The 72,089-nt window shown below is 38.6% G+C and overlaps 1 protein-coding gene across 3 annotated transcripts; it reads left to right on the top strand.

Moving 5' to 3' along the window:
- The first annotated feature begins 47,107 nt into the window (after positions 1-47,107).
- ARL14EP (ADP ribosylation factor like GTPase 14 effector protein) lies at positions 47,108-62,507 on the top strand. Of its 3 annotated transcripts, XM_033204704.1 has the most exons (5): positions 47,144-47,261; positions 47,653-47,723; positions 54,900-55,390; positions 57,096-57,223; positions 60,840-62,507. In XM_033204704.1, exons 3-5 carry the CDS (start codon positions 54,965-54,967, stop codon positions 61,066-61,068), a joined length of 783 nt encoding a protein of 260 aa, XP_033060595.1. In that variant the 5' UTR covers positions 47,144-47,261; positions 47,653-47,723; positions 54,900-54,964; the 3' UTR covers positions 61,069-62,507. The 3 variants fall into 3 exon arrangements, with proteins under 3 accessions (XP_033060594.1, XP_033060595.1, XP_033060596.1); XM_033204703.1 differs by lacking the exon at positions 47,653-47,723 and having other exon boundaries at positions 47,108-47,261; XM_033204705.1 differs by lacking the exons at positions 47,144-47,261; positions 47,653-47,723 and adding an exon at positions 48,381-48,553.
- Positions 62,508-72,089: the final 9,582 nt, after the last annotated feature.

The following is a 72,089-nucleotide window of genomic DNA, read 5'->3' as shown; positions in this document are numbered from 1 at the left end:
TCTTTGTCTTTAGAGATACATATTGGAATTACATGACTTAGATTTGCTTCAAAATAACTCATGGAGGGTGTCGTGATAAGGATAGTGAAATAGACAAAGTGGACAATGAGTTGATAGTCATTAAAAAGAAATGATGGTCACATGGGGCTTAACACTATTTTATCTACTTTTATAAGGTTGAAATTTTTAATAACAGATTGTACATGTGTGGAAAAAAATACCCGAGGCTTGCATCAAAAGAAGACAATAAAAACAACATACAGAAAGAGGAAAAAACAAGTTAATTAAGAAACAATGAGTTTATATGAAATATACTATTTAGTCTTTCAAGAAATGTAAGCATTGGTAATACAGGAGTGAACAAACAGACAAAAGTACTTGTCATCAAGTAACTTACATTTCTATTTACATACAAAAAATTAAGAAGGAAAATACAGAATATATCAGACAGTGATCAGAGCTATGGAGAAAAATAGGGAAGTGAGGTTGAGAATACTGGGAGTTAGGAGAAGGTGGTTTGCAGTTTGTTTGATATTATTATCATGATAATTATTATTATTTTTAAGATGAAGCCTCACTATGTTGCCCAGCCTGGACTCTAACTCCCATGCTCTAGAGGAAAATAAATACCTGGGTTTGGCCATAATTTTCATCAGAGAAACATAATAAACTTTCCATACACTTGGAGACACCAGCATTGACCTTTCATATGATAATGAAGCTCTCAGTGATTTTCATATCTCAGTTTGGGCAGTATGGGTTTACTATTTTTGCTTCACTCTCAAATCCTGATCATTTATTGGCCATCTTTCCAATTTCTCAGGATGCACTGCTGTCGTTCTTTATGCACTACATTCATGTATACAGATAACTGAATCAGTTTTAAAGGTTGTATTTGATAGAGAATGCATTTGTCTATAATATATTTAAAAATTGACTAGCTTCCCTTCACTTCAACTGACACTACAGGAATCCAAGCTATTGCCCATATGAAATTATTACAACAGCCTTCTACAAGTCATCATGCTTCCACCTTTTGGTACAATCTATTTTCAAAACAACAGCTAGAATGGTCCTTTTAAAATATCAGGCAGATTTCATCACTCTTCTTTTCAAAATTCTCTAATATCTTTCTATTTTACTCAAAGAAATATCCAGTCTTTTACAATGTCCTAAGAAGCACTACTTAGCCTGTATCCTCACCACTTACTTCTCACCAGCTCCTACCACTCTTCTCATTGACTCTACTCCAGAGGCACTGACATCTCTGGTATTCCTCACCCTTCGCAGATAAGCCTCCACCTCGGGTATTTAAACTGATTGTTCCTTCTGCCTAGAGAGTTTTCTCAGATAGCCCAATGGCTAACTCCCTCTCCTCCTTCAAGTCGTTTCTCAAATGATATTCTATCAATGAAACCTTCTATGGATACATGGTTAATAATACTCTTTCTCTTTTTCCAGAATGACCTTGGGTTAACATTTTAGCACTGTTCCCCCTGGAAACCTAATAAAGGCAGAAGAGCAACTCTGTTACCAAGCAACGTGCTTTTAGTTAAAAAAAAAAAAGAAAAGAAAAGAAAAAGAAAAGTAAAGAAAAAAAAAAAACCCTGATTCATACCCAATAACATCCGGAGTGGAAGCTATGTGTATGAACTATAAATACTTTATTAGAATATACATCTTCAGACTTCTCTGAAAGTGATAGTCTTGTAATCAAACATGTTCATTGCAAGAATCCTGGAAACTGTGCCTAAGACAGTAATGTATAATACTAAGTCATATTTGTGACACAAGGCCTTGAAGCTAGGTTGAATACAGTACTTACCCAGTTGGATCTCCTCTCTTCACAACTGAGCTAAAATTTGGGATGCAGGTAGGGAACAGAAACAGCTGGCTCCTGGAAGACTGTATGGATTGCTGTGAAGATTTCACAGCCCTCCTGGCATGCTGTTTTTCCTGGCTATCCTCTTCTAGGTGAAGCTTATTTCAAGTCTGGCCTATGGCAGTTTTGTTGAACCAAAGACGACTTTCCAAGTAGTAACCATGATAGGGCTGAACAGTAAATAAGCTGGGAATCTGCCATGTAGCAGACAAGCAGGAACACGGGAGAACTAGAAAGGCTCTGGAAGAAAGAAGTGGGACTGATATGGACAGCCCAACAATGCAAGACCAGTAGGGAGCTGAAGTTTGCAGGCACTAAAAAGAGCAACTGCAAGTAAGCTTGTCTACACATCTACCCTCCTATGACCCACTTACGTCTGGGATGCTTGCATTCAACTTCCTGGCCTTAGGATGGATACTAGGAAGCAAACTCATAAACTTCCTACTACTGCCCTTGCACCTACTGATGGGACTGGCAATTGTCTGAACCTGGCTGGAGTAGAAGCCACAGACAAGCAGCATCAGCTCTTGGGAAGCCCCCTCTAACAAACCACAGTGACTGAATCAGAGCCTTAAACTAAGGCAGGGTACCACGAGCCAAGGCAACTCTGGAAAATGGGTGGGACCATGATAAATTGCAGCTCTAGTTCCAGGATATTGGATCCAGAAACTCAAGACTCATCTCTCAGACTCCTTCTGTTCTTCCTCTACTTTCTTCTCCAAATAGATCCCTTATCAGCTACCCACAACTCAGATATTCTCCTGCCATCACAAAGCAAGGGCTATGTTCAGACATATTCCTAGCTCAGACTCTCAATTTATGAGGAGGGAATTTTTGAAATTGGGCTGAGGAAAAAATACTTTTGAACCATACTTTGAAGAAAAAGGTAAAAGGTAACTGTAAAATCTCCCTGGCACCAGCCCCAGGCAGATTTTACATTGTTCAGGAATGTTTTGAAGGATTTGGTCTCCTAATCAGTCAATAGGCCATACCTACAGGGGGACATATGTTTCCAAAGACACTTCACATTGCAGCTCCTATCTGCTTCTCCACTCTACTCTAGGACCTTCTGGCTCTGTCTACTTCTTTCTTTTGTTTTGTTTTGAGATGGAGTCTCGCTCTGTTGCCCAGGCTGGAGTGCAGTAGCATGATCCCAGCTCACTGCAACCTCCACCTCCCAGATTTAAGCAATTAACCTACGTCAGCCACTCAAGTACCTGGAATTACAGGTGTGCACCACCACACCCAGCTAATTTGTGTATGTTCAGTAGAGACAGGGTTTCAACATGTTGCCCAGGCTAGTCTCGAACTCCTGACATCAAGTGATCTGTCTGCCTCAGCTTTCCAAAGTGCTGGGATTACAGGTGTGAGCCACTGCACCTGACCACCTCTGCCTACTTCTGATGCTGCGCTTCACCATCAATACTTCAGTACATTCGGTGTTTTCACGTCCCCCACCCCCCTACCCCCACGCCATGTAAAATCTTATCCCCTCTGCCTGCATGGACTTTTCCACCTCACCTTTTCTATCTGACTTGGAAAATGTCTGCAGGCTGGCTGAGTTCCTCAACCCAAAGTCACTTTTGCTGTAAGTGGCCCTCTTTCCAGGAACTACTTCCTTTCCTTCCCACCTCAGACCTGTCCACATCTTCATTAAATTCTCTTCAAACTGTTCAATTTGTGTGTTTGCCAGCTTTTTTCTACTGGGACTTTGACTGCTAACATTTACAGAAACGTATTGAACTCGTCAGTTTCTTCACTAGGATTATACTTTCTTTGAAAGTGAAGACTAAATTATTTTATGGTTTTGTTCAGTAGTTTGACAAGCATGTTTTTTCAATCCTGCTCCTTCTGTATTAACAAATATTGACGAGTTTCTCCACCATGTCAGAAATTGTGCCAGACCCCAGGAATAAGTAACAAAGGAAAAAGATCATGTCTTCATGGCATTTACTGCCTACTAACAGCATTAAAATACTATATTTGGTTGTTTTAATTTTGGAGGCCATACCACACATCATATTAAACATTTTTAAATGTAGCAGAAAAAGTTATAAAAGTTTTTCAATTTTGTGTTTGACATCATTGGATATAAGTAACATATAATTTATGATTATGATTTTATACATTACACATACTGAGGCTTTTGAAATAAAGAAACGAACTCTTTGAATGCAGTGAAATATTTATGAATGCCCCCATTTAATGATGAAGTAACATTTAATTAACTATTAATGTGGATTTTCTTTATTTTTTATTTTGGATTTTTATTAATTTGAATGTATTAACTTGAATTTTCAGATTTTTATATTTTAGAATTTTTGGTAGACAAAATAATATCCCCCAATCACTAGCCCTCCCCTCCTCTGGGCAAATAGAAAGCTACATGTTCCAGCTGAAAAGCTACATGATTAGTCCTGCCCAGTGAAAGGTAAATAGTGAGGCAGTAAAAAGTTTGTGCCCAATCTTCAGGCTGTTTCTTCCATGATTGCCTTGGCAACCAGGAAGGCTGTGTTTTCTAGATGGTGCAAATGGTGCAAATAAGACCTGGCAGAGGTTCTACCAGCCTGGGTTCTTAAGCGGCTTAGGGAAGCCCAGAACCCCCCTAGCCCGCATCATTAACCTGCAAGGAACATGTAACATAAGCTAGAAATAAAGCCTTTTAAAAGCTGCCAACACCTGGGAAATAATTGTGATTGCAGAACAACCTAAACAATGCTATGAACACAAAGCCTCATTTCTGGTTTTGGGTTCTTTTGTTGTTATTGTTGGGCAGGGGGGGTCTCTTACATCTTCAGAGCCTCTGCCTCTTGGCCTTATACACTATGTTAACAGTACCTAATAAATAAGACAATCTTAAGTGAGTTAGGCCATTCTTGCATTGCTATAAAGGAATATCTGAAATTGGGCAATTTATAAAGAAAAAAAGTTTAATTGGCTTAGAGGTCTGCAGGCTGTACAAGCATGGATCCAGCATCAGCTCCTGGTGAGGGCCTCAGGAGGCTTCCGATCATGGCAGAGGGCAAAGGGAGAGCAGGCGTGTCATGGCAAGAGTGGGAGCAAGGGAGCAGGGGTGCATAGAGGGATCCCAGGCTTCTAAACAACCAGATCTCGCATGAGCTGAATGAGATCTCCATTATCACCAAGAGGATAGTAACAAACTGTGCATGAAAGATCCACTGCCATGATCTAATCACCTCTCACCAGGCCCCACCTCCAACAATGGGAATCACATTTCAACATGAGATTTGGAAGTGACAAACATCCAAACCATATCACACTTGAGGAAACAAGAGATCAAATGAAAAGTTAAAATAAAGTTTAATAAATGCAATTTATTCAACAAAGATTTATTGAGCTCATATTACATGGAAAGAGGTCAATTTCTCTTGAGTTACATAGGCTGCATGAAAGTATAGTAGATACTGGAACACATTCAGAGTTCTACTAAGCAGGAAAAAGAGAAGCTGATGCACTGCAGGCAATCAGTCCACTACAGGGCAGTAACTTCAAAGTTATAATGGACTTCTTTCACCAGTGCTCTCGAGTAAAACAAGATAAGACACTTCTGACACTACAGAAAAGACTATTTCTCTAGGAAGATAAACTAAGACACTGCATTGTGTTGTTCAAGTCCGCAGGGTATTAAGGGAGGCTAAGGAGGATGGACTCCTATAAGAAAAAAAGAGACCATTCCATTAAAGAAAGAGGAAAGCACTTTCTCTTCAAGTGGGGTATGAGAGAGAAAGAACTTGCCTACCTGAGAGATGACAGTAATGAAAAAAACAAAATAAAAAAAGAGACAGAATGCAAGAAAAAGGCCCTCAAGGCTTCTGGCCTAGGAAGCTACTCTCTCTAGAGTATTGTTGGCTGCTAGGCATTCTATAGTTAAAACATTACCTTATATGAGGCTCACAGTGAGGCTGAGAGACTGGGACTCAGGCTCTTTTTCTATTGATATCTGCACCTTTTAAAATATAGTTTTCTGCATATACAACCAAAGCAGGTGATAATTTATTGTTGTTTTTTCAAATGGCTTTATTAAGGTATAATTTTAATACAATAAAATTTATCAATTTTAAGTTTACAATTTGACGAGTTCTGAAAATATAAAGTCGTGTATCAAGTACTACTACCATCAAGATACAAAATTTTTAACTCTCCCAAAAAAGTTCCCTTGCATCCCTTTGCTAAGCACTCTTTTTAAAGTTTGGCCTTTGGCTGGGCATGGTGGTTCACGCCAGTAATCCCAGCAGTTTGAAAGGCCATGGCGAGTGGATCACTTGAGGTCAGGAGTTCGAGCCCAGCCTGGCCAACATGGCAAAATCCCATCTCTTCAAAAAAAAAAAAAAGGAAAATTAGCTCAGAGTGGTGATGCACTCCTGTAGTCCCAGCTACCCAGGAGACTGAGGCACGGGAATCGCTTGAACCCAGGAAGTGGAGGTTGCAGTTAGCCGAGATTGCACCACTGCACTCCAGTCTGGGTGACAGAGTGAGACCCTGCCTCAAAAATAAACAAACAAATAAATAAATAATAAATATAAGTGGCCTTTGCCATCCTCAACTGCATGAGTGGACTCTGATTACTGTTAGATTGCACCCAAAATGGTAATGTCATGCCACTTGAGGGTCATTGGTTCGGAATTAATATGAAAATCTAAGTAATTCTGGCCTAAGAGAAGATAACTATAGACTTTTAGGAAAGAAAAATCATCCTCTTCTGGTCCTGACAGAGTAACTGATTCTAGACTAGGTATTTAATCATAAACAAAAACTGAACAAAACTTGTGAAAGAACTATTTTCAGAGTTTAGACAACAGGTAGTGTAGGACTGTGTTTCCTTTGTTTACCCCCAGATTCTACCCTAAAGAACTGTCTGGATCACAAAATAGAGAAGTGTAAGCCAAGCAGGGAAGACTCGTCTACAGAACTGTTGAAGTGGAGATCAGAGTTTGGGAGGCTAAGCAGCTGAAATTTGTGAGGCAGACCACCAGAGAGAAGGCAAGAGAATTAAGCAGAAAACACAACTATTTTAAACAAATATCTCAACATAATGAAATGGGGAAAGGATAGTCTTTTCAATAAATAATGCTGGAAAAATTCAATATCCATATGCAAAATAATAGTAATAATAATAACCTTTGTCAACATTTACTACAAATCCTACCGCTACATGATTCTTAATGCAGAATAAATAAGCATGCTGCCCGTAAGATCAGGAATAAACTAAGTCACCTTCTATGTAACATCATAATTAATAAGTGTCCTAGCTAGTACAATTGGCAAGAAAACAATTGCAAACAAGTAAACTGTCCTTATAGATATTACTACATAAAAAGAAAATTCTACAGAATGCAAGCACAGAAAACTACTAGAACTAATGAGTGAATTTAGCAAGAGTGCAGGATGCAAAGCCAAGATACAAAAATCAATTATAGTTCTATATGCTAAAAACAAAATAACTTTAAAAAGAAATTTAATAAAATATATACCTTATGAAAATATCAAGAAAATACAAATTACTTAGGTAATAGAAATATGGGCCAACGTGGCGAAACCTCATCTCTACTAAAAATACAAAAACTAGCCAGGCATGGTGGCAGATACCCATAATCCCACCTACTCAGGAGGCCGAGGCAGGAGAATTGCTTGAACGTGGGGGGTGGAGGTTGCAGTGAGCCAAGATCATGCCACTTCACTCCAGCCTGGGTGAAAGAGCAAAACTCCATCTCAAAAAGAAAAGAAAAGAAAAGAAAAGAAATGTAAGCAAAATCTGGGCACTAAAACTGTAAAATAATGTTGAGATAAATTAAAGAAAATGTATATAGAAAAATATACCATGTTTGTGGTTAGGGGATTTAATATTTTTATGATATCAATTCTTTATAGACACGTAGATTCAAAACAATACCAAGCAAAGTTCCAGGAAGATTTTTGGAGAAATCGTCAAGGGAATCCTAAAATTGATAAAGAAACGTAAAAGAGCCAGAGTAGCAAAAACAATTTTAAAAATAAGAAACAACGTTGGAGGGCTTGCATAGTTAATATGAAGACTTATTCCAAACCTACATTAATAAGGACAGTATGCTACTTACAGATCAGTGGAACAAAAATAGGTATATTGTTAAAACACAACCGTTTTAAACAAATATCTCAAGGTAATGCAAAGGGGAAAAAATAATCTTCAACAAATGATGCTGGAAAATTTGAATATCCAGATGCAAAATAATCATAATCATAATAATCAAAATAATAATAATAATCTCTGCTATCTAACATCAAATACAAAAATAAATTTATAAACAAGTCAGCATAAAGGCTTCCATAAAAATATTTTTTTTATTTTTATAAAAAAGGTTTTTTTAAATTATACTTTAAGTTCTAGGGTACATGTGCACAGTGTGCAGGTTTGTTACATACATATACATGTGCCATGTTGGTGTGCTGCACCCATCAACTTGTCAGCACCCATCAACTCGTCATTTACATCAGTTATAACTCCTAATGCCATCCCTCCCCCCTCCCCCACCCCCATAATAGGCCCCAGTGTGTGATGTTCCCCTTCCTATGTCCAAGTGATCTCACTGTTCAATTCCCACTTATGATTGAGAACATGCGGTGTTTGGTTTTCTGTTCTTGCGAAAGTTTGCTGAGAATGATGGTTTCCAGCTGCATCCATGTCCCTAAAAAGGACACGAACTCATCCTTTTTTATGGCTGCAGAGTATTCCATGGTGTATATGTGCCACATTTTCTTAATCCAGTCTGTCACTAATGGACACTTGGGTTGATTCCAAGTCTTTGCTATTGTGAATAGTGCTGCAATAAACATACATGTGCATGTGTCGTCATAGCAGCATGATTTATAATCTTTTAGGTATATACCCAGTAATGCAGTGGCTGGGTCATATGGTATTTCTAGTTCTAGATCCTTAAGGAATCGCCACACTGTTTTCCACAATGGTTGAACAAGTTTATAATCCCACCAACAGTGTAAACGTGTTCCTATTTCTCCACATCCTCTTCAGCACCCATTGTTTTCAGACATTTTAATGATTGCCATTCTAACTGGAGTGAGATGGTATCTAATTGTGGTTTTGATTTGCATTTCTCTGATGGTCAGTGATAATGAGCATTTTTTCATGTGTCTGTTGGCTGTATGAATGTCTTCTTTTGAGAAATGTCTGTTCATATCCCTTGCCCACTTTTTGATGGGGTTGTTTGTTTTCTTCTTGTAAATTTGTTTGAGTTCATGTAAGTTCTGGATATTAGCCCTTTGTCAGATGAGTAGATTGCAAAAATTTTCTCCCATTCTGTAGGTTGCCTGTTCACTCTGATGGTAGTTTCTTTTGCTGTATAGAAGCTCCTTAGTTTAATTAGATCCCATTTGTCAATTTTGGCTTTTGTTGTCATTGCTTTTGGTGTTTTAGGCATGAAGTCCTTACCCATGCCTATGTCCTGAATGGTATCACCTAGGTTTTCTTCTACGGTTTTTATGGTTTTAGGTCTCATATTTAAGTCTCCAATCCATCTTGAATTAATTTTTGTATAAGGAGTAAGGAAAGGATCCAGTTTCAGCTTTCTACTTGTGGCTAGCCAATTTTCCCAGCACCATTTATTAAATAGGGAATCCTTTCCCCATTTGTTTTTGTCAGGTTTGTTAAAGATCAGATGGCTGTAGATGTGTGGCATTATTTCTGAGGGCTCTGTTCTGTTCCATTGCTCTATATCTCTGTTTTGGTACCAGTACCATGCTGTTTTGGTTACTGTAGCCTTGTAGTATAGTTTGAAGTCAGGTATCGTGATGCCTCCAGCTTTGTTCTTTTGACTTAGGATTGTCTTGGAAATGTGGGCTCTTTTTTGGTTCCATATGAACTTTAAAGTAGTTTTTTCCAATTCTGTGAAGAAAGTCATTGGTAGCTTGATGGGGATGACATTGAATCTATAAATTACCTTGGGCAGTATGGCCATTTCCACGATATTGATTCTTCCTATCCATGAGCATGGTATGTTCTTCCATTTGCTTGTGTCCTCTTTTATTTCACTGAGCAGTGGTTTGTAGTTCTCCTTGAAGAGGTCCTTTACATCCCTTGTAAGTTGGATTCCTAGGTATTTTATTCTCTTTGAAGCTATTGTGAATGGGAGTTCATTCATGATTTGGCTCTCTGTTTGTCTGTTATTGGTGTATAAGAATGCTTGTGATTTTTGCACATTGATTTTGTATCCTGAGACTTTACTGAAGTTGCTTATCAGCCTAAGGAGATTTTGGGCTGAGATGATGGGGTTTTCTAAATATACAATCATGTCATCTGCAAACAGGGACAATTTGAGTTCTTCTTCTCCTAACTGAATACCATTTATTTCTTTCTCTTGCCTGATTGCCCTAGCCAGAACTTCCAACACTATGTTGAATAGGAGTGGTGAGAAAGGGCGTCCCTGTCTTGTGCCAGTTTTTAAGGGGAATACTTCCCGATTTTGCCCATTCAGTATGATATTGGCTGTGGGTTTGTCATAAATAGCTGTTATTATTTTGAGAAATGATCCATCAATACTGAATTTATTGAGAGTTTATAGCATGAAGGGCTGTTGAATTTTGTCAAAGGCCTTTTCCGCATCTATTGAGATAATCATGTGGTTTTTGTCTTTGGTTCTGTTTATATGCCGGATTACATTTATTGATTTGCATATGTTGAACCAGCCTTGCATCCCAGGGTTGAAGCCCACTTGATCATGGTGGATAAGCTTTTTGATGTGCTGCTGGATTCGGTTTGCCAGTATTTTATTGAGGATTTGTGCATCGATGTTCATCAGGGATACTGGTCTAAAATTCTCTTTTATTGTTGTGTCTCTGCCAGGTTTTGGTATCAGGATGATGTTGGCTTCATAAAATGATTTAGGGAAGATTCCCTCTTTTTCTATTGATTGGAACAGTTTCAGATGGAATGGTACCAGCTCCGCCTGTACCTCTGGTAGAATTCGGCTGTGAATTTGTCTGGTCCTGGACTTTTTTTAGTTTGTAGGCTATTAATGATTGCCTCAATTTCAGAACCTGCTATTGGTCTATTCAGGTATTCAGCTTCTTCCTGGTTTAGTCTTGGGAGAGTGTAAGTGTCCAAGAAATTATCCATTGCTTCTAGATTTTCTAGTTTATTTGCGTAGAGTTGTTTATTATATTCTCTGATGGTAGTTTGTATTTCTGTGGGGTCGGTGGTGATATCCCCTTTATCATTTTTTATTGCATCTATTTGATTCTTCTCTCTTTTCTTCTTTATTAGTCTTGCTAGTGGTCTATCAATTTTGTTGATGTTTTCAAAAAACCAGCTCCTGGATTCATTGATTTTTTGGAGGGTTTTTATGTCTCTATCTCCTTCAGTTCTGCTCTGATCTTAGTTATTTCTTGCCTTCTGTTAGCTTTTGAATGTGTTTGCTCTTGCTTCTCTAATTCTTTTAATTGTGATGTTAGGGTGTCAATTTTAGATCTTTCCTGCTTTCTCTTGTGGGCATTTAGTGCTATAAATTTCCCTCTACACAGTGTTTTAAATGTGTCCCAGAGATTCTGGTATGTTGTGTCTTTGTTCTCACTGGTTTCAAAGAATATCTTTATTTCTGCCTTCATTTCGTTATGTACCCAGTAGTCACTCAGGAGCAAGTTGTTCAGTTTCCATGTAGTTGAGCAGTTTTGATTGAGTTTCTTAGTCCTGAGTTCTAGTTTGATTGCACTGTGGTCTGAGAGACAGTTTGTTATAATTTCTGTTCTTGTACATTTGCTGAGGAGTTCTTTACTTCCAACTATGCGGTCAATTTTGGAATAAGTGGGATGTGGTGCTGAGAAGATTGTATATTCTGTTGATTTGGTGTGGAGAGTTCTGTAGATGTCTATTAGTTCCACTTGGTGCAGAGCTGAGTTCAATTCCTGGATATCCTTTTTATCCTTCTGTCTCATTGATCTGTCTGATGTTGACAGTGGGTTGTTAAAGTCTCCCATTATTATTGTATGGGAGTCTAAGTCTCTTTGTAAGTCTCTAAGGACTTGCTTTATGAATCTGGGTGCTCCTGTATTGGGCGCCAATATATTTAGGACAGTTAGCTCTCCCTGATGAATTGATCCCTTTACCATTACATAATGGCCTTGTCTCTTTTGACGTTTTTTTGTTTAAAGTCTGTTTTATCAGAGACTGGGATTGCAACCCCTGCTTTTTTTTGTTCTCCATTTGCTTGGTAGATCTTCCTCCATCCCTTTATTTTGAGCCTATGTGTGTCTCTGCATGTGAGATGGGTCTCCTGAATACAGCAGACTGATGTGTCTTGACTCTTTATTCAATTTGCCAGTCTGTGTCTTTTAATTGGACCATTTAGTCCATTTACATTTAAGGCTAATATTGTTATGTGTGAACTTGATCCTGTCCTTGTGATATCAGCTAATTATTTTACTCATTAGTTGATGCAGTTTTTTTCCTAGCATCGATGGTCTTTACATTTTGGCATGTTTTTGCAATGGCTGGTACTGGTTGTTCCTTTCTATGTTTAGTGCTTCCTTCAGGGTCTCTTGTTGGCAGGCCTGCTGGTGACAAAATCTCTAAGCATTTGCTTGTATGTAAAAGATTTTATTTCTCCTTCACTTATGAAACTTAGTTTGGCTGGATATGAAATTCTAGGTTGAAAATCCTTTTCTTTAAGAATGTTGAATATTGGCCCCCACTCTCTTCTGGCTTGTAGAGTTTCTGCCAAGAGTTCTGCTGTTATTCTGATGGGCTTCCCTTTGTGGGTAACCCAACCTTTCTCTCTGGCTGCCCTTAACATTTTTTCCTTCATTTCAACTTTAGTGAATCTGACAATTATGTGTCTTGGAGTTGCTCTTCTCTAGGAGTATCTTTGTGGTGTTCTCTGTATTTCCTGAATTTGAATGTTGGCCTGCCTTACTAGGTTGGGGAAGTTCTCCTGGATGATATCCTGCAGAGTGTTTTCCAACTTGGTTCCATTTTCCCCCTCACTTTCAGGCACACCAATCAGATGTAGATTTGGTCTTTTCACATAATCCCATATTTCTTGGAGGCTTTGTTCATTTCTTTTTCCTCTTTTTTCTCTAGACTTCTCTTTTTTTTTTTTTGACGGAGTTTCGCTCTGTCGCCCAGGCTGGAGTGCAGTGGCCGGATCTCAGCTCACTGCAAGCTCCGCCTCCCGGGTTTACGCCATTCTCCTGCCTCAGCCTCCCGAGTAGCTGGGACTACAGGCGCCCGCCACCTCGCCCGGCTAGTTTTTTGTATTTTTTAGTAGAGACGGGGTTTCACCATGTTAGCCAGGATGGTCTTGATCTCCTGACCTCGTGATCTGCCCGTCTCGGCCTCCCAAAGTGCTGGGATTACAGGCTTGAGCCACCGCGCCCGGCTAGACTTCTCTTTTTGCTTCATTTCATTCATTTGATCTTCAATCACTGATACTCTTTCTCCCAGTTGATCGAGATGGTTACTGAAGCCTGTGCATTTGTCATGTAGTTCTCGTGTCATGGTTTTCATCTCTATCAGGTCGTTTATGGACTTCTCTGCTTTGGTTATTCTAGTTATCCATTCATCAAAAATTTTTTTCAAGGTTTTCAGTTTCTTTGTGTTGGTTACGTAGTTCCTCCTTTAGCTCTGAAAAGGTTGATGGACTGAAGCCTTCTTCTCTCAACTCGCCAAAGTCATTCTCCATCCAGCTTTGATCCATTGCTGGCGATGAGCTGCGTTCCTTTGGAGGGGGAAATGCACTCTGATTTTTTGACTTTCCAGCTTTTCTGCACTGCTTTTTTCCCATCTTTGTGGTTTTATCTGCCTTTTGTCTTTGATAACGGTGACGAACTGATGGGGTTTTGGTGTGGGTGTCCTTTCTGTTTGTTAGTTTTCCTTCTAACAGTCAGGACCCTCAGCTGTAGGTCTGTTGGAGATTGCTTGAGGTCCACTCCTGACCCTGTTTGCCTGGGTATCAGCAGCAGAGGCTGCAGAAGATAGAATATTGCTGAAGAGCGACTGTTGCTGTCTGATTCTTGCTCTGGAAGCTTCGTCTCAGGGTGTACCCTGCCATGTGAGGTGTGAGGTGTTGGTCTGCACCTAGTGGGGGATGTCTCCTAGGTAGGCTACTCAGGGGTCAGGGACCCACTTGAGCAGGCAGTCTGTCCATTCTCAGATCTCAACCTCTGTGCTGGGAGATCCACTCTGTCTTCAAAGCTGTCAGACAGGGTCATTTACCTCTGCTGAGGTTTCTGCTGCTTTTTGTTTAGCTATGCCCTGTCCCCAGAGATGGAGTCTACAGAGACAGGCAGGCCCCCTTGAGCTGCGGTGGGCTCCACCCAGTTCCAGCTTCTAGGTGGCTTTGTTTACCTACTTAAGCCTCAGCAATGGTGGGCGCCCCTCCTCCAGCCTCGCTGCTGCCTTGCAGTTAGATCTCACACTGCTGTGCTAGCAATGAGGGAGGCTCCGTGGGTGTGGGACCCTCCCATCCAGGTGTGGGATATAATCTCCTGGTGTGGGATATAATCTCCTGGTGTGCCGTTTGCTAAGACCCTTGGTAAAGCGCAGTATTAGGGTGGGAGTTACCTGATTTTCCAGGTGTTGTGTGTCTCAGTTTCCCTTAGTTTGGCTAGGAAAAAGGATTCCCTTCCCCCTTGCACTTCCCAGGTGAGGCGATAGCTCACCCTGCTTCAGCTCTCGCTGGTTGGGCTGCACCAGCTGACCAGCACCAATTATCCGGCACTCCCCAGTTAGATGAACCCGGTACCTCAGTTGAAAATGCAGAAATCACTTGTCCTCTGCGTCACTCATGCTGGGAGCTGGAGGCTGGAGCTGCTCTTATTCAGCCATCTTGCTCCAGGATCGCATAAAAATATTTTTAAAGATTTATTTATAGTAGCCAAAAGCTACAAACAACTTAAATATAAATCAACATGTTACATCAGGATTAACAAATTATAGCATTTCCATAAAATGACATACTAGTAAACAGTAAAAAGCTATAAACTACTGATACATGTAATTCAAGAGTCAACATCTGTGACTCTTCAAAAACATTATACTAAGCCAAGGAAGGCAAACAAAAATCATACTGCATATTTCAATTTATATAAAATTCAAAGATAGGTAAAACTGAAGTACAGTGATTGTTGTCTGGGCTGCAAATTGGAATGGGAGACCGCCTGGCAAAATCCTTAAGGAAATTGTCTGGGGATAATAGAGATGTTCTACCTCCCAGTGGGGGAGGCTATTACAAAGATTAATACATTTGTCGAGATCCATTGAACTTAAAAGTAGATAAAATTTATTGCATGTAAATTATATATCAACAAAGTTGATTTTTATAAAATACCTGCTAATGCATATCTCTGAACAAACCATTCTAGTATACTTTCTCAGAATTCAAGGCTTGCCAATAAATGTAAATGTAATTAAACCCAAATAAGTAATATAGCTCTCATGTAAGGAACATGGCCACAGAATTTCTTCTGTGTATTAAGATTAGAAAATATAACTTTTACAGAAGGGAATTAAGTTGGACACAGCATGGGCTACCATGCACCAGGATTCATTCCTGGCCCCCAATGACTACTGGGGAAGGAGTAAGTTAAAAAGGTGAGGAACAACTCATCCTTGCCATGGACCTCTGGAATCCTGGCAGCAGGAGGCCCCATGATACCTATAAACACCTTAGCTGGCAGAAAGAGCTGCTTAGAGAGGTGGTAGGGACACAGTTCCTGTATGTGCAGAGCCCAGAGGGTTTGGTGCAAGACCATCTGCAGTGGAGCATGGTGAGGGACGCCCATCTCCCAGTGCTTGCCACACTCCTCTAGGAGACTTTAGCCTACGGGAGTTGTCCAATCCAAACAGAGCAGAGTGGTCTTGCCCATGAGATGGGGCCAGTCAGATCTAAGCATGGGCCTGTCTGCTAGCCTCTTCCTGGGCCCCGGCCTGACCACACCCATTTGCAGCCTCAGATGCCCGACCATGGTGCCTCCTAGGGTCCTGCCTCCTAGGTCCATCAATGGCTGACTGCAACTGACCATGGGGGAGAGCTCCAGAAGAGTGGCCCCTGCAGATAGACATGTACCAGCCCACCCTCACTTTCCCACCACCACAGCGTCTCCTGAGCTGCTTTGCCAATACACACTTACCCACAGCCACATCCCCCTTCTTTGTTTACATGTGGGTAGACCTTGCCTCCCTTTCCCAGCTGGCATGCAGTGCACTCGACTGCACCACTGCTGCTGGCATAAGCTTACCCCACCCCCACATCACATTGCCAGCACCAACTTGCAAACAAAGGCCAGTGGTCCCACACCTCACCCCCTCCCCTGAACTGCATCACCACCACCACGGGCAAAATTGCCCTGCATGGAGGCCAGCAGTTCTGCATCTACCAGCACCCCACCCCCACACCAACCACCACCAGAGCAAACATCCACACTGATGCCAGTGGTCTTGCTCCCCTGCTCCAGGTTGCCACAGTTGCACTGTGAATGCACACCTGGGGACAAGCAGCGGGGTGCCCACCAGCACCCTATCACAGCTGATAAGCATTCACCCCACTGCACTGCCACTGCTGGCACAGCACAGATCCTGCTGTAACTGCCCTGACAAAGCACTTTGGCTGGTATCATCCATCAGAGTTTTGTGTCAGTGGTCTGGGAATACCTCAGTTCCTTTAGCACAGCAAGTTCCTAACCTCAGGGGACCAGAGAACAAAGCCAGGGACCCTATACCGGCTACACAGAATTAGAACATGTAGCCCAGGAGTGCTAAGCTGAGCCTTGACCCCCTAAAATCTTTTAGAAATGAAGCCAGGATACTGTACAAACCTTATATCACAATGAAACCCCCAAGGGCATCAAAGGAGATCACAGAGGAAAAAAAATCCACAGAACAGCAACTTCAAACATTAAAGGAACATCAGTCCACACAGATGAGAAAGAATGAGAACAAGAACTTTGGCCATTCCAAAAGCCAGAGTTTCTTCTTACCTCCAAACAACTACACTAGTTCTCCAGTAATGGTTCTTAACCAGTCTGAAATGGCAGAAATGACCAAAATATAATTCAGAATATAGTTAGAAATGAAGATCATCAAGAGATTCAGGAAGAAGTCGAAACCTAATCCAAGGATTCTAAGGAATACAGTAAAACAATACAGGAGATGAAAGACAAAATGGCCATTCAAAGAAAGAACCAAATTGATCTGACAGCGCTGAAAAACTCCTAGAATTTCGGAAATAAATTCTCAAGTATTAACAGCAGAACTGACCAAGCTGAGGAAAGAATCTCAGAACTCAAAGACCAGTTATCGGATATAATTCAGTAGGACAAAAATAAAGACAAAGAAGAATGAACAAAATATCCAAGAAATGTGAGATTATGTAAAGAGATCAAATCTACTATTCATTAGCATCCCTGAAAGACAGAGAGAGAAAGCAAGTGTCTTGGAAAATGTATTTCAGGATATCATCCATGAAAATTTCCCCAACCTTGCTAGAGAGGCTAACATTCAAACTCAAGAAATGCAGAAAACCCTTATGAGATAGTACACAGATGACTATACTCAGGACACACAGTCATCAGTTTCTCCAAGGCCAAAATGAAAGAGAAAATATTAAAGGCAGCTAGAGAGAGGGGGCAGGTCACCTACAAAGGCAACCCCGTCAGGCTAAGAGTGGATATTCCAGCAGAAACCCTACAAGCCAGAAGAGAATGGGAGCCTATATTCAGCATTCTTCTTTTTTTGAGATAGAGTCTTGCTCTATCACCAAGGTTGGAGTGCAGCAGCATGATCTCAGCTCACTGCAACCTCTGCCTCCTGGGTTCAAGTGATTGTCCTGCCTCAGCCTCCAGAGTAGGTGGGATTACAGGCATGAGCCATTACACTCAGCTAATTTTTCTATTTTCATTAGAATCAAGGTTTCACTATGTTGGACAGATGGTTTTGAACTCCTGACCTCAAGTGATCTGCCTGCCTCAGCCTTCCAAAGTGCTGGGATTACAGGTATGAACCACCCCACCTGGCCTTCAGCATTCTTGAAAAAAAAAAAAAAAAAAAAAATTCCAGGCCAGGTGTGGTGGCTCACACCTATAAATTCCAGCACTTTGGGAAGCCAAGGTGGGCAGATTACCTGAGGTCAGGAGTTTGAGATCAGCTTGGCCAACATGGTGAAACCCTATCTCTACCAAATTACAAAAATTAGCCAGGCGTGGTGGCGGGTGCCTGTAATTCCAGTTATTCAGGAGACTGAGATAGGAGAATTGCTTGAACCTGGGAAGTGGAGGTTGCAGTGAGCCAAGATCATATCACTGTACTCCAGCCTGGACAACAAAGAGTGGAACTCCATCTCAAAAAAACAAAACAAACAAACAAAAAACCAAAGAAGAATTTCATACCCAGCCAAACTAAGCTTCATAAGCAGAGAAATAACATTCTTTTCAGACAAGCAAATGCTAAGGGAATTGTTACCACCACACCTGTCTTACAAGAGGTCTTGAAGGAAGCACTAAATATGAAAAGGAAAGACTGTTACTGGCCACTACAGAAATTCACTAAAGTACATAAACCATTGATACTATAAAGTAACCACACAAACAAGTCTGCATAATAACCAGCTAACAACATAACAGGATCAAATCTGCACATATCAATATTGACCTTGAATATAAATGGGCTAAATGTCCCAACTGAAAGGCACAGAGTGGCAAGTTGGATAAAGAAGCAAGATCCAATGGCATGCTGCCTTCAAGAGGCCCATCTCACATGCAATGACAACCATAAGCTCAAAGTAAAGGGATGGGGTAAAATCTACCAAGCAAATAGAAAACAAAAAAGAGCAGGAGTTATTATTCTAATTTCAGACAAAACAGACTGCAAACCAACAAAGATCAAAAATGACAAAGGAGAGCATTACATAATGGTAAAGAGTTCAATTTAACAAGAAGACTTACCTATTCTAAATATATATATACACCCAACACAGGAGCACCCAGTTTAAAAAAACAAGTTATTAGAGACCTACAGAGAGACTTAGACAACCACACAATAATAGTGGGAGATTTCTGACAGTATTAGATAGATCATCAAGGCAGAAAAGTAACTAGGATATTCAAGACCTGAACTTGACACTTGATTAAATAGACCTAATACACATCTACAGAACTCTCCACCCTAAAGCAACAGAATATACATTCTTCTCATCTGCACATGTCAGTACTCTAAAATCAACCACCCAGTTGGCCATTAAACAATCCTCAGCAAATCTAAAAAAAAGGAAATTATACCAACCACACTCTGGGACCACAGAGCAATTAAAATAGGAATAAATGCTAAGAAGATCCCTCAAACTCAATTACATAAAAATTTAACAACCTACTCCTGAATGACTTTGGTTAAACAACGAAATTAAGGTAGAAATCAAGAAATTCTTTGAGATTAATGAGAACAAAGATTCTCTGGGACACAGCTAAATCAATGCTAAGAGGGAACTTTATAGCACTAAATGTCCACATCAAAAAGTTAGAAAAATCTCAAATTAACAACCTACTGTCACACCTAGAAGAACTAGAGAAACAAGGGCAAACCAATCACAAAGCTAGCAGAAGACAAAAAAGACACCAAAATTAGAGTAAAACTGAAGAAAATTGAGACCCTCTCCCCAAAAATACAAAAAAATCAATGAATCCTTAAGTCAATTTTTTGAAAGAATAAATAAGATACATAGATCACTAGCTAGGCTAATAAATAGAAAAGATCCAAATAAACACAATCAGAAATGACAAAGGGGTTGTGACCACCAAACCCACAGAAATACAAAAAAAGAAAAAAAACCCTCAGAGACTACTACGAACATCATTATGCAAAACAAGCTAGAAAATCTACATGAAATGAATAAATTCCTGGAAATATACAATCTCCCGAGACTGAACCAGGAAGAAACTGAATCCCTGAACAGATCAATAACAAGTTTCAAAATTGAATCAGTAATAAAAATCCTATCAACCAGAAAAGGCCCAGGACCAGACAAATTCACAGTTGAATTCTATCAGATGTATAAAGAAGAGCTGGTACCATTTCTACTGAAGCTATTTCAAAAAATTGAGAAGGGACTCCTAACTCATTCTACAAGGCCAGCATCATCCTGATACCAAAACCTGGCAGAAATATGGCCAAAAAGGAAAACTCCAGGCCGTTATTCTTGACCTAGATTCTTGACCACATTTAGATATAATAAAAATACTCAACAAAATACTAGCAAACTGAATTCAACAGCATATCAAAAAGCTAATCCACCACAATCAGGTAGGCTTTATCCCTGGGATGTAAGGTTGATTCAACATACACAAATCAATACATGTGGTTCATCACCTAAACTGAACTAAAAACAAAAAACACATGATCATCTCAATGATGCAGAAAAGGCTTTTAATAAAATTCAACATCCCTTCATGTTAAAAAAGAAAAAAGCCCTTAACAAACTAGGCATTGAAGGAAGGAGCATACTTCAAAATAATAAGAGCCATCTATGCCAAGCCCACAGCCAACATCATACCGAATGGGCAAAAGCTGGAAGCATTCCCCTTGAAAACTGAAACAAGACAAGGGTACCCTCTATTACCACTCCTGTTCAACATAGTACTGGAAGTCCTAGCCAGAGCAATTAGGCAAGAGAAAGAAATAAAAGGCACCCAAACAGTAAGAAAGGATGGCAAAGAGAACAACAGATAATCCAGGCCTACTTGAGGGTGGAGAGTGGGAGGAGGGTGAAGATTGAAAAACCACCCACCAAGTACTATGCTTATTACCTGGGTGATGAAATAATCTGTGCACCAAGCCCCTGTGGCATACAATTTTCCTATATAACAAACCTGCACATGTTCCCTTGAACCTAAAAGTTTTAAAAATGAAAGAAAATCGAACTTCTTTTCTTCTAAGAATTTTGGTTATCATTTTTGATGTTTCAAGTTGGTTTGTTCCCTCAGGCACAAAGAAAATAAGTATTATATACTACTTAACTCATGGAAGATTATCATGTTCTGTCTTTGCAGGTTCCTTCTTTTATTTTACTTATTTTCTCCCTTCATCCTAGATGAACACATTTCCCACTACCCAACTTACTAGATAGCCAGTTTAGCATTTTAATTGAGTTACTGATTATAATTATACAGTCTATAAAATGTTTTGTATTTTTAATTTATGTATTTTTCCCATTTATCACTATATTTTCAGATCTATCCACGTGGCTATATATAGATCTACTCAGTTGCTTCTAATGCTACATTCTCTGCAGCATCTATTTCTACAGTATGTGTCCTTCATATTTTACATATAAATTTCCCTAGTGATGACCACTTAGGTTACCTTTGAATACTAACAGTGATGAATATCCTTATAGATCCACATGTGGGAAGTTCCCCATGTAATACACACTCAGAAATGGTATTGCTGGTACACAAGGTATAGTCACATTTATACTATTAGCTTAATTTCCAGAAATATTGTACTAGTTTCTATTCCCACCAGTAATGCATTGTGTATTTTAAAGTTAAGCTCATTTAAAATATATTCTGCCATGTAAAGTGGCAGATTACAAGATAATAGATTTCATTTTGTTTCTGGCTACTACACATTAATAAGGAAGAAATAATAATTTTGTCTTGTTTCTGGCTACCTTATATTCATAAGAAAGAAAGAAAAGACATCATTAATTCCACCACCCAGGGAGGTAGTTGGATCTTGATTTCTAAAGCATGGGCTGTTTTTAAGTTTAGAAAAAATAAACAATGATATCGTGTTTTGGAGCCAGAAGGAGGAGTTGCTAGGCAGAGAACCACTACTGTTGAAGACAGCCCTGAATAGGTCTTTGTGCTTCAAAGGCCTAGGTCCATTTCAAGAACCAAAGATTTGTAAAGAAGAGAATTGGAGGCTTTATAGTGTTATCTGACAGGTTGATGGTTGTTGATTCTTTAGCCTGTGTAGTGAAAGAACTGTAGAAGGCTATAATTAGGGAAGAAGCGCTACACTCCTTGAAGTCTAAGTGAGGGTCCATCTGGTTAAATTTGGTACAGTGGAAACAAATCACACACTGGAATGATTAACCTCAAACGAACTGTTGGGTCTGCCTTTAAGGACCTTCTAAGTCCCCAGAGTCCTTGTAAAACCCAAGCAAGGGGAAGGAGGCTGTGAAGTAAAATGCCTGATAACAAACTTTCAAGCAATCTTAGTGGATAAAACCAGATTTAGCCTTATTTAGACAAAATAAAAAGTTTCCTTCTTAAGGACTTAGTTTAGGAATCTCTTTTTTTCTCTCTGTATCTTATTTCCCTTGTTAAGCTCATAAATTTCTACAACTTTAAATGCTATCTATAGGCCGGGCGCGGTGGCTCAAGCCTGTAATCCCAGCACTTTGGGAGGCCGAGGCAGGTGGATCACGAGGTCAGGAGATCGAGACCCTCCTGGCTAACACGGTGAAACCCCGTCTCTACTAAAAATACAAAAAACTAGCCGGGCGAGGTGGCGGGCGCCTGTAGTCCCAGCTACTCGGAGGCTGAGGCGGGAGAATGGCGGGAACCCGGGAGGCGGAGCTTGCAGTGAGCCGAGATCGCGCCACTGCACTCCAGTCTGGGCGACACAGCGAAACTCCGTCTCAAAAAAAAAAAAAAAAATGCTATCTATATGCTTATGACTTTTATATATATATATATAATTAATTCAGGCACACACCACACTGCACATTATCCCTATAACCATATCCCTTACCTTCTCTTCTTCGTACTTGTCACTGTTTGTTTTTTAACATGTTGGCTGTCTGCCTTCCCAATTAGGTTGTATATTAGCCAAGGCAGGAGTCCCATCTTGTTTATTTACCAAATATTTACCTACTTGTATCTGAAGTAGTTCCTAATACAGAGTATATAATTAATAAACATTTTGGAATGAATGAATGAATAAATGAGTTAAAGCCCTAGAGTTGTAGAGCAATTCACATTTGTAACATAAAAAGAAAACACTTCTTAAAATCTCCTCCCATTAGTCATGCCATCTTGCTCTCTTCATTAATAATTCTGGAGCACAGGGGTCTCTGTCTCCTTTACTCTGTCACTTTCCATTCTCATCTCTGATGCAGAGTCCTTCTCTCATAAAAATGCAATTATGTTAATGCTCTAAGGCTGCCTTATGATGCAAAAGGAAAATTTGTTTGCTTTATAGATGGTCCATTTAAGAAAACAGGAATTCACCATTGCCATCCAAAGATGAAATCTGAAAATAGGTTTCCTGGGGTAGCAAAATGTACCAGAACCTAACAGAGGATAGAATTGTGAGGAAACAGAGGCAATAAAAGAACAGACAGTAACAGACTAAAAAGAAAGTAAATATTTATTGGTGCCAATCTGATGATTACTCATTTTGGAGTGAAAGATGACCCCATGGTGACAGGAAAAAAATGTTTTGCATCATTCTCTGAACTGTGAATATATTGACACAAGCCATTTGTATGATTCAATTTCTTTCTTTCTTGTAATATCTGGACTCTCACTTTCTAGATGTTTCTAGATAAAGTTACAGTCTTAAACAAAGCTTGCGGTTCTCATTGAATTAGAATTATTACTCAACAATCATTTTGCTAAGATCTGACTTAGGCACTGCAGGGTATCCACCATCATAATTCAGGTTCTCACCACTCTATTTCAGATTAGAATAAAACATCACAAAGAATGGGATAAATATGTAGGGTGCTGTAGAAGGAGACTAGGGAGTACAAAGTCACAAGCAGTGATGGGTAGTTCAGAATCTGCATTCCAGCAAGGAGCTAGGGAGGGAGATGAGTGGTTTTCAGGTCCTGTCTTCCTTTCATTATTGGGGTCACCGAACTTTTTTCCAAACCAGCAAGTAAGACAGAAGATTCCGTCTGGCATCTTCTCTGCAGGGTACTCTGAGCTAAAAATAGCTACTCTAGATAATGAATGCTATGGCACTGCTAATTTATTTAAATGAAAAAGTCCTCATCTGTGATTTTCCTATTTTTGCCCAGCCAACTAAACTTCGCCTGAAGCAGACAACATGCTGGTGGTCACTAGACTATTACTAATACTAGTAAGTTTAGCTCATTAAAATGATTTTAGAGCCTCTCAGTGCAATAAGCAGGGCCTGTTGCCACTATTTCTATTTTTATTCCTTTGGGATATCACCTAGAAAGGCTGAATTGAATTATAGCAAATGAGTCTGCAGCTAAACTTGAGGGGATGTAAAGAACAGAGTATTCCTAAGGTTTTGCTACCTTCTCAAGAATAGGTGGAAAATGGTTATGAATACTTTAAAGTTAGTCAACTCTGGATCCTCTCCAAAGGGAAGTTATCTAACCATTCTTAGCCTTGGCTGTCTTATCAGTAAAGTTAGGGCAATAATATATATAGTGTAGAATTACTGTTAATAATTAGAAGCAACTTATATCCAACACACAAGGCATATAATAGGTGGTTGATAAACGTTACCTGTATTTACAGCTCTCAGAAGTTTGCCCAAAATAAGGTTCATTAAATCATATGAACTCATCCAACACATTCCCAATATTTCATTGAGGATTTACAGATACAAGCATAGCAGTAGTCATATTGATGCCACAGGAAAAAGATGTCACTACACGGAAACATTGGTAATAATAAAATGACTCTCCTATGAATATTGGTAGCTTGAACCAGAATTAACCATGACTGGAAATGAAGTAGAAGGGCTTCTATTCCCAGCTATTATATAACAGCATAACTTGGAGCAAACCAATGATGCTTCTGTCTTAGTTCATTTGTGCTACTATAACAAAATACCACAGAATGGGAAATGTATAAATAACAGAATTTTATTTCTCATGTTTTAGAGGCTGGAAAGTTCAAAATAAGGTGCAGACAGATTCTATGTCTGGTGAAGGCTTGCTCTCCACATTCAAGATGGCAACTTGTTGCTTCATCCTCACATGGTAAAAGGCATTGGGCAAAAAAGAGCCTGGCTACTTCCCTCCAGCACTTTTATAAGGACATTAATCCCATTCATCAGGCTGGAGTCCTCATGACATAATCACTTGTCAAGCACCCCACCTCTTAAGAGCATCACCTTGTGGGTTAAGTTCCAACATGTGAATTCTGGAGGGACATATATATTCAAACAATAGCAGCTCCCACAAAGAAAAAAAAAAAGAGATTTAAAAAAATCTCTATCTAAAAGCATTGAGAGCATTGAGAGCTAATTAGGCAGTTAGGACTTAAAGGCCCAGCATCCTAAAGAGAAGTGAAGCAGAAAGATGTGAGCCAGTAAGTGTCCCCTTGGAGAATTTCCTAATTTTTGGTGCTGTGTGAAAGGCTATGTATCTAAGGAAGAGCATAGTTGCTGAGAAGCAGAGTAGCTGAAAGAGTTTCTGGTAATTTTGCAGGGCAGAAAAGACAAAAAGTGGACTCCAGAGCTGCCAAGGCAGCAAAGATAGAGGGAGAAACAAGACTGACACACAGTTACATTTTTTTTTTTCTAAGACGGGGTCTCGCTCTGTCGCCCAGGCTGGAGTGCAGTGGCGCAATCTCTGCTCACTGCAAGCTCTGCCCCCGGGGTCACTCCCTTCTCCTGCCTCAGCCTCCCTAGAAGCTGGGACTACAGGCGCCCGCCACCACACTCGGCTAATTTTTTTTTTTTTTTTTTTTTTTTGTATTTTTAGTAGAGACGGGGTTTCACTGTGTTAGCCAGGATGGTCTCGATCTCCTGACCTCGTGATCCGCCCCTCTCGGCCTCCCAAAGTGCTGGGATTACAGGCATTAGCCACCGTGCCCAGCCCACAGTTACATTTTTAAGGTACACAAAGCAACCGGCTAAGAATCTAAGCAAAATGCCACTTAAAGGAAAAGTCATTTTCAACAGTCTGACAGAGACAAAGAGACAATTTAGAGCCTATGAACGAGGTAAAAAGAAGGGGCCCTAAAAAAAAAAGATAAATAGCCCAGCCTCTCAGTTAAGACTGTCTGAGGCTATGCTCCCAAGAATGAGGTGAAACAAGATATATATTTGAGTTCATAACAATTGTAATGCAGACAACTTAGGTTAACTCAGTTGTTGATTAAAGTGTAGTTTCCTCACTGCAGTTTCCTGACAGAGAACAAGGTGAACCCTTTGTGGGGACAGACAAAATAATCTGAACACATGTAATTTTTTCATATAAAATATTCATCATTTAATAAAAGGATGCCAAGGAGATGGGGTTCAGGACACAGTCAGTACATCAAAATATGGCACCTTGGAATTGAGAAAATGGCAAAAGCAATAAGGTCACTCTCACCCTCCCCTTGCCCCTTCTCCCCTGAAGCAGGCCATAAAAACCTAGCTGATCTTCCCCTGAAGCAGATCATAAGACCTTAATTCCATAGACCCCCTCCCTACACCTGGAAGAAAAGAACGCTCTTATCCTCAAAGACACAGAGATGCCAAGAAGAATCTGAACACTTCCTAAGTCTGCCCTCCGCCCCAGCTTGTAACCTTTAGATCACATCCCCTTTTGTCCACACTTCTGTGTGACTGTTCATTCTTCAGCAAACCCAAGCATAAAAATACAGCTCTCCCTATTTCTTTGGGTCATCATTTCTGAGGGCTTCTGTGTCATAGAAAACCTACATTAAATAAATTTGTAGGCTTTTCTCATGTTAACCTGTCTTTTATTATAAGTGCCTCAGCCGTGAAATTTGTGATGGATGAGAAATCTTTTATTCCCTACAAAGGCAGACCAAGAAACAAGACAAAAATAAAGCCCAGATGATATAAATAGACCCACAGATTATCAAAATCAATGTTATCTATCAGAACTTTCTGAAATGATAGAAATATTCTATGTATGTGCAATCCAATACATGAGTGACTGCACACACGTGTGGCTATTGAGTACTTGACACGAGGAACTGCAATTTTCTCTTCTATTTGAATTGATTTACATTTAAAGAGTCACATGTACCTAATGGCCACTGTATGGGACAGCACAGCAGTAGGCACTAATGGAATGCATGATTCTCATGATGATAAAGGTAAAAGATAATTAATAGAAAGATTTGATTAATTCATCAAAGGAAGAAAAAGGCAACATACAGCAAATGAGACAAAAAAAAAAACAGATATTGCAGTATAATGGTTGGCATCTACCCAAATATATCAGTAATTATGTTAATCACAAGGAAAGAATATATACTCCAACAGAAAAACAAAGATTGTCAGACTGAAAAAAATAAACAAAGCTTAACTATATGCTGCTTATAACCATAACACATTTGATTATGGGAATTTATTAAGATATTGCCTCTTCTCCAATCTCATTTCTCGTCCTCTACAACTCTTATTGGACGCATGTTCAACCCATTCAGTCTGCCACTGTGTCTCAACCTTTTCCCCTCTATTTTCCATTTCTTTATCTTTGCTGGATTTTAGTTAGCTTTTCCATCTCTGTCTTCTAGTTCAGTGATTCTCATTTTAGCTATGATCTACCTATTGTTTAACTCTTTCATTGAATTTTTTATTTCAAAAATTAAAAAAATAATTTTTTGGAGTTCTTTCCTATTTTTCAAGTTCACTTATTCTTATATAATAATATCTTCCTCTCTCCTTGTGGTTTTTACTCCTTTTATCACTTTAATTATGTTAAGCATAGTTATTCTATATTTCATATTGTTCTAGTTTCTCAAGTCCTTGAAGTTCCAAAAGTCCTCTTCACTATGTCTAATTACTCTCTGTCATGGTGAATTATTTTCTTCTATGATTTATAAATTTTAATCCCGAGCTCTTTTTGGTAGTTCTTTATCGCCCTGGACTGTTGGAAGTATAGCTATACAGAGTTTTGCTTCTGCTGGATACCCCAGAACTTCATTGGTGTGAAGGATTATTGTTTATTATAAAACCCTAAGAAGAATGTCAATTGAGACTTCACGTTTGAATATGGAAAAACCTTGGAGCTTTGATTTCTCAGGCAATTTTTTTTCTAGTTTTAGTGTTTAGTTTTTCTAATTCCTCTTTCACTGAGAGACAGGAATTCTACGATTCTGCCTGTATGCTGGGGTCTCTCAGTTCCAACCTTCTGCCTCACACAAGTCAAAGCCTTATCTCCTGTCTCCAGGAGACCTTCAAAGCTACAGCCCCTAGTTCCTAGTAGCTAGATGCAGTCACCAGCTTTCCCAGTCTCCACAGCATCAGCTGGTAAGTTTATTACTCTGGCTTTAATTTTCCTTTTCTTGCACCCACTGACATCTATCTTATGACAAGTCAGTCTTTTGTTATTTTTTTAATTGATAACATTTATGTGGTTAAAGGCGATGAGTAGCTCTGCTTAGACTCAGCCCATCAAACTCCCAAAATTACCCCATGATTTTTAGACCATGATTTCTCCTTTTTCTGCCTCCACTTCTGAATGTATTTGGTTACCCTGCTCCTGTGGTCCCTCGTATCTAGAAGCTTCACTATCTTACACAAAATTTCCAATCACATTTATATTCTTTATAGATGTTCTAAGGTTCTGTGGAGTTGTAGAGGTAAGAGAATCTCATTGTGGTGTGCTTTGCCGTCTGCCGTCTTATTTCTCCAACCTTCCTTCCTTCTTCTTCTCAGCCAGACTCCATAGGCTCTGACTTTTCCAAAAGCTCATGCTCCTACATGTCTTCTTCCTTATCATGCATAGGAAGCTTAATTCTCCTAATGAAAAGTAGACCTCACTTCACAAAAGCATATCTGTGTTCTCCAATGCAATGAACATTTTGGTGAATAGGATTTTCTTTATACCTTTAGACTCACAAAGGTCATGCAGAGAACAGAGACAAGACCAAACATTGCTAGAGACTTCCTTAATTGAGAAAGCTGCAAGTTAATCTATACACAACAGAGAAAATAAGTTTCAGCAGCTTTAAGGATTGTTTTGATATTCACATACATACACACATTATAAAATGTCTACTAATTCAACAAATATTGATTAAGCACATAATAAGCAATGTGCTAGGTTTCATGGATATAATTAAAAACAAAACTACAGTCATCCATCACCTAAAGATGGGGATACATTCTGAGAAATGCATTGTTAGGTAATTTTATCAGTGTGAACATCACAGAGTGTACTTACACAAACCTAAATGGTATAGCCTACTACACACCTAAGCTATATGCTGTAGCCTATTGCTCTTAAGCTATAAACCTGTACAGCATGTTACTGTACTGAGCACTATAGGCAATTATAACACAGTGGTAGCTATTTGTGCATCTAAACATATCTAAACATAGAAAAGGTAGAGCAAAAATACAGGAATAATCTTTTTGGACCACTGCTGTATATACACTGTGTCATTGACCAAAACATTGTTACACAGCACATGACTGTATTTAATTGCTTCTCTTTCCTGCTAAACTGTAAATCCTAGGAGGGCAGGGCTGTGTTTTACTTATTTACCTCAAGATCCAAGTGCTTAGCAGTGTGCTGGCACTTAACAATGTCTGTTGAATAAATAAATGACTGATTTTATTAATACATCAATGAGTTTTGTTGCAAAGATGAAAACCTAAAGGGAAAATGATATGAAATTGTTCCTTAAACCTGCAGATATATATTTAAAAAGACACTAAGCTCTATCCTTTTAGTTCACTCATGTCGGCAACTTTTCCTATTAGCAAGATCCTAATAACCTCTGCTCATTAGTTTCCTTCACTTTCTCCCAGTCATTTTCTCCTCCCCTGGCTTTGTTTCCTTGCCTGCCTATCCTGATGCTCACAGCTACCTTTCTGAAATACTCTCTTGTCAATGTACTTAGCACATTGGACAAGCATGATTTATGGGATCCAACTTTGTTTTTTGCCTCTTTTTTTTTTTTTTTTTTTTTTTTTTTTTGAGACGGAGTCTCGCTCTGTCGCCCAGGCTGGAGTGCAGTGGCCGGATCTCAGCTCACTGCAAGCTCCGCCTCCCGGGTTTACGCCATTCTCTCGCCTCAGCCTCCCGAGTGGCTGGGACTACAGGCGCCCGCCATCTCGCCCGGCTAATTTTTTATATTTTTTTTTTAGTAGAGACGGGGTTTCACCGTGTTAGCCAGGATGGTCTCGATCTCCTGACCTCGTGATCCGCCCGTCTCGGCCTCCCAAAGTGCTGGGATTACAGGCTTGAGCCACCGCGCCCGGCCTGTTTTTTGCCTCTTAATGGCCCTTTAAAGGCCCTTATTCAGAGGAGAATCTTTCTCTGTGACTGAAAAGGAGACTTCATGGGCCTTATAACTTTCTCAGTTTAGGTAACCGATGGCTCTATGGTAACTCAAGTTACAAACCATTGTCTCAGTTCAGAAAGTGGAACTGCCAAGTCCACAATATGAAACATCTCTTCAGCTTTCATTCAAAAGTAGTTTCCCCTCCCTTCCTCTGCTTAAGGCAGGTGAGTAGGCAGGCCACTTGCACTTGTGGAATGGGTTCGATCAGCTTCTACTCTTTCTCACCTCTCCTTTTCTCTCTCTCTCATTAGCCATTGGGATTTAAGTGCAACCTATAGACAGTAATATTCACCAATTTGTAAGTATACAATTGATGAGTTTTGACAAATAAATTCAGTCATTTGAATATAACTACAATGATAATACAGAACATTTGTATCATCTCAAAAGTTTCCTCATTTACCATTGCTGTCAATCCTCTTTGGCTCCTGGCAACAACTGATCTCCTTTCTATCTCTATACTTGTGCCTCTTTTCTAAAATTTCATATAAATGGAATCATGCAAAAGACTGCATACTGTATCTGGTTTCTTTTTGTAGCATAATGCTTCTGATATTCATACATGTTATGCTTATCAGTAGATTAGCTTTTTTCATTGCTGAGTGTTATTCCATTGTATGGGTATACCATTATTTATTTGTCCATTCATCATTCAATGGACACTTTGGTTCTTTCTTTTTTTCAACCATTATGAATAAAGCTGCTATGAGCATTCAGATCCAAATTATTGATTAGGTAGGTGCTTAAAATTGTCCCTGATAAATGCCTGAGAGTGGGATTTCTAAGTGATCTGTTTAACTTGTAAGGATTGTCAAACGGCATTTCCAAAGTGGCTGTACCCTTTTGCATTTCCACCTGAAATGTATGAGAATGTCATTTGCTCCATACCTCCTCTCAAGCACTTGATTTTATCAATCTTCTTAAAAAATTTTAGCCATTTAGTAGATGTGTAGTGCTATCTCATTGTGGCTTTAATTTGCATTGTATACATGATTAATGATATTGAACATCTTTTCACATATCATTGCCACTGATATATTTTCAACAAAGTTTGTCTTCACATCTTCAACGAATTTTGTTTTAAATTGTGTCATTTGTCTTACCATTATTGAATTATAAGAGTTCTTGATATATTCTAGAAAAAGGTCCTTAATCAGATATATGTCTACAAGTGTTTTATCAGAGTGTGTTGCTTTTCTTTTTGTTTCCATTGGTGTCTTTTGAAGATTGAGAGTTTTTCATTTTCATGAAATCTAATTATCATTTTTTATTTTATGGTTCCTGTTGTTTAGGTTGTATCTTAAAAAATTTTGTCTAAACCAAAATACAAAGAATATCTCATATACTTGCTTCTAGATCTTTTTTTTTATAGTGTAGATCTATTAGGACATGTGATCTATTTTGTATTAATTTTTATATATGGTATGACATAAAAATCACTGTTTACTTTTTTGCATCTGGATATTCAACTGTTTCAGTACCACTTTGTCTTGGTCCATTTAGACTTCTATAATAAAGCACCATAAACTGGTGGCTTATAAACAAGAGATATTTATATCTCACAGTTCTTGAGACTAGAAAGTTTAAGATCAAGGACCTGGCAGATTTGGTGTGTATTCTCACATGGTGGAAGGAAGAACTCTGACCTCTTCAGTCCCTTATAAGGGCATTAGTTCCATTCATCAGGGCTCCATATCTGTGACCTAATTACCTCCCAAAGGCCCCATTTCCTAATACAATCACATTGGGGATTAGGTTTCAACATATACATTTGGTGAGAAAACACACATTCAGTTTGTAGAGTGTTTACTGACTCATTAACTATATTGGGCACGTTATTAGGTGGCAATTTCATATGGTTCAAACTAGCATTTAGTCTCTCTAATCTTCTTTTTCCCCCATATGAAAAACATGAAGAGCTGTGGTACATATTACACAGGTGATTGTTGTGAAATTTAAATAAGATAATGCATGCAAAGAACTCTATCCCCTGCAGAGCGCATAAGTGCTCAGTAAAGGAGGATATTTTATAAAACTCATCAAGTCCTGACTATTGCAAAATTTATCTTGAATTTATCTCCCCAACCTTATCACTATTTATTTACTCATTCAATCATTTATTCACTTAACAACTTTTTATTGAATCACCTTGTGTCCCGGGTACTAAGATTGGCATTGGGAATTCAAACTAGACATGGCCTGTGCTCCAGTGAGACTTTCAGAATGCAAGAGAAGACAGACTGTTACATAGTAATTAAAATGCAAATAATAAAAAATCATGACTCTGGACTTTGCTCTGGCTAGTGAAAGAAAACATTTTCTATGTCCCATCTTCTTCCCCCAGGTTCCTGGGTGAGGGAACATAGGATAAGCCCAGAGATAAGACAACTATTGAAGAAACTCCTGCCACAGTGATCTATCTAAACCACATATCTGACTATGTCACTCACTGTCTAAACCAGTGTAAGGCTCTTAACTGCCTTTAGGGTAGAGTTAAACTCTTTAAAATGACATATCTCTCACCAAATCTCTTAGCACTCTTTCTCTCTCCTTTTGTTTTAACAAAACTGAACTATTTATATTACTCTATACATGCCATGCTTTTTTATGTCTCTGTGGCTTTGCTCATGCAGTCCGTGAAGTGTCCTTCACCCTTCCTCTGCCTTGGTAACTCTTCATACCAGCTGGGATTCTCATGGCTGCAGAAGAAAGCAAGCCAGTTCAAATTAACTTGAGAAAAAAAGAGAAATTTACTGTAAGGATACTGGGAAGTTTCCTGAAACAGAGAGCAAGCAAGTGATTGCATTATCTATTGTAGGTAACAACAGAATGCATTCTCTGAGAGATGCATTCTCTTCACAGTTTGTCTCTGCTTCTCCCTGTGCATGTCAATGTAACTCACATTGTTGTTATTATTGGTTTTCCTCTATCAAATGGCAGAAAACATAGCAATTGACAGTTCTCAAGCTTCAGTGAGTCCCATGTGGAAAAAACCTAGGGAGGGACACTGATTGGCTCAGCATGTTCCATGTGCCCACTCATGGCCCAAACATTTGTGGCCCAGGGATGCAGCGTGATGATATACAGAATAGCTGCTCTCTCCATAACCATGTGGATGCAGGAGGGAATCACCCACAAAAGCGTAAATGAAGCATAAATAAGGAATCTCAGTTCAGATGACCCTCCTCCAGGAAGCAATCCAGATACCCTTTATTGGTTTGGGTGCCTGTGTTCTATGCACACTTACTGCTTCATGAACATGTCTAACACTACTGTTAACATTTTTGATCATCTGTTTCTGTGTCTGCCTCTTATGAATTCTTTGAGGACAAGTATGTAATATATTCAGTTTTCTACCTCAAACTTTGAAGACACAGAAAACAAAGAAATAGTAAACGTGGAAACATATTGAAGATTTTTGGAAAAATGAGTAGGTGATTACTTCAACTAACTGGCAGTTGAATTTTATTTCTAAAACTCTCATTATAAAAAGTCATCATTTTCAACTTTCTTTTGAGTCAATATATATTTGTCCTCTTACATACCAACATCAAGTCACTAATGAGATAATTCCAAACCTTGTTATTACATCGTAACTTTCTTTAAGCAGTAATTATTGGAGGTGAGAGAACCTATATTAATTGACTTGATTACATATAATATTTAAAATCACCTAATTAACACAATATTATAGAGAAGAACATGTGAAAGCCACGTAAATAAACTCTGACTATGCTTAAGAATTGTCTAACCCCTGCAGCTGAGGGTCCTGACTGTTAGAAGGAAAATTAACAAACAGAAAGGACATCCACACCAAAATCCCATCTGTACGTAACCATCATCAAAGACCAAAGGTAGATAAAACCACAAAGATGGGGAAAAAGCAATGCAGAAGAGCTGAAAGTTTTAAAAATCAGAGCACCTCTCCCCGTCCAAAGGAATGCAGCTCCTCACCAGCAACAGAACAAAGCTGGACGGAGAATGATTTTGACGAGTTGAGAGAAGAAGGCTTCAAACGATCAAACTTCTCTGAGCTAAAGAAGGAACTAACTACAAACCCAGTGCAAAGAAACTAAAAACCTTGAAAAAAGATTTGACGAATGGATAACTAGAATAACCAATGCAGAGAAGTCCATAAACGACCTGATAGAGATGAAAACCATGACACGAGAACTATGTAAGAAATGCACAAGCTTCAATAACCGACTTGATCAACTGCAAGAAAGGGTATCAATGATTGAAGATCAAATGAATGAAATGAAGCAAGAAGAGAAGTTTAGAGAGAAAAGAGTAAAAAGAAATGAACAAAGCTTCCAAGAAATATGGGAGTATGTGAAAAGACCAAATCTACGCCTGATTGGTGTACCTGAAAGTGACAGGGAGAATGGAACCAAGTTGGAAAACACTCTGCAGGATATTATCCAGGAGAATTTCTCTAACCTAGCAAGGCAGGCCAACATTCAAATTCAGGAAATACAGAGAATGCCACAAGGATACTCCTCAAGAAGACCAACTTCAAGACACATAATTGTCAGATTCACCAAAGTTGAAATGAAAGAAAAATTGTTAAAGACAGCCAGAGAGAAAGGTTGGGTTACCCACAAAGGGAAGCCCATCAGAATAACAGCAGAACTCTTGGCAGAAACTCTACAAGCCAGAAGAGAGTGGGGGCCAATATTCAACATTCTTAAAGAAAAGAATTTTCAACCCAGAATTTCATATCCAGCCAAACTAAGTTTCATAAGTGAAGGAGAAATAAAATCCTTTACAGACAAGCAAATGCTGAGAGATTGTGTCACCACCAGTCCTGCCCTACAAGAGATCCTGAAGGAAGCACTAAACATGGAAAGGAACAACGGGTACTAGCCACTGCAAAAATATGCCAAAATGTAAAGACCATCGATGCTAGGAAAAAACTGCATCAACTAATGAGTAAAATAATTAGCTAATATCACAAGGACAGGATCAAGTTCACACATAACAATATTAGCCTTAAATGTAAATGGACTAAATGGTCCAATTAAAAGACACAGACTGGCAAATTGAATAAAGAGTCAAGACCCATCAGTTTGCTGTATTCAGGAGACCCATCTCACGTGCAGAGACACACATAGGCTCAAAATAAAGGGATGGAGGAAGATCTACCAAGCAAATGGAGAACAAAAAAAGGCAGGGGTTGCAATTATAGTCTCCGATAAAACAGACTTTAAACAAACAAACATCAAAAGAGACAAAGAAGGCCATTATATAATGGTAAAGGGATCAATTCAACAAGAAGAGCTAACTATTCTAAATACATATGCACCCAATACAGGAGCACCCAGATTCATAAAGCAAGTCCTTAGAGTCTTACAAAGAGACTTACACTCCCACACAATAATAATGGGAGACTTTAACACCCCACTGTCAAAATTAGACAGATCAATGAGACAGAAGGTTAACAAGGATATCCACGACCTGAACTCAGCTCTGCAACAAACAGACCTAATAGACATCTACAGAACTCTCCACCCCAAATCAATAGAATATGCATTCTTCTCAATACCACATCACACTTATTCTAAAATTGACCACATAATCGGAAGTAAAGCACTCCTCAGCAAATGTAAAAGAACAGAAATCACAACAAACTGTCTCTCAGACCCCACAGTGCAATCAAATTAGAACTCAGGATTAAGAAACTCACTCAAAACTGCACAACTACATGGAAACTAAACAACTTGCTCCTGAATGACTACTAGGTAAATAATGGAATGAAGGCAAAAATAAAGATGTTCTTTGAAACCAATGAGAAAAAAGACACAACGTACCAGAATCTCTAGGACATATTTAAAGCAGTGTGTAGAGGGAAATGTATAGCACTAAATGTCCACAAGAGAAAGCAGGAAAGATCTAAAATTGACACCCTAACATCACAATTAAAAGAATTAGAGAAGCAAGAGCAAACACATTCAAAATCTAGCAGAAGGCAAGAAATAACTAAGGTGGAGCTGGTAACTTTCCTTCTGAAACTATGCCAACCAATAGAAAAAGGGAATCCTCTCTGACTCATTTTATGAGGCCAACATCATCCTGATACCAAAGCCTCACAGAGACACAACAAAAAAAGAGAATTTTAGACCAATATCCCTGATGAACATCGATGCAAAAATCCTCAATAAAATACTGGCAAACCGAATCCAGCAGCACATCAAAAAGCTTATCCACCATGATCAAGTGGGCTTCATCCCTGGGATGCAAGGCTGGTTCAATATATGCAAATCAATAAATGTAATCCAGCATATAAACAGAACCAAAGACAAAAACCACATGATTATCTCAATAGATGCAGAAAAGGCCTTTGACAAAATTCAACAGTCCTTCATGCTAAAAACTCTCAATACATTTGGTGTTGATGGAATGTATCTCAAAATAATAAGAGCTATTTATGACAAACCAACAGCCAACATCATACTGAATGGGCAAAAACTGGAAGCATTCCCCTTAAAAACTGGCACAAGACAGGGATGCCCTCTCTCACCACTCCTATTCAACATAGTGTTGGAAGTTCTGGCTAGGGCAATCAGGCAAGAGAAAGAAATCAAGGTATTCAATTAGGAAAAGAAGAAGTCAAATTGTCCCTGTTTGCAGATGACATGATTGTATATTTAGAAAACCCCATTGTCTCAGCCCAAAATCTCCTTAAGCTGATAAGCAACTTCAGCAAAGTCTCAGGATACAAAATCAATGTGCAAAAATCACAGCATTCTTATACACCAATAACAGACAAACAGCCAAATCATGAGTGAACTCCCATTCGCAATTGCTACAAAGAGAATAAAATACCTAGGAATCCAACTTACAAGGGATGTGAAGGACCTCTTCAAGGACAACTACAAACCACTGCTCAAGGAAATAAAAGAGGACACAAAAAAATAGAAGAACATTCCCTGCTCATGGATAGGAAGAATCAATATCCTGAAAATGGCCATACTGCCCAAGGTAATTTATAGATTCAGTGCCATCCCCATCAAGCTACCAATGACTTTCTTCACATAATTGGAAAAAACTACTTTAAAGTTCATATGGAACCAAAAAAGAGCCCACATTGCTAAGACAATCCTAAGTCAAAAGAACAAAGCTGGAGGCATCACACTACCTGATTTCAAACTATACTACAAGGCTACAGTAACCAAAACAGCATGGTACTGGTACCAAAACAGAGATGCAGACCAATGGAACAGAACAGAGCCCTCAGAAATCATACCACACACCTACAACCATCTGATCTTTGGCAAACTTGACAAAAACAAGAAATGGGGAAAGGATTCTTTGTTTAATAAATGGTGCTGGGAAAACTGGCTAGCCATAAGTAGAAAGCTGAAACTGGATCCCTTCCTTACAACTTATACAAAAATTAATTCAAGATGGATTACAGACTTAAATGTGAGACCTAAAACCATAAAAACCCTAGAAGAAAACCTAGGTAAATACCATTCAGGACATAGGCATGGGCAAGGACTTCATGTCTAAAACACCAAAAGCAATGGCAGCAAAAGCCGATATTGACAAATGGGATCTAACTAAACTAAAAAGCTTCTGCACAGCAAAAGAAACTACCATCAGAGTAAACAGGCAACCTACAGAACGGGAGAAAATTTTTGCAATCTACTCATCTGACAAAGGGCTAATATCCAGAACCTACAAAGAACTCAAACAAATTTACAAGAAAAAAACAAACAACCATCAAAAAGTGGGCAAAGAAAATGAACAGACACTTCTCAAAAGAAGACATTTATACAGCTAACAGACACATGAAAAAATGCTCATTATCACTAGCCATCAGAGAAATGCAAATCAAAACCGTAATGAAATACCATGTCATACCAGTCAGAATGGCGATCATCAAAAAGTCAGGAAACAACAGGTGCTGGAGAGGATGTGGAGAAATAGGAACACTTTTACACTGTTGGTGGGACTGTAAACTAGTTCAACCATTGTGGAAGACAGTGTGGCGATTCCTCAGGGATACAGAACTAGAAATACCATTTGACCCAGCCATCCCATTATTGGGTATATACCCAAAGGATTATAAATCATGCCGCTATAAAGACACATGCACACGTATGTTTATTGCGGCACTATTCACAATAGCAAAGACTTGGAACCATCCCAAATGTCCATCAATGACAGACTGGATTTAGAAAATGTGGCACATATACACCATGGAATACTATGCAGCCTTACAAAAGGATGAATTCGTGTCCTTTATAGGGACATGGAAGCAGCTAGAAACCATCATTCTCAGCAAACTATTGCAAGAACAGAAAACCAAACACCGCATGTTCTCACTCATAGGTGGGAACTGAACAATGAGATCACCTGGACACAGGAAGGGGAACATCACACACTTGGGCCTGTTGTGGGGTGCAGGGAACAGGGAGGGATAGTATTAGGAGATATACCTAATGCAAATGATGAGTCAATGGTTGCAGCACACCAACATGGCACATGTATACATATGTAACAAACCTGCACGTTGTGCACATGTACCCTAGAACATAAAGTATAAGAAAAAAAAAAAAGAACTGTCTAACCCAGCTCATTTGATAGCCTATTGACCAGTGAGTTAAACAAAACTCTAATTCAATGATAGCAGCATCCTCTACCCTTTCCAAAAGTGCAGGACAGGATAATAGTATCTCATGGTCAAGAAATGTATTAAATATGTGGAAAAATAAAATGTAAAAGAGAATGAGGAAAAACTTGGTGAAAATTAGTAAAACAATGCTCTGTTCTCCCTCTGCTGGCTTTTAGGTAGTATTGCTCTTCAAAGATCTGTCCAAAGGCCCAAACGAAATTTTTTCAAGGAATCTCAAAAATACCTATAATGTTTTGGTAATTTTTTCCAAAAATATTTAGGATACTCATAATGTTCATCTAAATAAGCTCCACCAAAGCTAGGGCATCCTGACCAAAGCTATCATTACCTTCTCTTCTTATCACAGATAATGACTAATACAGAAAAGATAGAACAAGTAGAATCTAATGGCTTGACCAATTTTCCAAAGGAGCAATTCAAAAGAAGTAATTGATATTAATATTATAAATATATAATATTTTCTAGTTTTCTAAGAATATTCTTCTTGCAGATTGAGATGTAGCCTGATTGAGTAGGAAAAACACTATATTTTTAGACAGACAACCTTGGTGTGAGTCTTGACTGTCCCTATTACATACTGGTTATGTAACCTTTAAAAATTATCATTTATATGTTAGCTGTATAACATTACCATTTATGGAACTAAATTTCATCAACCTCTTAATTCCTTTTCTAGTTCTCTTTTTTTTTTTTTTTTTACTCCCAGTGCTGTTGAATTACTAATTTTTAATAATTAATTTCTGCATTTAATTCACACCATTTGGGTCATTCGAAGATGTAACCAAAATGGTTCCTGTAATCATCAGCTTCCTTCCTTGATGTTGTGCCAAACACACTGTGGACACCTAGATAAATCCTAATTGATAAATAATGATTGTGATGGCAATAAAGAGCCCTGGGACTTTTATTTGAGCCAAATTCTTTCCTAGTTACATGGCTAGTATTTTGAGTAGCAGCTGTGAACAAATCTGTATTTCCTTCCCGTATGCCACCCCATAACAGTCTGAAATCTTTACTTCAAATGAGACAAATCAGAAGAACTGCTGAAAAATACAGTTTCAATCTGTCCTTCTGTCCAGTCATTAGTTAAATCCCCTATATCACACTTCTTTAAATCGACTGACTCTTAAATATTGTTATAAGGAAGGAAAGGACAAGTTAGGTATGAGGTTAGAGGATACTAATTCAAATGATGACTCCACTTCTTTGAAGTTTAATATCCATTTTTCAAGATTGAAATATACCATGTCATGAATGAGATATGTGAGCTTATCATTCCAGTGTTTTCAGATATAATCGGAGGTCCATAAATAGTAGCAAGAATAATTATAGCCACCAGTTATTGAGAACTCACTATGTGCCAGGCACTATACTAAACTATATATTTAAAAAGTTATACACAAACACACACACATATACAAACACATATTCATTTATTCCCCACAAAAACCCTATAAGGCAGATGCTACTTTCTCTATTTTACAGATAAGAATTTGAAGCTTAGAGAATTAATGTAAATTCCACACACGTTATCCTACTAGTGGCTAAGCCAGGATTTGAACCAGGCAGTCTGATTCCAGAGCCCACTTAGAGTTTTGTCTCATGCCCCAAGGAGGATATTGAAGCTTTAGAAAGCAATTAGTTAAGCATGCTCCAGAATAACTAAAATGAAAGCCAGCAATAACAACTGAGAACTCCAAGTGGTGGTGAGCATGTTTACGAGTGTAAATTGGTGCTGGAAGGAATGTAAATTGATGCAACCACTTTGAAAAACTCTTCAGCAGTATCTACTCAAACTGAACATACACATTGCCTATAATCCAACAATTCCACTCCCTACTACATATCCAAATGAAAATGTAAATGTATGTGAACCAAAAGACAGAATGTTCTAATGTTTCTTGCAGCATTATTTGTAGAAGCCCCAAACTGAATGAACCCAATGTCCATCAACAGTGAAACAGATAAAAGAAAATGTTGTCAGTTTCACGTAATAGAAACACCACTCAACAACAGCAAATAATTAATTGCTACATACAACATCGATGAATTTCACAGACATAATATTGACCACAAGAGGCCAGACACAAAAGAATATATGTGGTACAATTCCAAAGCTCAAAGTCCAGAAACAACCAAAACCAATCTATGGTCAAAGAAGTTAGAATGGTGGTTACCTTTGGTAAAAGGTGCTCACAACTGGGAGACAGCATACGAGAGACTTCTGGGAGCTCATAATTCCTTGACCTGGGTAGTGGTTACACAGATATAAAAATGTATCAAGCTATAGACTTAGAATTTGTGTACTTCTTTGTGGTATGTCAAAATTCAATAAAAAGCTTACACAAAGGAAGTGAAACTATTTCTAAGAATTCATTCCCCTTCATTTCCTTTCAGAGTACATGCCATCTTATCCCAAACTTGGGATTCTTGCACACAAATATTTCCTTTTTGCCTAATTCTTGGTTCCTTTGCACATTCCCAAGTACCTTTACTGAGAAGCCATGAATTTCTCACAGGAAACTACCTCACTAGCTGATATCCTAAACTCTAGTTCCACTCTCTGACCACAACTGTTCATTGTTTCAATTTGATCACAGATTTCACCTCCTTGCCTTCAACTTTGATTTTGAAAGCTGCATTTCTCTTCATTCTCAACCAGCTTTCCCTCTTTCGTTCATTTGTTTATTTGAAGAGATTTGTCACTTCAACCATTCCACTTACTCAACTAATAGTGGTAGGCTCTTGGAATACTATAGTAAATTAAACTGGCATTATGTCTTATCTCATGATTCTCACCATCTAATGACTTCCATGACAAAACCCTAAACTCTCTTGTCCTTACACATCTAACCATCAATTGCTCCCCCTTAATTCTGTTGCTTCACTGGTCCTACACAAGGACACCTACACACTAGAAGAAAAATTGAAATTTTCACATCATTATTTTACGTCTCCGTGTATCCACGATTTGTAACTTCATCTAGGTCCTAAATGCTGTTCTATGTCCCTAGTGAGATTTCTCTTTATTTTTCCTAACCTCTAACTGAAATTCAGTGTTCCATTTATAGTATTAGCAGTGCCTGTTAGCACTGCTGCAGTACTAATAACTTTGTTTACAGTATCTATAACTTTGTCACCAATAGAAATCACATAACTTTTTTGTATCATATTATAGTTGTTACAGATATCTCAGGATATATTCATATTAATTACTACTTTGTAATTATGGTAGTTATTAGATTTGACACCAGGTCATGCTATTGTATGCATTAGCATAAGTACTGTAGCATTTTTTAAAAATATGTTTTTTGACACTCCTCCCATCAAGAGGTAGAGCTTATGTTCCTTTCCTGTGAATCTGGGGCAACTTAATGACTCCCACATAACCAAGAGAATTCAGTGGAAGTGACGCTACATGTTTCCAGGGGCTAAGTCATAAAAGGCAAAGAGGCTTTCACCTTGCTTCCTGGAGCACAAACTCTGGGAGCTCTGAGACACCATGTGATAAATCCAACTACCCTCTGGCTGCCATGCTGTGAAGAAGACCAAACTAGCCTAAGCAAAGAGCCCATGTGGAGACAGGAAGAGAGAGAAAGAGAGAGAGAAAGACCGACCTGGCCTAGTTCCTACTGTTACTTTGATTGGTAGAAACAAATAAGAGCTTCTTACAAGGTCTGTCAATCTGCTCTGGCTTATGGGAAGACAAACTATTCCCAGCCCTGTGTAAGTACTAGAAACTGTTTGGCCACTGCTTTTCCCCAGCCTCGTGGAGTTTCACCCTTCCATTGCACAGATAAGTACTCAGCCCCAAAGGGAAGTACTCAATACAAAGGAACACTCCTATAGATGTCCAAGACTCTCTTGTGTGCCATGTCCTCCTCTCAGATACTCTGCCCATCAGCCTCCCCAAATTCCCATCTCTGTCGCCTCCATTTAGTGAAACCACTAATGGTTTCGGGTTCCCCTCCCTGTTCTAGGCTCTGGACACTGCCTCCAGATAGTAAGCTGGGGTCATTATGGAACTTAATTCATTGTTTCTGTTCTCTCAGGGATCACAATCCTGCACTGCCTGTTGGGCTAATGTCTGAAAACAATTATTTCACATATACATACATACATATGTATATTTATATATACAACCCTTCCCTAAATATGTATAAGTATACATACTTATGATTTATATGACTGTATATATGTGTGTATATATTATATATCTTATATATTTATAATGTATATTTTATGTATTTATATATTATATATATAATATTTTATATAATATGAATGTTTTATCTTAAATATATATTTTATATTAAATATAAATATATATTCATATTAATATAAATATTTTATAGTATATATTATATATTTTATACATATTATATGTTTATTTATATATTATATAAATATATTCATTATATAAATACATATTAAATATTTACATACATATTTTATATTTTATATATACATAAATACATGCATATATAATATATAAAATATATATATCTTTCCTCAAGTGATACTCCCATCTCAGCTTCTCCAGTAGCTAGGACTACATTTGTGAGTTACCATGCCCAATTCATTTCACATAGTATGCTCAAGTTTCCAGGTGTTTCTAGTGATAGCATAATTTTGCAGAAGCAGAAATCCAAATGTAATTGTTAAAACCTAAATTAAAAACTGAATTGTGTTCTTTAATCTTAAAATTCATATTCAAAGACACAGAAAAAGGGGGGCCTCTTTATACTTAATAGCAAAGCTTGTTGAAGATGTTCTCTCAAGTAGCTGTCAGCATCTCTAACTTCCCACTCTTTAACTGGGTATATTTTGGTTTCTAACATCACCCACATCACTGAAACAGGTCTTATCACACCATCTATAACTATTTTATTAGTACAGCTATGGAACATATTTAGTTTTTTACTTTCCTTCTAGTTCATTTTAGTCTGAGCTGGAAGATAAGAGTGTTTTTCCTTACTTGACTTTCTACACCTGTGCTATCCACTCTGGTAACCACTAGGCACATGTGGCTACTGAATATTTGAAGTGTAACTAGACCAAATTGGGAGGCGCTGGAGGTGTAAAACACACACCAGGTTTCCAAAACATAATATGAATAAAAGAATGTGATGTACCTCATTAGTTTTCATGTTAATTACATGTTATAATGATAATTCTTAATTATTGGGTTAAACAAGCTATATCTCTAAATCAATTTCATCTGCTTCTGTTTAGCTTTTTGTATCACTACTAGAAAACTTACAATAGCTTATGTGACTCACGTTATATTTCTAATGGCCAGTACTGCTCTACAACAACCTCTTGCACCGACAGAGCCCTGCTTTAAACTTTCCTTTCTTGGCTTGTGGATCTCTGTTCTTCCCTAGTTTTCTTGCTATCTCGCTGTCTGCTCCTTTTCAGACTTCTCTTCTGCGATCTAAATCTGTTGTTCTAAAATCGTAGTGTGCTGCAAAATCACCTGGGTTTCTTGCCAAAAATGCAGATTCTTGGATCTTATCTGATCTGGTAGACTGGCTTGGAGGACCGAGATTCTGATTCAGTAAAATAGAATGAGAGCTCAGAAATTTAGATTAATCCTTAGCCCTATTCTTTCTCATTTTACCCTATTCATTCCATAGGTATCATGTTCCTGTCCCATGCACCTCCAAAGATAGAACTACCACTCACAGACCAACATCTCCCAAATCTCTTATCTTCAGCTGAGATCTCTCTCATATCCTGCCCTCTTCTTCCAACTGCCAACTGTATATCTTCACTTGGAGGTACACTTGATAAGTTTGAGAAAACTTAGTGTATTCAGCATTTAAATTCTTATCTCTATTCTCCCTAGCCCATTCCTCCCTTTGACCTCCCAGTTATCCAAACTAGAAACCTGAAATAATTCTTTACTTCTTCCTAACCTCTATATCTAATCATATAAAAAACTGACCAATTCTGCTTACTTAACTTCTATCATCTCTGTGCCTTTTAAATGTCCTTCATTTAGGGTTTCTCAATCTTGGCTCTACTGAAATCTTGAGCCAGTTAGTTCTTTGTTGTTGGGGGCGGGGGGGTTGTCCTGTGCATTGTTAAATATTTAGCAGTTACCCTGTCCTTTACCCTACTAGATACTAGTAGCACCCTTTGCTGGTACAACCACAATGCCTCTAGACATTACCAAACCCTGTGGGAGGAGGTGAGTGGGAAGGAATCACATTTCATCCCATAGAGCCACTGCCTCAGCTGGTGGAGGACCGCTTCTTAATCATCTGTATTAGGGCAAGAGTTTCCACCTGGCCCTCTAGCCCAGGACTGCACCTCTCTTCTATTCTCTACACTCCTGATAGTTTTACAGTTTTCACAGGTTAAAATTCAGTATCTCTAAGAGGGCATAAAAAGGGCATTATTTTTTACCTACGTGCCTTTCCAGCTTTCCACTCTACCCATACTGAAAGGCTTTGCAGTTTGCTTAGAGATGGATGAACGTCATAAGAAGTGTTAACTACAGAGAGTAAGTAAGCTAGTAGCTTGTGAGATAAATGCAAAACTCCTAGCATATTTTAAATATAGAATATGAGTAAGCATGTACTTTGTGAAACATAGGCAAGATTATGTAAAATATATATAGTAAGTTAGTAAACTATAAGACATGCCAAAGTTAAATACAAATATGATGGAATAGAGAGTCACTGATAGCCAAAAAGGGATGGAAAAACTAAGCTATGAGCAATCATGACATCTCTGGGCTATTACCTATGTCACCCCTAAATCAGCCACCCATTGGTCACACCTAGAATAGTCTCATATGTTCTCTGCCCAGGAAATGCAAAAAAAAAACTTGTATCTGTTCAACAACTTAACCAGTAAGCTCTGGCTGTGACCAGGCATACTTCCCTGCGTCTGTCCAATAAAGCAGGTGTGTACCATTGGCCCAAAGCACTTTCCACCTGTGGGTCTCCTTGCTGACACCTCATCTCTGGTCCTCATAAGTATACCATCAGCGGAGAAGGCTGTTGTGGCAGATAGGATATATGCACATTACTTAACCCATGATTCAGGTGATGGTGTCCTTCCACTTGCTTGCACCTTATCCTAACTAGGTCCACTTATCACAACTCTTTCACCTTTTCACTGGATACTGAAATTAAATAGGCTATATTATTTAATAATCTTAATTCGAGCTGTTAGCCTTCTGTTTCATTACCTTTAGGAGAGCTTGCCTCGTTTACTGGGAAGCCACCATTGCATCAAATTAGTTTCCCACATGACAGTTCCATGCAGGCATTAATCTGCTCCCAGAACACTCCTGCTTTAGCACTATCATTTTATTCTGTTTATATCCATGTGTTTCTGCTATGACACTTTTCATACTACACTGTGATTAACTGTTTATTCCTCACTAGTTTGTGAGCTCCTTGGAAGCAGAAATACATTTTATTCTTTTTGTCTAATCATTACTTAACAAAGTGCCAACCACAAAGTAAACAGTAAAAGAATTATAGAATGCAACCTCCTGCAGACACAGTTGAAGAAACTACCCATTGTTTTTTTTCCTTTCTGTCATTCCCTAGTTCTAGGCATCAATCGCCTGCCTAGTCGGGGAGCAGTATGAAAGTGGTGGGAGGACCATAGACTCACTGGAGAAAACAGCTTACAGTAATGCAGAGAATCACTAGCAAGTTTGGGCCTTGGTGGAGCTTGTCTTATTTGCCTGTTCACTGTGGGGTTTCAAACAATAGTTTTTGTTTCCCTGCTATCCCAACCTTAAAATAATTAAAAAGCCAAGAATCTTTAAGAGACGTTCAGTTCTCCGGGATTCTAGATAATAAAACCCATTGTAAAAATTAATGAGCACCTATACTGTGACAGACAATAAGGATACAAGAAAAATGCCATTTCTGTTCTGAGAAAATTTACAAGCATCTTCCTGGAGCCTACATTTTACTCAAAGTAATAGCTATTTTTATAGCTTACAATAAAAGATGCATTTTGGAATATATTTCGCTTGAATGAAAGAAATAGAACGTAAGACCTTAAACAATGGGTCCATTCTTCAGATCCTTTTAACACACACCCTCCTTCAGAGGTCGGGGTATTTGCGTGCAAAAGTTTACCATCACGCACAGGTGTGGAGATTTACAAATACAATCCAATTTAGTGGAAACTGTGTCTTGTAAGAGATGGCCACCAGGGACCTCCCAAATCCCTAACCTCTCGGAGGACTGCAAAAGAGAGGATCTGCAGCAACTCTTGCCTTGCCTTGAATCATTTGCCACTTCACTCCGCCCCGCCCCTTCCGTCCCCGGAGGCCGCCAGATTCGTGTCCGCTCTAGGCTTCTCCCGGACGTCTCTTTGTGGTGGCGTTGAGCTCCTCTAGCCCGCGCTTGCCGTCCTCTCAGTGGTAGCGCGGGGACTGGCTGGGAAGCGGGCGGTCGAGTGTGTTCTGTGTGGACGCGGATCCTGCCCGAAGCCGGGCGGAGGAGAGCTAAAGCTAAGGTGGAAGGGGAGCGGGGGAGGCCCTGGGGAGGAGCGGGAGAGTGGAGACGGGCTCCTGAGTGGCGAGGGAGCCCGGCGGCGTCACGGGGGAACCCGGGGAGAGGGGGAAGAGGAGGCGCGCACACGTGAGGGGGATTTCCAGCAGCTGGCCGAGGCCTCTCACCCCTAGATCAACCCCCACCCCGTAGTTCATCTGCGACGCAACGCCTTGGGCCAAAGCCCAGAACAGGTTCTGCCGCCTCTGACCTCTCCGAGGGTCGTCGCGTGTCCAGTAGGCCCAGGACCTTCAAAGCTACGATTTTGACTTGAACTACTTAGGATTGTATTGTGGCCTTGAACCCCGTAGACAGCCTGTATCTCTGCTATTTTTGTTTTTAATTTTTCAAATCAGAATCTTCTCAACCCTGGCCCTTTGAAGCCAAAGACTAATGTTTATTTTTCCATCCCGGTACCATGAACTTGGTAGGTGCCCATTGGACGGATCTGGTGGTTTTAGTCATTTGTAAATAGCCGTGAACTAAGGACGAAATGTATGTGGCCTCTTACAGGGTTGGGGTGGGAATCATTGCAGGGTTTGGGGGCACTCTGTTAGGCATGATAACAAAAGCTGTAAGCTTGAGTTTCTTCATCTGTCAATGAGAATGATAGTACTTTCCTCAGGGTGGCTATGAAGGTTCCTGAGATGATATTTGCCTTAAGCGCTGTACCTGGCATGTCCTGACTACCACACTTGAAGCAAATCTTTTCAACGATGTTATAGACTATATTTTTGTTTTAAATTAACTTTACCTTTCTTATTGTGCCTAGGGCTGAGGATTGAGACTCTCCTCTTGGCCTTTGGGTCCTTTGATTAATGCCAATTGTCATGTTATAGGTAATCAGTATTTGAAGATGACAGGCACAAAAAGTTCACAGTTGCAAGATGCGTAACTTTTGTAGGTGTATGTGCCCTTAACTAAAGCTACTGATATGGGGCGTAGGGGTAGATTAAATTACATTTCTGTTGAACAAGAGATAATCTGGGAAGATGCTTTATAAGTAGCAAGACCCTATGCCAAAAACAAAGCCTTTAATTTTTTTCATAAAACATTTCATAAAAGTTTGTTTTCTGTTTTTCGTAAAAGAGACATCAGTTACAAAACGAAGTGAATTTTTTGTTTTGTTAAATTTCCTCTAAATCTTACTTTCCCACTAATAAGGAGACTGGTAACAAACTAAAAAACTATGTGAAGGTGAATTAACATATTGGAACGGATATTTCTGCATCTCCTCCACAAATTTAGGAAGAAAAAGTGAGTTCCGTGATTAATCCTCAATTCCCTCTGCTGTTGTTTTGGTAGTGTCTGTTTTGCTGTTTTGGTAGTGGTGGTGGGGGTGTTCTGTATTAACACCCCGAAACCCCGGTGATAATGTCCTAGACCTTGCTTTATTAGGAAGTTTTGCAAGCATCATGGCCACGTATGATTTTTCTCAGCTTCCTCAACCTAATCTACCTTCCTTACCGTTTTTTTTTTTTTTTTTTTTTTTTTTTTTTAAGACGGAGTCTCGCTCTGTCACCCAGGCTGGAGTGCTGTGGCCGGATTTCAGCTCACTGCAAGCTCCACATCCCGGGTTCACGCCATTCTCCTGCCTCAGCCTCCCGGGTAGCTGGGACTACAGGCGCCGCCACCTCGCCCGGCTAGTTTTTTGTAGTTTTTAGTAGAGACGGGGTTTCACGGTGTTAGCCAGGATGGTCTGGATCTCCTGACCTCCTGATCCGCCCGTCTCGGCCTCCCAAAGTGCTGAGATTACAGGCTTGAGCCACCGCGCCCGGCCTCCTTACCGTTTTTTAATGGGTAGCAAGAGATAATGCTTAAGAACTCTTTAAAACTACTGATGTATTAAAAGTAAAGCTGGTTGATTCCCTGAGCCGGCAGCGTTCAAATTGTATGAAGAACAAATACTTTTGTTTACTACCTAAGGTAGTAGGAGAGGTCTAATCAATGTATTCTACATTTATTTCATTCTCTCTTGATTCTTAGGTAGTGCTACAAAAATATTAAATGTTAATCTTAGAATCACAAAACATGCTGCATTTAGGCACTAAAGTAAAGTGATATCAATCCTAAGGCAGGAGAAAGTCTTAATTTTCTCCTATGCAGAATTTTTAAGACAATGTCAAATAAGAAATCTGGACTTAGGAGAGACTTTATTCAAAAGGGTTATTGCAAGAGGAGAAAAGGGACTTTTGCAATGGGTAAAACCAAAAGATCTGCAAGAGTCTCCAAGGAGTGAACCGTGCTGGAAAGTTTTGGTTTGAGGAAGTAGGATATAAGGGTGGCTTGATCTAATAGTAGATCTGAGAGAGTTATTCCCTGGCTCTGGCTGAGAGTTGTCCAAAGTTCAGGAACCTGGGGGAAGGCGAGAAACTAAAGTTTAACAAGTATTTTGTTCCACTTGATCTGTAGGGCCACGCCGCTCAGCAAATTATTCATAATTGAAGCAAAAAAATGGGAATTTGGAGGGTCTTTCTCTCGCCCGGTCATAGGTAAACAAGGGGGGATCCTTGAATCTTACCTAAATCAAGGGTGGGAGGATTTTTTAAATTATGGCTAATAAAGAACCAACGCAGGGCTCAAGCAAAATTCAACTTGTCAAGAAGTGTTTTTATTATTTGACATTGAAAAGTATTGAAAACCTGGATTTATACTATGGTGATCTAAGACTGGGGTTTTTGTTATTGGTTTGCTTGCTATCCTATAAGAAGCTGGATTTCTTTCTTCTTCCATGAGGAGTACTAGGTTTTATACTGACCAAAGTGATTGACTGGAGCAAATTAATCTTTTCTTGCATTAAAAGATTATTAAAATAGGAACTGGTAAGATGCTATAACCAGTTTAAATGACAATTAAAAGTAGACATGTTTATAGAGCAGAAATATTGAAATAAATGTGCAAGTGAAGGCAAAATTGGCTGCTTCCGCAGTGAGACAGAAGTCCATTGAACCTTCACCAGATAGAATTTACAAGAATACAGACAATTATTTTGCCTTGCTGTTGGTTAGCTACAGTTGACAGTTGTAAAATAACTCCAAGTTGCTGAAAGAATCAGACTTCCCATATAATCAGAATCTGAAAACCTGAAAGGCTGTGCTCTCAACAGTGCAGTTTTCTATTGAAGCAGATGTTTTTCTCTGTCCTTAGTTTATCAAGTTTAAATCTCCCCCAGTAATCTTCCCTAGAGTTAGACTTCCTGTAAGGCAAATACATATCTGTGTTTTTCTTATTCTTTTTTGCTATCTTCTATAAAATACAGATGATATCAAAACATTTTAAGTTTAATTTTTTTAAATTGAATTATCTAGAGCAGTACATAGCAAACTGTAATGTGCTTACACATCACCTGGGCATCTTTTTGAAATGCAGATCCTGATTCATTGGGTCTGGAGCTGTTACTGAGATTCTGTATTTCTACTGAGGTCTCAGCTGATGCCAGTGCTGATTCAGGGGCAGTAAATAGTAAAGCATTTCCAACTATATTAAGGAAGGGGCCAGATAAATTATCGTTATGGAAGAACGTAGCAGTGTACTGTAGGTGAAAGGAACAATATGAAGTTGCTGGACTGTCATTTGAAGAAAATAAAATATAAATTGTAGGCCACATTGCCACAACACAGACCAAAATGAGCAAAAACAGTTGCTAGGAAACAGACCCAAATGCAGAACTTTTAGCTTATAGGAGGAGGACAGAAAGAGCTGGAAATGGGAACACTGAGGAATAGAACAAGAGGAGGAACAACCAGAGGGTGTAATTTTTAGAATGCAGACAGTGACTACTTATGATCAGTGTCTGAAATTTAGTGTTCCTTTTGAGCTAGCTGGACTTGGAGTCTTTGACAGTATGTGAACAGACTGCCTAATCGTAGATCAGAAAGCTAACCTATGGAAGACTTTAAAACTGCTGTGACCAGGTGTGTGTACTTTTACTCAAGTGAGTGGGATTAGTTTGCTGCTGAGTTTTAATCTGTGTAAAATTTAGTTTTTATCACAGTTGACAATGTCTTTTATCAGATAGGATATTTTAATTTTGAAATGAGCTGGTCCTGTAAAGAAGTAATTCATTGTCTGAAATTCAAATCTAACAGGGCATCCTGCGTTTTTTATTTGCCAAATCTGGTGACCCCATTTTCTGCATTCAGTAAGTAGAGATCTTTCTTTGGTGCCAGCTCAATGTCCTGCCTGTTACTAAGAAAAAACTTAACTTCCTGTAGACAGATTACAGGACCACCTACTCAGAAGGCTGATAGGTGAGAGAATCACTTGAGGCCAGGAATTTCAGAAATAGGTATTCAACTTCACTGACACAAGTTACAGAGTCTGTTCCATTAGTTTCCTTTAATCATGATGAACTCTGGTGAATTTTGTAGTAATTTAGCCACGAATAAAGGAAACTAATGGAACTCCCCAATAAGTAAGGAAAATAATTTTTTTACCTAAAATTTAAATTAATAAATAGAGTAAATGAAATTAACCTAAAGGATAAAAATGTATTATTACTATGGACAGATAAGATTTCTAAAGTTTTTAGTTTCCTAAATCCAAGATGCTTTTCCTATCAAATATGGCCAGAGTAGCCCAAGTTTTGAATACTAGGAAATAGCTTTATGGCAAGAAATTCCGTTATAGGTCTGTGGCTAAAAACTGGTAGTGGTTACCTACAAATAAAAATCTGTGGCATTAACAAAATATTAAGCATTATTTTCTATACAGCGCTGAGGGATAATTGTTCTAGTTTCCCTTGTATTAATAAACGTCAGAGCCAGATTGTGTCCCTTATTTGCTAAGATACATTGCCACATAGTTCGTTGTTTTGTAACTGTACCTCGGGTTTCCGTTTTTTCCTCAACTTAACCCAATTATCTGTTTGAAGAAAAAAATTTTTTTTTTTTTTTTTTTTTTTTTTTTTTTTTGAGACAAGAGTCTTGCTTTGTCGCCCAGGCTGGAGTCCAGTGACGCAATCTTGGCTCACCGCAACCTCCACCTCCTGGGTTCAAGCAATTCTCATGCCTCAGCCTCCCGTGTAGCTGCACTACCACACCTGATATTTTGTATTTTTAGTAGAGGCTAACACTCACTGTGTTAGCCAGTCTAGTCGAGAACTCCTGGCCTCAAGTGATCCACCCACGTCGGCCTCCCAAAGTGCTGGGATTACAAGCATGACCCACAATGCCTGGTTAGAAAAAAATGTTCTAATTATTACTGTGATAGAAGCCATTTTATCCGATTTGATTAGGACCTATATTAGTTCATTTTAAAAGCTAACTAAAACAGAATAAATGAATATAAATATACTTTGTTTTTACCAGCTTTAAAACTTTTTTCAGTTAAAATGTTCAGTAGCATTTTTTAACACTTTAAAGTGTATTTTATTTTTTAACTTTCTAAATATAGTATTTTGACCTAAAGCACAGACATTTATTCACCATTTTTTGTTACCTGAGGCCAGGGTCTTTTATTGTTATATGATTTTGCTGATTATTTTCTCTGCAGAAACCACATCAAAAAATGTTTAAGATTTCTCTCCAGTGTTTTTTTTTTTTTTTTAATTTGGCAAAACTTAAAAACACTTGTAGAATTGCCGAATCCTAGATTTCACGGGACCTCACTACCACTCAGATTTCAGTGGTTCACATCTTTTCTCAACAGCAGTTTTTTTCCTAATGAGTTGCATCTTTTCTTGAGAATTCAACTTAGTTTTTTTATTTGCTTTGAAAATATTTATGAAAAATTTCAAATAGAAAGTATGGACAGTAGTGAAGCACTTATGTACATGTCACCAAACCTTATTTTCTGTAAATCTTTTTGGGGAAAAAAATGTTTTTTCCCCTCAGAAGTATCCACAAATGTGATATATGTTACTCTCATGTATATTTTAGTATATATTTATGTTTCATCTGTGAATCTTACATACTATCTTTTAAATTTTACCCTACTGATGATACTATATAAGCTTTACAACTTTTTTCACTTAAGATTGTCTTTGAGATTTATTCATGTTGATACATGTAACTCATGTAGTTTATTCATTTTAACCATTATGTGGGAGTCCCTTGTGTGAGTAACAATTTCACATCCCTTACAATTAGGTTATTTGTCATCTTTCACTGCCAAAGGCAGTGAATGCTGAAAGTTTTCATATATAACTTGTGCTTGTATTGGAGATATTTTTCTCCAGCTGACACCCAGAACTGAAAAGAGGTCAGTCCCAACGTATATGCTTCCTCAGTTTTACAAGAAATTGCAGAAAATGTTCTAAAGCAGTTACATTCCTGCCAAAGTTGTTATAAGGAGCATGTAAGAGTTGCACACATCTTAACCAGATATCAGATTTTTAAATTGATTTCAAGCAAATGTTTAAGAAATGATAGTTAATTTGCATTTTCCTAGGAACTATGAGGGAAACAGTTTGTATGCATGTATTGGCTGTTCTCTTTCTCTGTGAATTGCCTAACTATATTTGTTTAGTTTTCCAATGGACTCTGTCATTTTCTAATTGATTTTTAGAAGTGAGGGGTTACTCGAATATTTACAATAATAATCCTAACAACACTTTTCAAGTGTCATTTTTTTCTCCCTTAGTTATACAGAAATGTGTAAATTTTACATACAATCAAATAGATCCATCTTTTTATTTTTTTTTTGGTACCTGCTTGCTTGTTTGAATAATTCTTCCCTACTCCCATGTCAGAAAACCTTCTTTATTTTCTCATACAAATGTTTAGTTTTTCTTTTTATGTTTAATTCTTTAATCCACCTGTAATTGATTTTGGTTTGTGCAGAAGAGATCTAATCCTTTTTCCATATGGTTAACTGGTTAAAGTCCCTTCTTCATTAGTGTGTGATACCCATTGATTAATAGTACCACATGTCATATACCAAGCCCTCTTCTACTCATGGATCTGTTTGTTTATACTGTACCAATACCATAGTTTTAATTAGAATAGGTTTATAGTAAATCAATATGTTACTGTATTTTCCTTCAAGATTACCTTGGCTTTCTTAGACCTTTACTCTTTGATATAGACCAACTTGCTAAATTCCAACAGGGTGGGAGTAGAATATCTGATGGAACTTTGATTGGAATAGAACTGAATTTACAGATGTATTCCTGGATAACTGACAAATTTTTTATAATGAGGCACTCCATGATATATAGCTGCATTTATTTAGGGTACCTTTTTTGTCTTACAGTTTGATGATTTTCTCCATGAAGGACTTGTTATATATTTTTTTGTAAGAGTCACATATTTTGTAAGATACAGTGTTTTTTGGTTTCTAGCATCCCTCGTGAATTCTCTTATTAGTTCTAATCGTTTGTTAAACCTCTTGTATTTCTGATGTATCTGGATAATATTTCTTATTTCCTCCTTTTTAATTCTTATGTATTAAATATAATCTGTAATTGCAGGTGTTCTCGTGAAGTTCTGACTTTTCAGGGAATGCTTCTGTTTGATTATTAAATGTCTATTATAGGACTTTGATAAATACCTTTTTTATTCCTTATTTTCTTTTAGACAGGTGTTGAATTTTATCAAATGCATTTTCAGTTTCCTAGATAAACTTGCAGCACAAATTTGATTCTCTTTAATATCTTCTCTAGGATGATCAGCCCATGACCTAGATCTCTAGACAAAATAAAACAGGGAAAATTTGCTAGAATCAAGAATGATGGATCCATGTTCAGTTGGAGTCCAGCTTCGTACTACAAATGAGTGCCATAAAACCTACTATACTCGTCACACAGGTTTTAAGACTTTGCAAGAATTGTCATCAAATGATATGCTTTTACTTCAACTTAGAACTGGAATGACACTTTCTGGGAACAATACAATTTGCTTTCATCATGTAAAAATTTACATTGACAGATTTGAAGATTTACAGAAGTCGTGTTGTGACCCATTTAACATACACAAAAAATTAGCCAAAAAAAATTTGCATGTAATTGACTTAGATGATGCCACTTTTCTGAGTGCAAAATTCGGAAGACAGCTTGTACCTGGTTGGAAGCTTTGTCCAAAATGCACACAGATAATCAATGGAAGTGTGGATGTTGATACTGAAGACCGCCAGAAAAGGAAACCTGAGTCAGATGTATGTATAATAGTCATTTTTTTCTATGTGAATTCTACCACGTAGGATTTTGCTTAACTATAAGAAAATCGGCCGGGCGCGGTGGCTCAAGCCTGTAATCCCAGCACTTTGGGAGGCCGAGACGGGCGGATCACGAGGTCAGGAGATCGAGACCATCCTGGCTAACACGGTGAAACCCCGTCTCTACTAAAAATACAAAAACTAGCCGGGCGAGGTGGCGGGCGCCTGTAGTCCCAGCTACTCGGGAGGCTGAGGCAGGAGAATGGCGTAAACCCGGGAGGCGGAGCTTGCAATGAGCTGAGATCCGGCCACTGCACTCCAGTCCGGGCGACAGAGCGAGACTCCGCCTCAAAAAAAAAAAAAAAAAAAATCATATTTACAGTATTACTATATTTGTTAGGATACAGTGAATTAAAAGGAGGGGGTGAAAGTGGATGATGTTTCTAAATATTATTCACATACACTGAAGGTCAAGATTGGGGGATAAAGAAAGTAGGCTTGGGAAAGGAGTAATAAAATATGCCTGAGACTCCAAGCTACAACTTTTAGTACAAAGACTTTAGGAATGGGTTTTAGAACATTCCAGCCAAGCCAAAATTTAGTTTCTTTTCTGATACCAAAGTGACTACATGGGACATAGCAAACAGCAAGGGTCTTTGAAGCAGGATGAATTTGCCTTTATATGAAGGACTTGGAAATCACTGCTTTAAAAGGAACATTAGAGAGATGACTTATAGTAATTGTTTTATATTTCACTCTTTCTTTCTCCTTTGACACTATCCCATTCTTGAGTTTTTTAAATGCTTGTGAGTTTTCTTTGCTTCTAGCTCTGAATTCCTACTTGGTATCGTCAAGGCTAATTTTAGGACTCGTTGTGGTAAAAAAAAATAATAAATTTTTACATTGTAAAATATTAAATATTTTTCCTCTATTCCTTATTGGCATGCCTATATGCATATTTAACTGTATCAGAACAACTTAAGATTTTGTAAAGCTATCTTTTGTGTAGGACAAGCATGCCAAGGAAGCACTTCTCGTAATTTTTACTTGTAATTATTTCCTAATTCTTACCCCTGGAATATTTTTCTCCTTTTTATTAAACCAAGTTAAAAGATAGTAGAAATTTGAAATTATACTATTTTCCTGTTGTTCTCTTCTGAGAGGAACATCTTGAGGGCCCAATTTATCTGCATTTCATACTAGATACGTGCTGATGATGTCATTGTAGATGTCTTCACCTTATCTATTCAATGTTCTTGTAGAATGTATCAGCTGCAGCTCTTTCCTCCCCAAATAACAAACATAAACCCTTAAACAACAAGAAATCCTTAAGGACCCAGGATTGTTAGGAAATCAGTTATGTGCCACTGGATTATACAGCAGTTTTTGTGCCTTCTCGCCGTGTTGGCAGCAGCCATTAGCGGTTTTCACAATGCCTTCCTCCTCTGCTCCTAATATACCAGAGACTAAAATCAAATAATAGAAATGTTACTAATACATTAACCAATACACTTTGAATATGATCTAGGGCCGTGTAAACTTTCTTGCTCTTAGGCTCTAAAACCTAAGTGCAAGAAAACCTTGTTTTCTTTTTTGTGTGTTCCAGACTGCCTTCTAGGTTAGGAAGTCATCTGGTTTAACATTAAATGAAATGTTATTGTCTGATGTCTAGATTTGAGTTGATAATTTGTTTACCTTTCTTCAGGGAAGAACTGCTAAAGCTTTGAGGTCACTACAATTTACAAATCCAGGAAGGCAAACTGAATTTGCTCCGGAAACTGGTAAAAGAGAAAAAAGAAGGCTTACAAAAAATGCAACCGCTGGTTCAGACAGGTAAGCTAAGTGTTACTGAAGACATGTTAACTTGCTGCTTCACATCTGCTTTGTTCCCCTATTTTTCTCATAAATTTTGAATTTTCTGGGTTCATATTTTAAATTGGATAATATGGAATTAGTAAAAACCTATGAAGGCCTTTGTTTTTATTCATATAAAATTAAGGTATCCCTTTCAACTCCAAAAATGTGTTTCTAAGAAGGTAGCAGTGAACTGAAGCAAATCATTTTGGCATGAGAGTTAAAATAATTACAATTAAAGTAATTCACTTATTTGAAAAGCACTGTTGTATACATATGAACATACCTCCTTTTATTGGTGCCTCACTTTATTCTCTACAAGGTGCTATTTTTTTTTTTTTTTACAAATTGAAAGTTTGTGGCAACTCTATGGTAAGCAAGTCTATTGGTGTCATTTTTCTAACAGCATGTACTCCCTATCTCAGTCGCATTTTGGTAATTATTGCAATATTTACAACTTTTTCATTACTATATCTGTTATGATGATCTTTGATGTTGCTATTATAATTGTTTTGAGTCACTAGGAACCACACCAATGCAAGGTGGTGAACTTAGTCTATAAATGCGGTGGGTGTTCTTACTGCTCCACCTACTGGCTGTTCTCTAGACTCTTTCCCTCTCCTCAGGTGTCCCTATTCCCTGAGAAACAAATATATTGAAATCTGTCCAACTAATAACGCTACAATGGCCTCTAAGTGTTCAAGTGAAAGGAAGAGTCAAGTCTCTCATTTTACAAAAAAAGCTAGAAATGATTAAGCTTGGGAGAAATGCACATCAAAAGCTGAGACAGGCCAAAACCTGGGCCTCTTGTGCTAAACAGCCAAGTTGTGAATGCAAAGAAAAAGTTCAGGAAGGACATTTAAAAGTACTATTCCATTGAACACAAATGATAAGAAAGCAAAACAGCCTTTTTGCTAATATGGAGAAACTTTAAATGGTCTGGATAGAAGATCAAACCAGCTACAACACATTCCCTTAAGCAAAAGCGTAATCCAAAGCAAGGTTCTAACCCTCTTCAATTCTCCAAAGGCTGAGAGAAGTGAGGAAGCTTCAGAAGAAAAGTTTGAAGCTAACAGAGGTTGGTTTATGAGGGTAAGGAAAGAAGCAATCTCTATAACATAAAAGTGCAAGGTGAAGCAGCAAGTTATTGATTAAGGTGGCTACACTACCCAACAGATTTTCAGTGTAGACAAGCAGCCTTCTTTTTTTTTTTTTTTTCTTGAGATGGAGGCTTGCTCTGTCACCCAGGCTAGAGTGCAGTGGCGCAATCTCAGCTCACTGCAACCTCCACCTGCCGGGTTCAAGCGATTCTCCTGCCTCAGCCTCTCGGGTAGCTGGGACTACAGGCACGGGCCACCACGGCCAGCTAATTTTTTGTATTTTTAGTAGAGACGGGGTTTCACTGTGTTAGCCAGGATGGTCTTGATCTCCTAACCTTGTGATCTGCCCACCTCAGCCTCCCAAAGTGCTGGGATTTCAGATGTGAGCCACCGCGCCCGGCCAACAAACAGCCTTCTAATGGAAGAAGATACCATCTTTCATAGCTAGAGAGGGGAAGTCTATACCTGGCTTCAAATCTTCAAAGGACAGGCTGTCTTAGTGGGGATTAACGCAGCTGGTGACTTTTAAGTCGAAGCCAATTATTTACCTCTTCGAAATCCTAGGGTCCTAATGATGCTAAATGTACTCTACCTGTCCTGTATAAGTGGGATGAAGCCTGGATGACAGCATATCTGTTTACAGCATTGTTCACTGAATATTTTTAGCCCACTTCAGAGACTTCCTGCCTAGGTAAAAGGATTCCTTTCAAAATATTGCTACTCATTGCCAATGTACCTGATCACTCAAGAGCTCTGATGGAGATGTCCCAGGAGATAAATGTTTCATGCCTGCTAACACAACACTCATTCTGCAGCCCGTGGATCAAGGGGTACTTTGACTTTCAAGTCTTGTTATTTAAGAAATACGTTTTGTGAGGCCAGAGCTGCCATAGACAGTGAGTGATTCCTCTGATGGATTTGGGCAAAGTAAATTGAACACCTTCTGGAAAGGATTCACCATTCCAAGAGTTTGGAAGAAGATTCCAATGCTCATGGATGACTTTGAGGGCTTCAAGACTTCAGTGGAGAAAGTAATTGCAGACGTGGTAGAAATAGCAAGAGGACTAGAATTAGAAGCAGAGCCTGGAGATGTGACTGAGATGTTGCAATCTTGTGATAAAACTTGAATGGAATGGATGAGGAGTTTCTTCTTAGAGATGAACAAAGAATGTGATTTATTGAGGTGGAATCTACTGGTGAGGATGCTGTTAACATTACTGAAATGACAAAGGATTTAGATTATATAGACTTAGTAGAATAAGCAGAGGCAGAATTTGAGAGGATGACTCCAATTTTGACCATTCCGCTCTAGGTAAAATGCTATCAAACACCATCGCATGCTACAGAGAAATCTTTTGTAAAAGAAGAGTCCACTGGTGCAGCAAACTTCACTGTAGTCTTACTTTAAGAAATGACCACAGCTACCCCAGCCTTCAGCAACCACCACCCTGATCAGTCAGCTTTCCTCTTTGGGGCAAGATCCTCCACCAGCAAAAAAAAACTACAACTCACTGAAAGCTCAGATGATTGTTAGCATTTTTTAGCAATAGAATATTTTTAAATTAAGGTACATACATTTTTGCTTAGACATAAGGCTGTTGCACACTTAATAGACTATAGTGTAAGCTTAACTTTTATATGCACTGGAAAAGAAAAAAATACATATATGTGTAACTCACTTTATTGGCGGTGGTCTGGAACCAAACCTGCAATACCTCCAAAGTGTGCCTGTAATCCATATATCTGTGTTCTATGGGTAGCAGCTAAAAGGTAATTACATTTTATGAGTATGTGAGGTTTTTATTTTTTACATGTCTGAAATAGAAATGCAGTTCTGTATAGTCAGCAGAATGAATGGGAGAACTAGATTGTTTAGAATATGACTCTTTAAAACAAATGTTAGTATAATCATTCAGAATTATTTTTAAGTTCAGTCAACATTTCTATATATGCCATCTATTCCATCTGTTAAAGTTTACCATTGAGTCATTTGAATATTTTTAGGCTAGATTTACTAGAGTCCATTAAAGAACCAGAAACATTAATTGTAGTATAAAAATCTATAGAGGTGGTATGCTATAATAAAAATAAGACTATGTTGATAAAACAGTGAAGAAGTTGGTAGCTAATAAAATGAACCACTATTAACCTGTCATTCTTTTTTGTTTGTTTAAAGTAAAGGGAAAATTATACTTATTTTTTGGACAAAGCTCCTGTTCATTCCTTTGCTGAAGTGACTTTTTAATGGACTTCAAGAAGCATATTCAGACTTTTTGGATTTGTCTCAACACTCTAGAGTTAGGTCTCCTCTTCTCACATGGAGTTCGTTTACTGCTGACAATAGAATAAGCCTTGAGTCAGATAAATTATAGATCATTTTGGCATGACCTCATCTCAAAATATTTTATCTCCTTTTTTTTTTTTTTTTACTGTGTTTTCAATTAATCAAAAATAACATATTTATGAGGTATAATTCCTTGTGTTTTATTTTACAGACAAGTGATACCAGCAAAGAGTAAGGTCTATGATAGCCAAGGTCTCCTGATTTTTAGTGGGATGGATCTCTGTGACTGCCTTGATGAAGATTGCTTAGGATGTTTCTATGCTTGTCCTGCCTGTGGTTCTACCAAGTGTGGAGCTGAATGCCGCTGTGACCGCAAGTGGCTGTATGAGCAAATTGAAATTGAAGGAGGAGAAATAATTCATAATAAACATGCTGGATAATCTGTGGTACCAAACTATGGGGCCTTTAAAGGTCATTATTTCTAAAATTCTGTTACTCGAAGATACATTTTAAGCTTGGTTGTCATATGACAAAGATTTTAAAACCACCTCAGTGTGCCCTAATTTTTCATCTTGGGTGCTTTAAGATTCACTATTTGATATAAATTCAGATAGGCTGTTTTTCAGCCTATTAAGCCTGTCTGGATCAATATTAACAAGTAGGGTGTAGACAGTCCTCTATTTGCATGTTTCCCATGGGCACAAATTTCAGTGACCTAGATTTTGTTTAAACACCAGTTTCCTTACCGGGAAGGAAAGGAAACTGGTAAGGAAACTGTTGTTAAAATCTAGGTTAAAATTTTAGTTAGCACAGTATAACTCTTGAGTAATTACATGAAGTACAAACTTCTCTGCTAGTTCTTCAGTCTACAGATTGCTATGTAAATAACAGATATACTTCATGATTAATGACCAGTCATGTTGACTACTTTCCGATTCTTCCAGTGGTTTGTCCCTGTGTATCTGTTATTCAGTTCACTTACAGCAGGGCACGTAGTTATGCTGTCTCTTTGTCGTCCACTTGACATTTTATAGAAGTGAACACTCAACTGGCCAACAAAGATGAAAGCGCAGCAAAGCAATGAAAAATGATAACACTGGAAGTGAAATTTTAATCAAACATAAATGAATTTGTAGAAGAAGTCACTGACCATGGGAATATTGTTCTTGCTGCTGTGCATTCATAGGAGCTTAATGAAGGCAAACTTATCAACACAAATAAGAAAAGTGATTGCAATAAAGACAAATATGTCCCAGAGGAAGTGATGGTTAAAAAAATAAAATAAAATAAAAAAACCTTACATTCAAGGATATTTAATGTGAATATAGAAATATTTCACAACATTGAAAGCACAAGCAATAAAAGGGTGGAAGCTGACCCAAACTTAAAAGAAGTATGAGTTTGCCATGAACATAAAAGATGCTTACTCAGTATCATAAGTTACTTGCCAGAAAAAAAGGCAAGCCCTATTCAAACTACTTCGTTTTTACAATGAAATAAAACACTTTAGTTCTATTTCTAATGTTTTAAATTACAGTGTACTAAATATTTTTAAACATTTTTGCATTTTTTTCCTACATTTATAACTGATCTTAAGAATTTTTAATATTTTAGCAGAATCTTAAAGGTCATGGAACAGTCATCATTTTCCCCATTGATTATTAAGATTTCAGGGCCATTTTATGGTCCCACAGTACCACGCAAAATGAGGATCGATTGTAGCTGGGAACAATGCTTGCTTCAGGGAAAACTGATTTTGATAGAACCAACTAGTTGAGTATTAAACTGTTTTGGAAATAATTTGTATATCTAAGTGCTGAAATGTATTTCTCTTCTCCCCACTTATTCAAATAAATAAAGTTTTAATACTGTAAACCTTTCATTGTTTGCACCATGCACTCTTCAAAATTGTTCTGGGGGACAAAAACTTTATGTATAAAGCATGAATATACACACAGTACTTAAACAGATACTATATTTATGGTATTAAAATTTGGGGGGTGGTTGATTAGGATTATAAAAAGACTCCTTAGGGAGTGATGATGGAAAAGAGAAACACGGGTTAATACAGAGTATAAATAAATTTTTTGGAAATTGATTACATCTTGATTTTGAAATTTGCTTGGATGCTGTTTGGAGGATGGGAGAATTGTATCTCTTTGCTTTTATTTTATTTATCTATTTTTGAGACAGAGTCTCACTCTCTTGCCCAGGCTAGGGTACAGTGGCTCAATCTCGGCTTGCTGCAACCTCCGCCTCCTGGGTTCAAGTGATTCTCCTGCTTCAGCCTCCCAGGTAGCTGGGACTACAGGCACGTGCCACCATGCCCAGCTAATTTTTTGTATTTTTAGTAGAGACGGGGTTTCACTCTATTAGCCAGGATGGTCTCAATCTCCTGACCTTGTGATCTGCCTGCCTCGGTTGTTGCACTTTTTAAAAGACAGCTGTCATTTTGTCTAAAAGCTTTTTGTCACATGGGACATTGCCACTAATCTAGGTTTTGGGGGTTTTTTTTTCACCCTAAATGCAGTCCTTCAGTTTAATCAAAAGTGCTCTTAGCAGTTTGAAAGATTTTGTAGCCATTAAAACTTAGTTTATGCAGCCAGTTTGACCATTAAAGGGTTTGTTTGATTTTTAATTTTTTTGCTTTTAAAGTGACTGGTTTTTGAGGGAATGGCATTTTCAACCTTAGAATTACATGTTTTTTTTATTTTATTTTTTATTTTTTTTATTATACTTTAAGTTCTAGGGTACATGTGCATGACGTTTATATCATGTATAACTCCCCAGTGCAATCCCTCCTCCCCCCTCCCCATGATAGGCCCCAATGTGTGATGTTCCCCTTCCCAAGTCCAAGTGATCTCATTGTTCAGTTCCCACCTATGAGTGAGAACATGCGGTGTTTGGTTTTCTCTTCTTGTGATAGTTTGCTAAGAATGATGGTTTCCAGCTGCATCCATGTCCCTACAAAGGACGCAAACTCATCCTTTTGATGGCTGCATAGTATTCCATGGTGTATATGTGCCACATTTTCTTAATCCAGTCTGTCACAGATGGACATTTGGGTTGATTCCAAGTCTTTGCTATTGTGAATAGTGCCGCAATAAACATACGTGTGCATGTGTCTTTGTAGTAGAGTAATTTATAATCCTTTGGGTATATACCCAGTAGTGGGATGGCTGGGTCATATGGTACATCTAGTTCTAGATCCTTGAGGAATCGCCATACTGTTTTCCATAATGGTTGAACTAGTTTACAATCCCACCAACAGTGTAAAAGTGTTCCTATTTCTCCACATCCTCTCCAACACCTGTTGTTTCCTGACTTCTTAATGATTGCCATTCTAGCTGGTGTGAGATGGTATCTCATTGTGGTTTTGATTTGCATTTCTCTGATGGCAAGTGATGATGAGCATTTTTTCATGTGTCTGTTGGCTGTATGGATGTCTTCTTTTGAGAAATGTCTCTTCATATCCTTTCCCCACTTTTTGATGGGGTTGTTTGTTTTTTTCTTATATATTTGTTTGAGTACTTTGTAGATTCTGGATATTAGCCCTTTGTCAGATGAGTAGGTTGCAAAAATTTTCTCCCATTCTGTAGGTTGCCTGTTCACTCTGATGGTAGTTTCTTTTGCTGTGCAAAAGCTCTTTAGTTTAATTAGATCCCATTTGTCAATTTTGGCTTTTGCTGCTGTTGCTTTTGGTGTTTTAGACATGAAGTCCTTGCCCATGCCTATGTCCTGAATGGTACTACCTAGATTTTCTTCTAGGGTTTTTATGGTATTAGGTCTAACATTTAAGTCTCTAATCCGTCTTGAATTAATTTTCGTATAAGGAGTAAGGAAAGGATCCAGTTTCAGCTTTCTACTTATGGCTAGCCAATTTTCCCAGGACCATTGATTAAATAGGGAATCCTTTCCCCATTTCTTGTTTCTCTCAGGTTTGTCAAAGATCAGATGGCTGTAGATGTGTGGTATTATTTCTGAGGACTCTGTTCTGTTCCATTGGTCTATATCTCTGTTGTGGTACCAGTACCATGCTGTTTTGGTTACTGTAGCCTTGTAGTATAGTTTGAAGTCAGGTAGCATGACGCCTCCAGCTTTGTCCTTTTGACTTAGGATTGTCTTGGCAATGCGGGCTCTTTTTTGGTTCCATATGAACTTTAAAGCCGTTTTTTCCAATTCTGTGAAGAAAGTCATTGGTAGCTTGATGGGGATGGCATTGAATCTATAAATAACCTTGGGCAGTATGGCCATTTTCACGATATTGATTCTTCCTATCCATGAGCATGGTATGTTCTTCCATTTGTTTGTGTCCTCTTTGATTTCACTGAGCAGTGGTTTGTAGTTCTCCTTGAAGAGGTCCTTTACATCCCTTGTAAGCTGGATTCCTAGGTATTTTATTCTCTTTGAAGCAATTGTGAATGGAAGTTCATTCCTGATTTGGCTCTCTGCTTGTCTGTTACTGGTGTATAAGAATGCTTGTGATTTTTGCACATTAATTTTGTATCCTGAGACTTTGCTGAAGTGCTTATCAGCTTAAGGAGATTTTGGGCTGAGACAATGGGGTTTTCTAAATATACAATCATGTCATCTGCAAACAGGGACAATTTGACTTCTTCTTTTCCTAACTGGATACCCTTGATTTCTTTCTCTTGCCTGATTGCCCTAGCCAGAACTTCCAACACTATGTTGAATAGGAGTGGTGAGAGAGGGCATCCCTGTCTTGTGCCAGTTTTCAAAGGGAATTTTCCAGTTTTTGCCCATTCAGTATGATATTAGCTGTGGGTTTGTCATAAATAGCTCTTATTATTTTGAGGTACGTTCCATCAATACCGAATTTATTGAGCGTTTTTAGCATAAAGGGCTGTTGAATTTTGTCAAAAGCCTTTTCTGCATCTATTGAGATAATCATGTGGTTCTTGTCTTTGGTTCTGTTTATATGCTGGATTACGTTTATTGATTTGCGAATGTTGAACCAGCCTTGCATCCCAGGGATGAAGCCCACTTGATCATGGTGGATAAGCTTTTTGATGTGCTGCTGAATCCGGTTTGCCAGTATTTTATTGAGGATTTTTGCATCGATGTTCATCAGGGATATTGGTCTAAAATTCTCTTTTTTTGTTGTGTCTCTGCCAGACTTTGGTATCAGGATGACATTGGCCTCATAAAATGAGTTAGGGAGGATTCCCTCTTTTTCTATTGATTGGAATAGTTTCAGAAGGAATGGTACCAGCTCCTCCTTGTACCTCTGGTAGAATTCAGCTGTGAATCCATCTGGTCCTGGACTTTTTTTGGTGGGTAGGCTATTAATTGTTGCCTCAATTTCAGAGCCTGCTATTGGTCTATTCAGAGATTCAACTTCTTCCTGGTTTAGTCTTGGGAGAGTGTAAGTGTCCAGAAAATTATCCATTTCTTCTAGATTTTCTAGTTGATTTGCGTAGAGGCATTTATAGTATTCTCTGATGGTAGTTTGTATATCTGTGGGGTCAGTGGTGATATCCCCTTTATCATTTTTTATTGCGTCTATTTGATTCCTCTCTCTTTTCTTCTTTATTAGTCTAGCTAGCGGTCTGTCAATTTTGTTGATCTTTTCAAAAAACCAACTCCTGGATTCATTGATTTTTTGGAGGGTTTTTTGTGTCTCTATCTCCTTCAGTTCTGCTCTGATCTTAGTTATTTCTTGCCTTCTGCTAGCTTTTGAATGTGTTTGCTCTTGCCTCTCTAGTCTTTTAATTGTGATGTTAGAGTGTCAATTTTAGATCTCTCCTGCTTCTCTTGTGGGCATTTAGTGCTATAAATTTCCCTCTACACACTGCTTTAAATGTGTCCCAGAGATTCTGGTATGTTGTATCTTTGTTCTCATTGGTTTCAAAGAACATCTTTATTTCTGCTTTCATTTCGTTATGTACCCAGTAGTCATTCAGGAGCAGGTGTTCAGTTTCCATGTAGTTGAGCGGTTTTGATTGAGTTTCTTAGTCCTGAGTTCTAGTTTGATTGCACTGTGGTCTGAGAGACAGTTGTTATAATTTCTGTTCTTGTACATTTGCTGAGGAGTGCTTTACTTCCAATTATGTGGTCAATTTTGGAATAAGTGCGATGTGCTGAGAAGAATGTATATTCTGTTGATTTGGGGTGGAGAGTTCTATAGATGTCTATTAGGTCCGCTTGGTGCAGAGATGAGTTCAATTCCTGGATATCCTTGTTAACTTTCTGTCTCGTTGATCTGTCTAATGTTGACAGTGGAGTGTTGAAGTCTCCCATTATTATTGTATGGGAGTCTAAGTCTCTTTGTAGGTCTCTAAGGACTTGCTTTATGAATCTGGGTGCTCCTGTATTGGGTGCATAGATATTTAGGAGAGTTAGCTCTTCCTGTTGAATTGATCCCTTTACCATTATGTAATGGCCTTCTTTGTCTCTTTTGATGTTGATGGTTTAAAGTCTGTTTTATCAGAGACTAGGATTGCAACCCCTGCTTTTTTTGTTCTCCATTTGCTTGGTAGATCTTCCTCCATCCCTTTATTTTGAGCCTATGTATGTCTCTGCATGTGAGATGGGTCTCCTGAATACAGCAGACTGATGGGTCTTGACTCTTTATCCAGTTTGCCAGTCTGTGTCTTTTAATTGGAGCATTTAGTCCATTTACATTTAAGGTTAATATTGTTATGTGTGAACTTGATCCTGTCATTATGATATTAACTGGTTATTTTGCTCGTTAGTTGATGCAGTTTCTTCCTAGCCTCGATGGTCTTTACATTTTGGCATGTTTTTGCAATGGCTGGTACCGGTTGTTCCTTTCCATGTTTAGGGCTTCCTTCAGGGTCTCTTGTAAGGCAGGCCTGGTGGTGACAAAATCTCTAAGCATTTGCTTATCTGTAAAGGATTTTATTTCTCCTTCACTGATGAAGCTTAGTTTGGCTGGATATGAAATTCTAGGTTGAAAATTCTTTTTTTTAAGAACGTTGAATATTGGCCCCCACTCTCTTCTGGCTTGTAGAGTTTCTGCTGAGAGGTCTGCTGTTAGTCTGATGGGCTTCCCTTTGTGGGTAACCCGACCTTTCTCTCTGGCTGCCCTTAAGATTTTTTCCTTCATTTCAACTTTGGTGAATCTGGCAATTATGTGTCTTGGAGTTGCTCTTCTGGAGGAGTATCTTTGTGGCGTTCTCTGTATTTCCTGAATTTGAATGTTGGCCTGCCTACTAGGTTGGGGAAGTTCTCCTGGATGATATCCTGAAGAGTGTTTTCCAACTTGGTTCCATTTTCCCCCTCACTTTCAGGCCCCCCAATCAGACGTAGATTTGGTCTTTTTACATAATCCCATACTTCTTGCAGACTTTGTTCATTTCTTTTTCTTCTTCTTTCTTTTGCTTTCTCTTCTCGCTTCATTTCATTCATTTGACCCTCAATCGCTGATACTCTTTCTTCCAGTTGATCGAGTCGGTTACTGAAGCTTGTGCATTTGTCACGTATTTCTCGTGTCATGGTTTTCATCTCTGTCATTTCGTTTATGATCTTCTCTGCATTAATTAGTCTAGCTGTCAATTCTTCCACTTTTTTTTCAAGATTTTTAGTTTCTTTGCACTGGGTACGTAATTCCTCCTTTAGCTCTGAGAGTTTGATGGACTGAAGCCTTCTTCTCTCATCTCGTCAAAGTCATTCTCTGACCAGCTTTGATCCGTTGCTGGCGATGGGCTGCGCTCCTTTGCAGGGGGAGATGCGCTTTTATTTTTTGAATTTCCAGCTTTTCTGCCCTGCTTCTTCCCCATCTTTGTGGTTTTATCTGTCTCTGGTCTTTGATGATGGTGACGTACTGATGGCGTTTTGGTATAGGTGTCCTTCCTGTTTGATAGTTTTCCGTCTGACAGTCAGAAGGACTGTCTGTTGGTCTGTTGGAGATTGCTTGAGGTCCACTCCAGACCCTGTTTGCCTGGGTATCAGCAGCACAGGCTGCCGAAGATAGAATATTGCTGAACAGCGAGTGTACCTGTCTGATTCTTTCTTTGGAAGTTTCCTCTCAGGGGTGACTCCACCCTGTGAGGTGTGGGGTGTCAGACTGCCCCTAGTGGGGGATGTCTCCCAGCTAGGCTACTCAGGGGTCAGGGACCCACCTGAGCAGGCAGTCTGTCCGTTCTCAGATCTCAACCTCCGCGTTAGGAGATCCACGGCTCTCCCCAAAGCTGTCAGACAGAGTCGTTCGCGTCTGCACCGGCCCCTGCTCTTTCCCCTATCGGACTGCAGCTGTGCGCTGTCCACAGAGGTAGAGTCTACAGAGACAGGCAGGCTTCCTTGAGCTGCTGTGAGCTCCACCCAGTTCGAGCTTCCCAGCGTCTTTGTTTACCTACTTAAGCCTCAGCAATGGCGGGCGCCCCTCCCCCAGCCTCGCTGCTGCGGATCGATCGCCGCAGACTGCTGTGTTAGCAGTGAGGGAGGCTCCGTGGGCGTGGGACCCTCCCGGCCAGGTGTGGATATATTCTCCTGGTGTGCCTGTTTCCTTAAAGCGCAGTATTGGGGTGGGAGTTACCCGATTTTCCAGGTGTGTGTGTCTCAGTTCCCCTGGCTAGGAAAATGGATTTCCTTCCCCCTTGCGCTTCCAGGTGAGGCGATGCCTCGCCCTGCTTCAGCTCTGGCTGGTCAGGCTGCAGCAGCTGACCAGCACCAATTGTCTGGCACTCCCTAGAGAGATGACCCCAGTACCTCAGTTGAAAATGCAGAAATCACCGGTCTTCTGTGTCGCTCGCGCTGGGAGTTGGAGACTGGAGCTGTTCCTATTCGGCCATCTTGCTCCGCCCCATCCAGAATTACGTGTTTTTAAGATTTAATTGTTCACTCACCTGTTCACTCACTTGTTACCAGAAGTACATACAGTTGACTTGTCAGTTCTTTGATCTGTGTTTTACCTGAGCACTGGCAAAAAGAATATTTCAGCTTTACTCACTTAAGTCAGATGCTAGATTACTTTTCTCTAAATTAAGGAAATATTTTGTTATTGAGGATATAAACACTCCAGTTTTATCTGAACATTAGGATAATTAGATCTTAGCTTAGGCTTTTCATAGGGACAAATTAAAATCTTAGGTTTTTTACTTAGGAATATTTTTGATGGAACGAATGACTTTAATATTGCCATATTGCAGCATTTTTTAGAACAGACCTGTAATTTTTCAAAGACTAAAGGAAAATATTCTTGAACAGTTTTGCTAATATTTGTTCATCATGCCCATTTAGGGAAGCAAACTTTTAATGAGCATACAAAATGTTTACAGAGAAAGGTATATCTGATTTACAGTAAGCTTTAATAAAGCTGTGTTTTGGAAAAATTAGTAAGCCCACTTACTATTTTGTAATATAAAATTACAGAAATGCCGAATATAATGAAATCATCTAGAACTTCTTTATATTGTGCATAAATATTCCAAGTGACTATATACTTTAGAATTATATTAATCTAAACAGCAAAGTCATAAACAATTTCTGTTGCGTGTAGATCCCAGTAGAGAAGTTAGGTCACAAATGGTCTCACACAATGTTGATCACAAATATTAAGGTAGAAATGCATGTATATATTTGAATAAAATGTCATCTCATGATCTTTTTTTTAATATGGAAATAGCTGTTTACATTGTAACATCATATATAGGATTCTCTTTTTAAAATACTATGTTCTGTATAACAGGCTGTTCCACAATCTGACAGTCTATCCTAAAACTGCCTCCCTGGCGTTATTTCCAGCAAGTAATTTTTAGCAAGTGAATTTTGAAATATCCATAAATATGCATAGTGATTTATTAATAAAAAAATAATTTTAGTGAGTTCTATCATGGTCTTAACTTTTTGGAAGCTAAAGACCCCTGTGAGAAGGTGATGAAAGCTATGAACTAACTTCCCAGAAAAATAACTGCATTCATGTCCTCACAAATATCCATGTTCAGAATTCCTGAACATGTATTAGAGTGCCTGGGTAGTATGAAATATTCTGTAAACCATTTTATTTTTTCAGTTGAGTATGGCTAAAGTGTCAGTTGGTTTGTTAAATAGTGTTGTGGGTGGTTATTTTCAAGAAAAAACTAGAAGAGCTCAGTCTTTGAGAGGAGCTATGACTGCCCTGAAAAATCAGATCCGACTGGCCTCATATACCCCTTCCACCTCGAAAAGGTGATTACACGTTGAGTCACAATGTAGAAAACTGATGTCTTATCTGGACTGGATTTTGGTAGAGGTTTTCTACCTCCATGATGGTTTGCCCTGCTTATAGCTTAACATTCTTGTGCAAAATTCAGGACACTGCCTTAGTTTTTGCTGACATCTGGTATCTTCATGAAGAAAACTGCCCTCAGCTATTACTACCTTCCCTTAATCTCTTATAAATTTAACTGTGAACATGTAATTACATAATAGCCTGCTGAAGTGGATGTTTTTCAAAATCAAATGGTTTCTCTTATCATTCTTAGGTCTTGCCCAGCAGCAGTCAACCATATTGGGTGTTAATTTTCAAGAATGTGAGTGAGGATACAGAAATATACACAGGCAATTCTGAGTCTCTCTTCACTTATTTTTATAAAGTGGAGGTACTTGAGAAGTAATGCTCTTATCTAATTTTTTAAAATCACGAAACACGACTGAACACTTAGTTCAAAAGGTGATAGACTTCAGCAAAGTATATGTCCCAATGTGTATTTTTAATGATATGGTTGTGAGGATTTACTAGTCTTGTCAAGATAATTTAACTTTTAGGAAAATACAGGAAATTTACTAGATAAAGCAGATTATTAATTGGGATAGCAATAAAACACCTTCAAATACACAGGGTATTTAAATTTGAAAGTATTACAGTTCTATGAAATGCCACAACTAAAATGTGATTTTTTCTCCTTGAAACTACAAGGAAATGATTTCTTGGTTAAACATCCAATGATTAGAAACTGCATTTCATGTCATTACAAGCAAACAAACGTTTTATATTTTAAAGAGTTGCTGGCTAGGCACAGTGGTTCACACCTGTAATCCCAGCACTTTGGGAGGCCGAGGTGGGCGGATATGAGGTCAGGAGTTAAGAGACCAGCCTGGTCAACATAGTGAAACCCCATCTCTACTAAAAATACAAAAATTAGCTGGGCATGGTGGCACACGCCTGTAGTCCCAGCTACTCAGGAGGCTGAGGCATGAGAATAGCTTGAACCCAGGAGGCGGAGGTTGTGGTGAGCCAAAATCGCACCACCACACTCCATCCTGGACACAAAGCAAGACTCCGTCTAAAAAAAAATTACCATGATCTACCTATCCTGTGGTTTTGAAATAAGAGACTTATTAAAACTAATGTTTGCAAACATGGCTAAACTTAACAGATTGGCTAAATTTCCCTTTGTTAACAAGCAGTTACGCTGAAGAATTTGAAAATTGCTAATTAAATTGCTTTTTGTTATATTCTGGCACCCCAAATTTATTATTTGGGCTTGAAGGTAGTGTA

Source organism: Trachypithecus francoisi, unplaced genomic scaffold (assembly GCF_009764315.1).
Source record: "Trachypithecus francoisi isolate TF-2019V2 unplaced genomic scaffold, Tfra_2.0 Lachesis_group8, whole genome shotgun sequence".
Lineage (NCBI taxonomy): Eukaryota > Metazoa > Chordata > Mammalia > Primates > Cercopithecidae > Trachypithecus > Trachypithecus francoisi.
This window is presented reverse-complemented; position numbering and strand designations above follow the sequence as displayed.

Coding starts and splice junctions, on each gene's coding strand:
- ARL14EP (XM_033204703.1), top strand. CDS start 54,965: ATGATGGATCCATGTTCAGTTGGAGTCCAGCTTCGTACTACAAATGAG. Junction 55,391..57,095: donor AAAGGAAACCTGAGTCAGAT/GTATGTATAATA, acceptor ACCTTTCTTCAG/GGAAGAACTGCTAAAGCTTT. Junction 57,224..60,839: donor GCAACCGCTGGTTCAGACAG/GTAAGCTAAGTG, acceptor TTTATTTTACAG/ACAAGTGATACCAGCAAAGA.